Source organism: Microtus pennsylvanicus, chromosome 8 (genome assembly GCF_037038515.1).
Source record: "Microtus pennsylvanicus isolate mMicPen1 chromosome 8, mMicPen1.hap1, whole genome shotgun sequence".
NCBI classification, from domain to species: Eukaryota; Metazoa; Chordata; class Mammalia; order Rodentia; family Cricetidae; genus Microtus; species Microtus pennsylvanicus.
In genome coordinates, this window is record NC_134586.1 from 100,097,302 (window position 1) to 100,169,390 (window position 72,089).

The window sequence follows — 72,089 nt, forward strand, 5'->3', positions numbered from 1 at the left end:
CCAACACAGATATTCTTTCTGAGCCTTGCGTGATGGTTCCAGTAGAAGCAGAGAGTCCCCTCTGCACTGTGTTATCTCCCTGATGCTCCCAGGACCAATGCCCTCAAGATCCTTATGCCCTCCATGACCCTGTGTATGGGCAAAGTGCTTATTTCAGAGATTTCACCAAACAGCAACCAGGTGGCATCAACAAGAACCAGCCATCGCCTTGCCCAAACACATGTTATTCCCATGGTCCAAATACACTCTTACTTTTCCATGGAAGTTTCTTCACCTCTTCTGTGTCCTTCTCAGGTAAGCCACAGCTTTCAAATGCAGCATCTTGAGTTATCTCCGAGTTATCTGGGCACTTCTGCCTTGGGTCTCACGATGCAAAGGCCAAAAAGAACACATTTTTGGTCACAAAAAGAGAAAATAACATCATCATCATGACTGAGAAAGCTGATTTATGAATGGCGTTATCAACACTGCTTTCAGATTTCAACATCGCTGTTTTGACAAATACCCAGAACCACAAAGATAAACAGATCCAACAGCTACAGTGCAGACATTGAAGAATGTGGTATCTGTGGAGCTCTGTTGTGTCACTGGAGACTGGGCTGGTTTCTTCACCTGTCACAGGTAGGGCGCTAGATAATAAAGATGATATAATCCTGGAGCCTGCTGACCGCGAGTGAGCTGGGCAGCTCCGTTCACTGCAGGAAGCTGGATATCTGTTAGAGCGAGAAATCAGCCAAGTTTAACATAGTGAGACCTAGTGATTCCTTCCGATTCTTGCCATCAAATCATGTCATACCACTTAGAAAACTCATCTCTGATGTTAAATCTACAATTTCTCTTTGTATGTGTGTACTGTGGGAGTACGAATTTGTGAGATTGTTTGTATGTGAGGGTGAGCAGGCACATGTGTGTCTGTGTATATGCAGGGCAGAGGCCCATGTCCTCTGTCTTCAACCTCTCCAACTTATTGTTGAAAAAGTCTCTCCCTGAAAGTAGAGCTAGCTCACCAGACTGACTGGTCAATAAGCCCCAGGGATTTCCTGCCTCTGCCTCCCAAGGCCTGGGTCTGTAAGTGTGTGCCACAGTCCTGGGTAGCTCTGGTCAGTGTGACACAATCCAGAGTCCCCTGGGAACTTGAAGAATTGTCTCTTTCTGATTGTTCTGTGGGTGTGTCTGTTGGCATTTTCCTGGTTATTCATTGACGTCGGAGGGCCCAGACCACTGTGGATGGTGCCACTCTTGGTCTGGGCCAAGTAAGCTGTCAAGAGCAAGCCTACCGGTATGTGGCTTCCCCCAGGGCCTCTGCCTCATCTCCTGCCTTGAGATTCCTTCTTTGAGCCCCTGCCTTAACGTCCCTTCATGATGGACAAACACCAGTAAGCTGAAATAAACTCTTTCCTTCCCAAGTTGCTTTGGGTCATGCGGTTCTGTCACCGCAATAGAGAAGCTAACTAAAACAGCCACCAAGCTTGGGATTTTATATGGGGCTCGTTATGAAAACACAGTCTCCACGTTCCAGTGGCAAGAACATTGTTCACTGCGTCACCTGTCTTCCCAGCCCTTCACTTCTCCTTTGATACATGTACTCCCAATTTTCTTTCCTGAAAAGTGAACTGTTGATGAGGACCTCTTGAGGACAAAGCCTGCCCTAGCACCATGAGACACAGATGCACAAGGAGGGACAGCAAAGCTTGGTATGTGTGGGTTTTTTTTCTTTTCTTTTGGTGTCCTGGCAACTGGATATTCCAGAAGAAGCCTGGAAATCCTTCCAAACAGAGACCAGCCTGCCTAAGCGGAAACTAGAAAAATGCATCAGATACCAAGTAGGCGGCAGAGCTGTCTTCATAAATCGCCGACTGCAGGCCTTTTAATGTGTCAGTGTACCCCAGCCATTAACCGTGTTTAATTGCTATCTCCGGTAAGTTCCGTAGATCATTACCATACCAGTCATTTTTCAAAGATCCTCGTTAGCACAGGACTAGGGAACACGCACACACACACACACACACACACACACACACGGACATGACAGGAGATGTCTAGAGAGACGCTGTAGAGAGGGGGCTGGTAGCAGCGAGCCAGCCTTCAGAGGGGACCTGTCTCTACCAGCACTGTAATAAGATGCACAGCACACACCAGGCTTTCATACTGGGCCACATCAGGCAAGATAAACCAGATGCCTGCTCACACCAGATGTTTTCCAGGGTAAATTTACCTGATGTCCACAGTGCCCAGTGGGGAAGAGGAAGGCCTGGCGGTAGCCTCTTTTGAACAATGTTGGGAGGATTCTGGGACCATCACCTCCTCGGAGTACTCCCAATAGTAGAGTATCAACAGGAAGGGATGCCAGTCTTTTGCCCCTGCCCAGCACAGCTTAACCTTTTGATTCAAGGTCATCGGGGACATAGTCCTCGAGGATGTTTCAATAGTTAATGGAGATAGAGGGGAAAGGGAGTCCCGAGTGAGCTCACAGAACTTTCCTGCTATGGCTATCTTTATGTTGCCACGTCTGCCGGGCCACCTTGTGTCACTTGGGCTGCATCTCTCTTTCTTTTCTCTTTGAAACACATCTGGAATGATCAAAGGCCTCTTCTGTGTTTGCAGTGTGTCTGGTATGCAGTCAGTCATGTTGGGTACATCTATGTCATGGTGGTAAGTCCCCACAGGTGATCCAGGATCACCTTCTAGATACGTTTCTGGAGGCAGGGAAATGCCTGCCAGAGTACAGGCATCTCACTGTGATGGCAGCCACCCTTGAGCCTGGGCTCAGGGCCTCTGAGTTCTGATGACTTTGAAACTGTCACTTGACTCCTACCTAAGATTGTGTAGACAACATGGGTTCGTGTTTATTGAGGCCTCCATACCAGGCACGTGGTTTCTTCCTGAGGACTCTCACCACAACCTTGTGCCAGTGCCTGTGTGTATTTATTGCTACCTGCCTTGAGATGGAATATTAAACCCTGTGAGATTTTATCCTGCCCCATCCCAGTTCATGGCTGCTTAGCTCTAATGCCTGTGACACACAGTGTCTACAGCCTCCAAGACAGAAACACCCAGCAGCAATGCCCAGGATCTCTAAAAGTGTAGTGTGTTGGGCCCTGAGTACGTGTCTCATTCCAATAGTTCACAGGAGTTTAGGCTTCAATCCTCATTTGGTATTCTAAGCTTCATCTCTCTTCCATGTGGATTTCCATGGAGCTATGCGGCCCTGTGTCAGTAAGGATGCCACAGCATTCTCTATAAAGTCTATTATCATAATATGCTATGTTGAGAGCACTGTGAGGTTGAGAGAGAGTGTGGAGTTTGTGCATGGCCAAGCTTGGATCAAGCAAAATCATTTTTCCCACCACCATACTTAGACTGGACACCAGTAACTGATGGAGGAAGGTCATTGGTTAAAAAAAAAAGAAACTGCTTGGCTGGCCCTCATAGGTTAAAACATAGGTGGGAGGAGTAAACAGAACAGAATGCTGGGAGGAAGAGGAAGTGAGCTCAGAGGCCATGCTCCCCTTTCCCGGGCAGACGCCATGAAGCAAGCTGCCAGGTCAGACATGCTGAATCTTTCCTGGTAAGACTTATGCTACTCAGATTATTAGAGATGGGTTGATCGGGATGTGAGAATTAACCTATAAGGGCTAGAGTTAATGGGCCAAGCAGTGTTTAAAAGAATACAGTTTGTGTGTTGTTATTTCAGGTAAAGCTAGCTAGTGGCAGGAGCTGGGTGGCGGAATGCAACCCGCAGCTCCCTTCAACAAGTAACTTCCAAAGTAAGAGATTCAACAACGTGACCAGAGGTCTTGGAGTTTGAGTTTTAGGATCCTAATTTTGTCATTTGGGTGTTGCAGGGCAGACCATGGGTCAGAAATTTCATCTCCTACACCATGTTTAAGGGGACAGAAAAACACCGCAACTCGGGATCACAGGTTGTATAGTTCAGCAGTAGAATGGAAATGCTTGGCACTCGGAGTTGGGCCACACAGCATTGCCCATCTGCCTCTTCCAGCTGCAAAGAGGACATGACATGGTAGACTTCTGCCCAGAAAACAAGCAACCTCCTGGGAGCTGTGCCACTACCAATGTCAAAATCACAAAGGCGGGGACAGGATAGAATCACTCCTCACAAAGGACCGCAGGGCCTGTGACCAGACCTTTGACCGGTCCTCATTGCATGGGGTAGAATCTGTCCAAGTTCCAGGGTGTGTACTTAAGGCATGGGTAGATGGCTCAGTGGGCAAAAGTGCTTGTCATTCAAACACGGAAACCTAAGAACTACCCTGGAACTAAGCAAAGGAAAGAACTTACTCCACATAGTCATTCTCTGGACTAAACAGATAGACGGACAAATAAACATACACACACACACACACACACTTTTTTATTCTTATTTCTGTGATTTAATGAGAAAGAAAAGTGACCTCATGGAAGCCATTGATGAAGGGCAGATGGAGATAGTTGGCAATAGCAGCCACCAGACTTCTTATCCAGGAACTCACTGGGTCTAACACAAAGGGCTGTGAATGACCATGTATGGCAAAGTTCTTAGTCCAAGGGATTTTAAATGTGAGTCCCTTATCCACAAAGATACTACGAAGTATAGGAAATGCTCACAAGAAGGGTTCACAGCTCAGATGAGTGAAGGAACCTGGATTCCTCTAATAGCTGGTTTCCTTTACTTGATAAATTCTTTATTTGAATTAGAGTGAACTGCTACATCAGCCTCCTGCATGGTTAAAATGAGCCCTTCCTTCAGTGTATAGGCTCTATGATCGTGGCACGGTGTCTGCTCCTTGTTCTGGGAAAAGCAAAGTAAAATAAAACAAACAGAAACAAAACACCCCAAGGTGTGCATCAGGCTTAGTCTTCTTCTCTCCTGAGACCCTGTGTTGCTGGGTGCATGCACCCCAACTGCTACAGCAGCCTTTAGCCAGCCAATCCTGGTTCAGACTTATTTACAACACGAATATCTCCATCCAGGCCAAGATGCCTAAAAGTTCAGACATGAAGGAAGGACAGGAAAGGATGGTTGCTTCCCTTTGACTGTGATGGTTCCTTTAAGTTGTCAGTTTGATGGCATTGGTTACTTTTCCATTGCTGTAATAAAAGACTATGGCAGAGGTAACCTATAGAAGGAAGAGTTGGGTGCTTATGGTACCAGAGCGATACGAGTCCATCACATCTGGGCAGAGAACATGGCGGCAGTCTGTAAGGTAAGACATGGTGCTGGTGGAGCAGTAGCTGAGAGCTCACACCTGATCCACAAACAGGAAGGAGAGAGAAGGAGAGAGGGAGAGAGAGAGAGAGAGAGGGAGAGAGAGAGAGAGAGAGAGAGAGAGAGAGACAGAGAGAGAGAGAAAGGGAGGGGGGGTAGAGAGAGAGAGAGAGAGAGAGAGAGAGAGAGAGAGAGAGAGGGAGAACAAGCATAGGGATGGCCAGTGTCTATTTTTATCTTTTGAAGGCTTAAGCCACCCTCCCCATGACACATTTCCTCCAACAAGGCCACCAACCAGGATCAAGTATTAAAACATCTGAGCTTATGGAGACCAGTCTCACTCAAACCGTTTCACTGACACAATCTGGACTTGTTTGGGAAAGGAGACTCAGTGAGTAGCTGCCTAAATCAGGCCGGCATGCAGGCATGTCTATAAGGTACTGTTGTGATTGTGTTAAAGTGAGGAGACCCACACATTGAAGCTGAATACAAACAGACATGCGCTCTCCACTCGTAGCTGTGGATATGGCTAGCTGCCCCCAGTTCCTCCCTTGACTGCCCCTAGGTAATAGACTGCAACTTGGAACTGTGAGCCAAGCCTTCTTCCCTGCGTTGCTTTTTCCCCAGCTGTTTTATCACAGCAGCAGAAATGAATCCAGCACTGTGGTAATACCTAAGAAGCATTCGTGAAAACATTCTACAGTTAGCTCAACACGTATAGCTATGAATGTCGGTATTGCTATAAAAACAGCATCAATTAAAAAAATAACCAAAACAACAAGAGCCTTTTGAGAAACATCACAATAAACTATATATCAAGGCAGTGGTCATATTCCTGTGAGGGTTATCCAAGTAGTCATCAGTTCTGGCTTCCAGACACAAGCTTAGGCATCTGAATACCAGCGTTCAAGGAATGTCCTCAGGTGACAAAAGTTGGAACATCTGGTAGTGATGTTTCCCTTACGTGAGATTCCTCTCTGCTAATCCCTGAATAACCTTTTTTGTTAGTGTTTGTTTCTTGAAACAGTGTCTTATATAACCCAGGCTACCCTGGAACTCACCCTGCTGGCAAGCATGACCTTGGATTTCCTTCTGCTGCCGCTCTTCCCTCTGTCCTCTGAGTGCTAGGATTTTACAGGTGTGTGCCAAGCACACCCACTGCAGTGGGAACAGTCGCCATCAAGACGGCCCTAGGAGATTCACAGCATTCTGCAAGTGCGCAAACTCAACTATGTTCTCAGTACTTCCCGCTGAAGCCTTGGCTGTACTCAGGGTATACTCCCAGTCTGGGTTTCTGCTTGCTGTCTCTTCAAACTGGCCCAAATGAGCCAGGCACAGAGAAACTCCTGATGACTTCTGTCCCTCACCAACCATAAAAGACATTTGCTTTATTTGTGATGAAAGAAGACATTCTTTCTCCCCCTTAAAACAAACAAACAAAAAAATCTTAGCTAGATGGAAGAAATATGTAAGTCTTAGTATTTTTCTGTTCCTCCAAGGAACTTCCTAGAACAGGTCCTGTACGATGGTCCTTTCCGGCCGAGGCATTACCTCTAAAAACACCATGTTGAGTGAAAAGCGTCATTCCAGGCCACGGTGACCCATCCTGACAGATGGAGACAGAGAAGAGGCAGTGCTGGTAGCAGAATTGGTTCTCTGGCATGCCAAAGAAACAAAGAGTTATTTTCCAAGGTAGCAATGTGGGCTCTAGTGTCTTTTCAAATCTTGGTGTCCAGTGATATCACAAAACACCTCTAGGTCTCCTTAATGCCAAAGGCACTGTGCACAGGTCAGAGATGAACTCCCAGCCTCAGATTCTACACAGAACTTTTCAGGGATGCTGGTGAAGACCACCTCTTGTCTTCGTTAGCGTTTCTATTGCTGTGATAGACCACCAGGAGCAAATGCAGCCTGGGAAGGAAAGGACTTATTTCAGCTTACAGTTCCACAGCATGGTCCTTCACTGGGTGAAGTTAGGGCAGGAACTTGGAGGCAAGAACTGATGAGGCCACCATGGAGGAACCCTGCTTACGAGCTTGCTCCTATGGCTTGTTCAGCCATAGGACCATTTATCTACCTAGTACCCAGGACCATTTATCTACCTAGAGGTGACCCCACCATCACCCCCCCCCCAAGTTGCTGTTGGCCATGATCATTATCACAGCAACAGGGAAGAAAACTAAGATGGTGGCCATAATACACCATAACTATGGGTAGCCGCACAAGATGGGGTCCTTCTATGCTCCATCATGGACAGAGAGTGGGCCCCAGAGACCTGGTTCCTCCCTCAGAGGCGGCAGCTACTGGCTGACTGGGAGGAAAGCATACTGTTTCTTCAGAGGTGTTGAAAGGGGCCCAGAGGGGAAAGAAAGTGGGTGGCTAAGGGAGGTGAATATAATCGCAACACATTGTATTTGTACGAAACTGTAAACAAATATTTTCAATTAGGAAAAAAAAAAGAAAAGAAAAAAGGCACAGGCCCCAAATAATAAAACACTTTGCCTGAGAAACAAGGCATGCGTTATCACGGCTGTTACAAGTCGTCCCCCCCACACCGTTACAAGAGCCCCTGCTTTTCATAATTCCTGCTGTGTGCTGCTGCAAAAAAAATAAATAAACAAATAATATAAACATTTCTCCAACGTTTACTATCCCAAGAAAATATCCTGTTTAATAAGCCTGAAAACTGGCATGTGGAAACAAATCTAACTCTCAATTTTTGGTTACCATTAATTAATGACTTCAACTCTCTCTCTCTCTCTCTCTCTCTCTCTCTCTCTCTCTCTCTCTCTCTTTGCTGCAATTAGTTACTTTTGTGATTATTTAATTAAGCAAACCATTCACACAAGCAAGGTGCTCTTTCAGTTCCCACCTATGACCTTTCCCAAGCTTGTTTACCTGGAAAGACACAATGTAACTAAAGCCCGTTTCCCAGCCTGGGGAGGAGATTCGGGAAGCAGCAGGCGCTTAGTGCCCTCTAAACTTTCCAGGCCACTGAGGTTTAATTACCCAGCCCAGCTTACTGTGGGGGATGGGGAGAGAGTCGGGGGTAGGGTGACCGAGGCTGCAGAACTGACAAGCCCCCTTCCTCCACCCACTCCTCCACAGGAGCCAGCTGACAACCCAGTGTACCAGAGACAAAGAGGGGGCAAAGCTGACTGCAGGGACTTCTGTATTCAGCTGGCAACTTGAAATGCTACATTCCCCTTTTCCAGTAAATTCTGTGTTGGAAAGATTACCGTCTCTCTGCAGGGCTCTAGGCTGGCCTGGAAGGCGGAACTGTAAGGCTTAATTTCCAAAAGGGGTGTGAGCTAGAAACCCCTTCAAGACCCAAGGACTGGGTTTTGTTTTGTGACCAGCTACTGCCACAAAAGAAGGAACCACCCCCATTCCAAGTATTCAATTAACCCTGTGTGTGACGCCTAAGATGGGAGATTGGTTCAGTCCCCATTCAGGGGATTCAGAGGGGGGCTTTCTTTAAGGATTCTTTTTAACAAAGGAGGCCAACTAAGTAGCTTTTTTTGTTGTTGTTGCTGCTGGGCACTGGCCTATTGTTACCTCCAGAGGGACCTTTTCCACTTAATTGGGCTTCAGAATCCCACCACTATTGTGTTTGTATGTAGGGAATACCAGCTGAGGAAGTCTGCAGGTTTGTCTCTAAGCACTTCTGCAAGCAGCCCCAAGCCTCCTTAGCTGCCAGATGTAAGTCATACTGATAGAAAGAATTTCATAAAATTAGAACCACAAGAATGCTTCCTACGCTGAGTTTCTGTCAGGCATCAGAAGCTGCTATCCACATGTGTGTTGCTCTCCACTGGACGGCTGGATACCTTGGGTTCAGGACAGGCCTTTAGAAAGAAGGCAGCCGCCATCAGCTCAGCTCAGCCGAAATGTTCCACCTCTCCCCAAAGGCTTTGGGGTTCAAACAGAAAAGAAACCGAAGTGAAATGTACATGACGTAGGAACCCAATTCCTGGGCGGGGGAACAAGTGGGGGGCACAAATATGAATACTGGGCCTGATGTCAGACAATAGGTCATGCGGAGGCTGGGGGAAAATCAGCCATACCACCTCTCTTGGAGACTCCCTTCTGTAAAGTTTTTACTCCTTAGGTTTTTTGTTTGTTTGTTTGTTTCTTCTCTGAAACAACAGTTCTCTTACCACCTGAGAGGTTAGATTTTTGAGAGGTCGGTGCTTCCTGTTGGCGGAACCCAGCAGATGTCAGAAATACTGGTGGCTCTTGCACAGCATCCCTTCCGCAGATAGCACTATGGAAAGCTAGAAGATTCCACAATGAACTTAGTAGCCTCTGGCCTGTCGTGAGAGTCTAGGATGAAGTATCCATTCCAGGCACAACTGTGATCCTGGCTGCGGTCAGCAGCCAATGAGGAGGCTCCCCTGGCACATCTGTGATGGTGACTATTGTCAGCAGCCAATGAGGAGGCTCCCCTACACATCTATGATCATGACTATTGTCAGCAGCCAATGAAGTGTTCTACAGATTCACAACACCTGGTCCACCTCACCAGTGAGCATTAGCCACCTAGCGCGGGTGATTGCCTGGAAATGCCACATGAGTGCCAAGGAGACCTAGTCCTCTCTGCTGAGGTGCACGATAGAGCTTGCCACTGTGAGTCCCAACTGAACAGGCACAGCACATGGAAGCTGAGGGTGGCCGCTGGCCTCTGACCCACAAGTAGGGCAATGTGCTCCAAGGGTGTTTTTTGACAAACTGCACGGACGAAAGGACACCCAGCTCTGGGGACGGAAAGGGCACTCATGCTCCCTCACAACCCTGTCGTTCGTTCTGGTAATGAAGACAGCAGAGGGGCTGGGGAGTAACTCACTTGCCTTACAATCACAGAGGCCTGAATTCCATACCCACAATGTAAAAAGCAAGGCGTGGCAGCATGGGATTAGAATCCCAGCAGCGTTGGGGCTGCAGAAACAGGCAGATCTATGAGCTCACTGCAAGCCTAACTGACTTTGGCTGAGCTCCTGATCAGTGAGAGACCCTGTTTTGAAAATCAAGGAGGACAACAGCAGAGAAACAGCAGCTGAACTAGTCCTCTGGTCACCACATGGATAGAAGAGTGCCTGTATGCTTACTTGAGAACACAGACACCACCACCACCACCACCATCACATAGATAGAAGGGTGCCTGTATGCTTACTTGAGAACACACACAAACACCCCCACCACCACCACCACCACCACCATCACATAGATAGAAGGGTACCTGTATGCATACTTGAGAACACACACAAACACCCCCACCCCCACCACCACCACCACCATCACATAGATAGAAGAGTGCCTGTATGCTTACTTGAGAACACCACCACCACCATCACATAGATAGAAGAGTGCCTGTATGCTTACTTGAGAACACACACAAACACCCCCACCCCCACCACCACCATCACATAGATAGAAGAGTGCCTGTATGCTTACTTGAGAACACAGACACCACCACCACCACCATCACATAGATAGAAGGGTACCTGTATGCATACTTGAGAACACACACAAACACCCCCACCCCCACCCCCCCACCACCATCACATAGATAGAAGAGTGCCTGTATGCTTACTTGAGAACACAGACACCACCACCACCACCATCACATAGATAGAAGGGTACCTGTATGCATACTTGAGAACACACACACAAACACCCCACCACCACCACCACCACCACCATCACATAGATAGAAGGGTACCTGTATGCATACTTGAGAACACAGACACCACCACCACCACCACCACCACCATCACATAGATAGAAGGGTACCTGTATGCATACTTGAGAACACACACAAACACCCCACCACCACCACCACCACCACCATCACATAGATAGAAGAGTACCTGTATGCATACTTGAGAACACAGACACCACCACCACCACCACCACCACCATCACATAGATAGAAGGGTACCTGTATGCTTACTTGAGAACACAGACACCACTACCACCACCACCATCACATAGATAGAAGGGTACCTGTATGCATACTTGAGAACACACACAAACACCCCACCACCACCACCACCACCACCATCACATAGATAGAAGGGTACCTGTATGCATACTTGAGAACACAGACACCACCACCATCACCATCACATAGATAGAAGGGTACCTGTATGCATACTTGAGAACACACACAAACACCCCACCACCACCACCACCACCATCACATAGATAGAAGGGTACCTGTATGCATACTTGAGAACACACACAAACACCCCCACCCCCCCCACCACCACCACCATCACATAGATAGAAGGGTACCTGTATGCAAACTTGAGAACACACACACAAACACCCCACCACCACCACCACCACCACCATCACATAGATAGAAGGGTACCTGTATGCATACTTGAGAACACACACACAAACACCCCACCACCACCACCACCACCACCATCACCATCACATAGATAGAAGGGTACCTGTATGCATACTTGAGAACACACACAAACACCCCACCACCACCACCACCACCACCACTACCACCACCACCACCATCACATAGATAGAAGGGTACCTGTATGCAAACTTGAGAACACACACACAAACACCCCACCCCCATCACCACCACATAGATAGAAGGGTACCTGTCTGCATACTTGAGAACACACACACATATACCAAATAACACTTACCCAAGTTACCCTTGTATAAAATAACTTTTGCCGTTTGTATAAATGAATTGAGGGGGGTAAAGAAAAGCCTTCTCTTCATAGAGAGCTGAACCTACTAGCCAGAGTTTCATCAAGATTGTGTGTTAGGGGAAGCATTACCTTATCCAGGACAAGGGTACGAACCCTTTGACCCTTCCCACAGTCCCTTTGGAGGCAAGAATGACACATAATGAACTTGAAAGGGCTTAATGTATGTTAGTAAACCCCTTATATATTTGAAGATCTAAATCTAATCTAACATTTTAACCATTTTATCAAGTGTCACGTTCGTAGTGTACGTCAGAATTGAGAAGTGAATCTCCCATCTGTTAGTAAAATGGCCCAAAGCTGCAAAAATAAAGACACCAAGGGATTACAACGAAAAGAAATACATCTTTCCTCAGCTGAAGTAGGAGCCAGGAAGCCATGTGGATCTCCATGAACGCTCTCTGAAGCCTTCAGGTTGGGGCTGACACACACCGCCTTCCAGCTTTCTCAACTGCAGCCCTGGCTCACACCAGGCAAAGAGATGGTGGTTCCCTCTGAGAAACACTGCGGCTGCCACGAGGGGATGGATATACCTGTCTCAGAATAAATAAAAACTGACAACGGACAGGGAAAATGCAGGATGAAGGATTTGGGGTTGCCAGAGGTCGCATTAAAGGGCAGGGGAGGAATGTCACAAAGAAAAGAAGGTGATATGTCCTAAGGGATTCATAGGTGCTCTATGGAGGCATGACAAGGTTTAGATGCTTCTAAAAACTGGGTTATAGCTATGTTCAAAGTGCTGGGCTCCATCCACAGCACCACAAAAACACCCCCATCCCCAGTTACACACAAATGCGAGTGTTCTGGGAACGTTCATTCCCATTCTTTAATTCTATCATATGGGCATGACATACCCACTGCTAGTCTCTGGTTTGGGTCATTAATACTTAGCCTATCAACTATTAAAATTATGTAATAACTGTTTCAATCCTTCACAGCTTCCCCTATTTCTAAAACCCTCTACTCTGCCTTTAATGAGCCCAGTGCCGGACAAAGACCAATCAGAATGTATGCTCTGTCTCTTTAAGAACAAAAGGGTTTCTCCCTACTTCCTGCTTCCTAACCCATGACTAACCTTTAGAAGCCTCCCCAGCAGCTAAGGAGTCCCATGGGCACAGCTGCAGGGTTTCATTCAAAATCTTAGCCCATGGGTGCAACCCCAGGCTCATTCACTTCTTGTCTATTCTCTGGTCACATGTGGCTTTTGTCCGTTCTTTCATTCATCACCTCTGTCAGCTGCTGGGCTCAGAGTGAGGGGTGGAGGAGAGAAGGGAGGAATTCCCAAGGGAGGTGAGTGACTACCGATCCCATCGCTTGCCTGGCCCCATTCCCAAGCCCAGTGCACAAGTGTGATGTCTGACCCCTAGAAAGAGAGCAGAGTGCCTACACAGCCACCTGGGAATGTCTAGGGGATGGTGGGATGAGGAGGGGGAACAGGTATCTCACAGCAGCTGGACCGAGGCAGTGTCCTCTGGACATAGACCGCATGCCTGAATTGGATGTGATGTGTTCTCACAGCCTGCAGAGGAACACAGCAGCTTCCTGGGGCATTCAGAGAACCGGCAGGTCCCAGGGGGTAAAGGAAGAGGTGGATAGAGCTAGAACTGATCCAGAACCCCACCTTCAAAGCAGACATGGTGGGAACGTTCGAGATCATAGGCTCAGCATTGGCATTCCACTTCTCGACCCGGGCACCAAGCAGCTTCAGACCTCAGCAAAGGCCTTCCCCAAAGTCCTACCTTTTCTGAACCAGTCTTTTCCCCCAAACTCCTCTACTGGACCCTCCCCTGAGAAGAGGTTTGCTTAGGCCTTGAATTGTAAAAAATGAATTCCACTGCCTCCTTAACACCAGTGGAGTGTTATTAATAAGACACCTTGGCCTCCTCTCCCTCTCCCCTGGGGCAGTTAGTGACTTGTTCACAGGTCGTTAACCCACAGTGGGGATGGGAGGAGGTTCTGAGGAATAGGTCTGGTGAGACCAAGCAGATAGGAAGCAGAGGAGGCAGAAGGGTGGGAAGATGGTTGACTGGGCAGAAGCTCAGTAAACTAGAAGGCCACCATTCAATACACAGAACCCACACAGAGAGCCTGATGTGGTGACAGATATCTGTAATCTCAGCACTGCTCTGGCAAGATGGGAGATGAAGATGGGAGGATTGCCAGGAAGCTCCAGGACTAGCCAGGAGTGCAACTCCAGCAGCAGCAGCAGCAGCAGCAGCAGCAGCAGCAGCGGGAGCAGCAGACACCTCACCACTGACAGTCAGGCGCTGTAAGCTCTTCTCAAGCCTGCCACATTCGCCAGTATCACACGGAACTATGAGATGGGAGCCCTGATCCTCTTAGATCCGCCCCAGGAGATGGACGCCCAGGCCTCGCCTGTACATGACAGAGCAGTAGTATATAAGGAAGTATTTATGCTATACTAGACAAGGACAATTTCTACAGGGGCTGGATCTTTTGACTCTGACCCTGTCTATTCTGCTTTCTGAAGGACATGAATATGGGGGCAAGCAGCCACTGTGATGTCACGTGTGTGGAAATCATATGACCCTTTGGGTAATTCAGCCGCACTCTAGAACACCGTGCAAACTCTAGCCACACTTTGCTTTGGTCTGGTCCTTTCTGGTGCACACACAGATCTGTGGGCTTTGCAGTAGAGGACATTCAACCCTAACCCTTTCTCCCACTGGGGGCAAGACACATTAAACTGGCTGCTGAGATCTCTGCCATCTCTGCCCTCTAGACTCCCTGTAGCCATGTCAGTTCCCTTAATTCCACTGTTCCTGAGGCTGAGATCTTGAAGGCTTAGAAGCTACCATTCCCTGGCATGTACACACGCAGGCACACCTACATGTACACACACCTATAATACATCCCATGTGTCTTGTAGTCCATGTTGAATGAAACAAAACTTGCTCCCTGGCCTGTGCCTGGACTTTATACTCCCCTGCTGGCCTTTCCTGGGACTGGTTTTCCTTCTATTGCTCCAGTGTGCTCTGAGAGACCCACCCACCTCCAGAGTCTCTCCTATAGCTTAAAGCTCTCCCTTTCCCTTACGGTCTAAGCAGTCTTCCAACATTAGCCGGCCATACTTTCATTTTTCTTTGTTTCTCTGTGAGGATTTTCTTTCAGCTGTTTGGACAAGAGGCCCCCAACAGTTTCACTAGATACCATGCTGAGAGAAGAGCCCTGCATAAAGTAGGCGACAGTAGGCATTTGTTTTCTTCATTTGATTTTTTGTAGTGAATTAAATGTGTTCTTGAACATTTTCGAACATGTATAAAATGCATGCTAATTGCTTCTCTCCCACCCCCTGCCACTCCCTCCTCCCCTCAAGTCTCTCTCCCACATTCTGGTCTTTGTTCTACTTTATGACCCACTGCACTTAGTAAATAAAAAAGGTAGCAGCAGAGTCTCAGCCTGCTGTGCCCCCCCCCCCCACACACAGGTAGTCCTCCCTACTGGTGTCCTAAGGCAGTCTCATAGCCCCCATCCCGGCACCTGAGGACTGCCTTACCTCATCAATACCATGTCATTCAGGTCAAACATCTCTCTCTCTCTCTCTCTCTCTCTCTCTCTCTCTCTCTCTCTCTCTCTCTTCCATCAATTCATAAAGTCACCAGAAAGAAACCTAAATGGTCTCTCTCATGATGTACAGAGACTTCAGCACAGTCCGGGGATCCTGCCTGCCCCTTGGCGGTAATGAGAGCCTGTTACCTTCTCAGGAGCTGGCTTTCCCAATCTGCAGAGAGGGAAGGAAAGGGGTTCTGGAAACTGTCATAAGAATCCAGGTACCGTGTGGATTTTACATGAAATGATCCCAGAGGTTCATGTGTTGAAGGCTTGGCCCCTAGAGGGTGGCAACTCTATTGAGAAATTTTGGAGAATCCAGGAAGGAGGAACCTGCTTAAAGGAAGTGGACCCCCAGGGGTAGGCCTTTGGAGGCTGTGCCTGGTTGGTCCCGTCCTCACTCTCTGCTTCTTGTATACCAGGTGGTAAGAAGCTGTCAGACTACCTAATTATATGGCCTAATGTTCTACCCAGTTCCAGAAAAGACAAGCAAACCCTGACAAACCCCTCTCATGCTGTGAGCTAAAATGGTTCCCTCCCCCTTGAAGTCAGTATCTCAGGAATTTTGGATACAGTGATGCAAAAGTAGCTAATATATAATATAATAAAAATGCGTTTAAATGGTGTCAAAAACCATTAAGATACTTTAAAGAAAGACTCTGATACAATATAATGGTTGGTGCTGTCACCTTGTCAGAATCTAGAATCATCTGAATATGTCTGTGGGGGACCTGGATTACACTAACTGAGGTGGAAAGATATACTCACTGCAGGCAGCACCATTCCCTAGCAAGCTGAACACTAAGGCGCATGCAGACACCACTCTCAATTCATCTCCCTAGGTATGCTGTCATCAACTTCCTCAAGCTGCTGCCTCTGGGACTTCCCACACTGTGATGGAATTTGCCTTAGACCTGCAAGTCCGAACAAACCCTCCCTTTCTTAAGTCGCTTATGTCGAGGTCGTTTATCACAACAACAGGAAAAGAAACTAAGATGTACAGGGTGGGGGTGGGAGGAGGATTAAAATAGAAACTATGACTCTGGCGTATAAATGACATTCAAAGCCAGTGTACGAAGTTTTAAAGTGTATTTTGGAAGAGAGTGAGTGTTTGTGTGTCCCTCTGTGCTTGACCAGCGTGTCTGTGTTCAGCCTAATAAAGTGAACTAAGCTGTTGCTGCTAAGTTATGTTATTTTCATGACAGGACCCTCCTCATTTCTCTAATGAGAGCGAGTCATGTGTAAGTTCTCTCTTATACATATGGATGGTGTAGGCTCGTTGAGCCATGGTGGTCACCGAGTTATAAGCAATGCTCCTCTCTCTCTCTCTCTCTCTCTCTCTCTCTCTCTCTCTCTCTCTCTCTCTCTCTCTCTCTCTCTCTGTGTGTGTGTGTGTGTGTGTGTGTGTGTCTTTATGTGTGTGTGTGTTTATGTGTGTGTGTGTCAGAGAGAGAGAGAGTCTTCTGCACACTGACCTCCTTGACTCACGGTGTATTTAGCTATGGTTTGGAAGCCAAGTGAGGCCACACAGGAGACACTGGATTCAGAAGAAGGCAAACAAATCCTCTCCACCCTTGGGTTGCTAATCAGAACTGTCAGAGGCAACGTCTTTGCCACCCAATGGAACTGCTTTAGAAAATCCCTCAGGGAAGGAAAATGGATCTGAGGAATCTGCAGTGTACGCTGGAACAATCATTTCCAGAGGTCCCACCAGACCGATAACACAGCAGCCATATCGACAAGCTGCAGGCTAATCGTTCTGGTCACTTGACTGCCTTCTCCAACCTCTGATACAGAGAGAAAGGCAGCTGTATGCTAACGTTCTTTGGCACCAGGCTGCCTGGGTTTTTTTTCCTAGACGAGCTCTGATGCACTTGTCAGAGTCTTTGTGCTGACTCCAGCTCCTAGCTCACATCCATAGCTTGCTACTTGGGCTGAGGTGGTGAGGCAGATCAGAAAGGATAACAGGGACCAGAGTTCTCAGACTTGCCACACAGTCAACGAAGCAGTGTGGGGGCACTGGTGACTTAGTTTCCATATCACGAACCCAGGATTTGATTATGAAACAAAGATTATCTAGTTATGCGAGTGTTAATGCTAACCCATTATCTGAGAGCCATCGGTGCTGGGGCAGGTGCTGTCCAGACCTAAACACGGTCTTCTTTCTCTTTACCACAATTCAATCTCAGCTAGATCATAGCCACACCCCATGCAATGCAGATCAACAGTCCTGTTACATGTTATCCTACATGTATGTACGAGCTGCCTGACCTTCCTGCCCTGATCTTAAGCATGCATCACATAACCTCTGAGCTGCTTGCAGCCTTCTGAAGCAGCATCTGGATTCTCCTCGCCAATGTCTGCATTTCCTGCTGTCACTCCCCAGTGGAACATTCCTAGGGGAAGCCTTCTGAGTTTTCCAGAGTTGTGGATGTTCTTTGTCTCTCCCTGCAGTTGAATGAGGTCCTTCCTCCTGTGTGCCCCACGCCACTTGTGTGGGGTCTTCCGGGGTGTCAAACCGTAGACCGACCCCAGGCTCAAGGGCCATCAACCTTGGGCTACTGCAGATCAATACACATAATGTGTAACCAACGACATTGGGTGCTTCCATGAAGCAGAGACTCAAGCTGGAGGGGATTTTGGGGATTTTGTGGCTAAACTTAAACAATGACTGTAGGTAATGCGGGTGTGGGGCCTGCCTGAACAAACACTGAAGCTGAGAGCAGACCAGGAGTGCAGAAGGATGGAAACCATATTGTGAATGGATGAAGCAGATATGTCACCTCCTGGACAAGACCAAAGGGGAGGTCAGGAGGTTATACCCACCTCAGTAGTGGGGTTTTATCACCTGGCCCTTAAGGTAGGCAAGGATTCAGTGGGTGATTAAATAGCAAACTCTCATAGGAGATTAAAGCTCTTGGACGCTAAAACTATTTGTCTGTGAACTATTTCCTGTCAACCAGCATTGCCTTTCCAGATCCTCACCATGGGCCAGAACCTTGGAGGACTGGCCCCAATTAGGAATGCATTTATTTTATCCATTCACCACATAATCAGACTTTCCAAAACTTAGCCTTATCCTGTCCCCTTTCCATCCCTCAGATCCAGCCCTAGAGTCTCCCCTAGTCCAGACCTAAGGCTACCAGGGCAATGGTACCTGTGGATGTGCCTGCCTAAGCCTGATGCTGCCCCGACCTGAGCTAATGTGGTTCTTGTTGCAGGAAAACTGCTTTGTGTCTCCTACGATGCCCTGGGCTGATTCTCCAATGTGGTGGGGCTATCATCAAAACTGTTTCAGATGGTGGACCATTTTCATGTGTGTCAAATGCCAGACCCTATACCAGGGATGCTAATACAAAGGCAAGCCAGGGCATAATTCTATCCCCACAAGAGCTCAAGCTTGCTGTAGCAAGCTTAACCATCTTTTCCTGTGAAGAATTCAGACACTACCTGGTTATGAGATATTTCCCCCTAATACCAACCAGATTCCTGGAAAGTCTAGATGGGTTCTGAATTAGAAATGGGCCACCCCACCCCCAACCCTGTGTACTCCGTGGCTACCATCTCAGTCCCTTTTGAAGCATCCCAAGAAATCCCCCTGGGGGACACGTTAATAAGATGCTTGGCTGCGGGGACTCAGCAGAGAGTCTGGACTACAATTCCTCCTTGGCTCCGTCCCCTCTGAGATAATCCTCCTGCTTTTCGAGGGGACTTTATGACCAAAGTGCAGGCTCAGCCCAGTTCTTTCTTTTTAACAAGGAATGAGGGAAACCCGAGAAATCGTCCGGAATCAATCTGCCGTATCGCAGCGCCAGTCTCAGCAGAACGACAGTTCCCATAAACATGGCAGAGCCAGGAGCCAGCCAGCCAGCCTCTGAGCCCCCAGCCCCGACTCACCTGAGCAGTCCTGCCCAGGTCCAGCTTCCTCTGACGCCCAGCCTGGAGAGCTCTGTCTCTTCGCAGAGGCTGTGTGCGTGCAGTGCGCTTTCCCCTGTAGCCCGGCAGACATCAAAAACACTCCCCAGACTGCAGCATGAATCTAAATTCGGGGTCCTAGGCAGGGACTTCCAGAGGTGTCTGACACTGCTTGGCACAGCCGGTAAGTGTCGCAGCTCCATCCAAACTGCTGACCTGGCATGGGCGCTGTGTGGTACAACTCATCTCGCTGGCGCGAGGAAGCTTTAACTGTCTCTTCTCCGAGCTCATAACCTTCAAGTCACAGACTGAGAGAACATCCCATGATGCCACAATGCTCATGCCCCCAAGCTGAGCACAATCAGCCCCTGCAAAGTGTGCCAGCTAGGAGCAAGACACCACTTCCAGCAGAGTGCATCTGAGTTGAAGGCTGTGCATCCCCACCCCTCCCAGTTAAGTCAATCACAATACATCTTAAGTGGGAAGATATTTGGATTTATTCTAGTGTTCTTCCATAAACACCTACTACCCATTGAAGCCATGCCCTCCCTACCATGAAAACAGTTTCACAACCCTCCCCTTACGCTGGTAAGGCATATTGTTCTGATTTAACTTATCTGCTTAAGACTCCCGTGGAAAGGATATGGTTGCCAGAGGAGACACGGCTATTTAAACTCTGCAGTGGTTTCAGAGGTTAATCGTACACACCAGGATTGGGCCATGTGGCTGGAGGGTAAAGGGTGTGTGAAAAGAGCAGAGTTGAAGCTCCAGAGATCTGGGTTCCTGGGGTAACACTGCTGTCACTGCATAGATATTGGAGTTATTTGGTTCCTGGGCTTCGGAAGCTCCCAGCTGGAAGATGTCTTTGTTAGCTGGTGCGACCATCCTAGCTAGTTGAAAACATTGTCATGCCTGTATTCAGGGCTCTTCTGACCAAACATATCTACCCTTTACTTGCAAAGGCCAGAACACATAGGCAAGAACCCCTCGTGGTTCTTGGGCTTCAGAATCCCCATCCTTTCACTTAGCACCGAAACTTTTTCAATAACAATGATCTCAGTGTCCCCATTACTGGGGCTTGGAGCGGGCTGATGTAGTTCCTGTGAGGAATAAATAGTTTATTGTGTGGAAAATCACCCAGAACCCATACTTGGCCCACCCTGTGATCAATAAATGCCGTTACGTCAGCTACAGTCTGAGACTACCATGATAGTGGTACAGTAGAATATCTACATTGGGGTGTGGACACTGGGGTATGTTCATGGGGTGTGTACAGTGGGGTGTGTACATTGGGGTGTGTGCAGTGGGGTGTGCACAGTGGGGTGTGTACACTGGGGTGTGAACAATGGGGTTTGGTACAGTAGAGTATCTACATTGGGGTGTGTACAATGGGGTGTATACAATGAGGGGTGTACAGTGGAGTGCGTATAGTGGGGTGTGTACAGTGGGATGTGTACAGTGGGGTGTGTACAGTGGGTGTGTACAGTGAGGTGTGAACAGTGGGATGTGAGCAGTGGGTGTGTACAGTGGGTGTGAACAGTGGGATGTGAGCAGTGGGTGTGTACAGTGGGATGTGAACAGTGGGATGTGTACAGTGGGTGTGTACAGTGGGATGTGTACAGTGGGGTGTGTACAGTGGGTGTGTACAGTGGGTGTTTACAGTGGGATGTGTACAGTGGGTTTGTACAGTGGGATGTGAACAGTGGGATGTGTACAGTGGGTGTGTACAGTGGGTGTGTACAGTGGGTGTGTACAGTGGGATGTGTACAGTGGGATGTGTACAGTGGGATGTGTACAGTGGGTGTGTACAGTGGGTGTTTACAGTGGGATGTGTACAGTGGGTTTGTACAGTGGGATGTGAACAGTGGGATGTGTACAGTGGGTGTGTACAGTGGGTGTGTACAGTGGGTGTGTACAGTGGGTGTGTACAGTGGGTGTGTACAGTGGGATGTGTACAGTGGGTTTGTACAGTGGGATGTGAACAGTGGGTGTGTACAGTGGGTATGTACATTGGGGTGTGAACAGTGGGATGTGAACAGTGGGTGTGTACAGTGGGTATGTACATTGGGGTGTGAACAGTGGGATGTGTACAGTGGGTGTGTACAGTGGGATGTGAACAGTGGGTGTGTACAGTGGGTATGTACATTGGGGTGTGAACAGTGGGATGTGAACAGTGGGATGTGAACAGTGGGTGTGTACAGTGGGATGTGTACAGTGGGTGTGTACAGTGGGTGTGTACAGTGGGATGTGAACAGTGGGTGTGTACAGTGGGATGTGTACAGTGGGTGTGTACAGTGAGGTGTGTACAGTGGGATGTGAACAGTGGGATGTGTACAGTGGGTGTGTACAGTGGGATGTGAACAGTGGGTGTGTACAGTGGGTGTGTACAGTGGGTGTGTACAGTGGGATGTGAACAGTGGGTGTGTACATTGGGGTGTGTACAGTGGGTGTGTACAGTGGGATGTGAACAGTGGGTGTGTACAGTGGGATGTGTACAGTGGGTGTGTACAGTGAGGTGTGTACAGTGGGATGTGAACAGTGGGATGTGTACAGTGGGTGTGTACAGTGGGATGTGTACAGTGGGTGTGTACAGTGAGGTGTGTACAGTGGGATGTGAACAGTGGGATGTGTACAGTGGGTGTGTACAGTGGGATGTGTACAGTGGGTGTGTACAGTGGGATGTGTACAGTGGGATGTGTACATTGGGGTGTGTACAGTGGGTGTGTACAGTGGGATGTGTACAGTGGGTGTGTACAGTGGGTGTGTACAGTGGGTGTGTACAGTGGGTGTGTACAGTGGGATGTGTACAGTGGGTGTGTACAGTGGGATGTGAACAGTGGGATGTGTACAGTGGGTGTGTACATTGGGGTGTGTACAGTGGGTGTGTACATTGGGGTGTGTACAGTGGGTGTGTACAGTGGGATGTGAACAGTGGGTGTGTACAGTGGGATGTGTACAGTGGGGTGTGTACAGTGGGTGTGTACAGTGGGATGTGTACAGTGGGTGTGTACAGTGGGTGTGTACAGTGGGATGTGTACAGTGGGTGTGTACAGTGGGGTGTGTACAGTGGGTGTGTACAGTGGGATGTGAACAGTGGGATGTGAACAGTGGGATGTGTACAGTGGGTGTGTACAGTGGGATGTGTACAGTGGGTGTGTACATTGGGGTGTGTACAGTGGGTGTGTACAGTGGGATGTGAACAGTGGGTGTGTACAGTGGGATGTGTACAGTGGGTGTGTACAGTGAGGTGTGTACAGTGGGATGTGAACAGTGGGATGTGTACAGTGGGTGTGTACAGTGGGATGTGAACAGTGGGTGTGTACAGTGGGTATGTATATTGGGGTGTGAACAGTGGGATGTGAACAGTGGGGTGTGAACAGTGGGATGTGTACAGTGGGGTGTGTACAGTGGTGTGTCTATAGTGGTGTGTCTATAGTGGGGTGTCTACAGTGGGGTGTCTACAGTGGAGTATCTATCTGGTTACTGGATCTTTCTTATCTGGTTACTGGAGGTGGGAAGATCCACATGAATGCAAGAAGCACCATTCCATGGGCTTGCTCCATGGTATAAAAGTTTAAAAAAGCAAGCGGAGCAAGCACTCATGCATGAGTGCTTGACTTCATTTACTGTCTGCTTGGACTCTTTCTCAGACGTCTGAAGCTCCTGCCTTCTGTAGCTTTTCCTGTCATGTTTCTTAAGATATTTTTTATCAGGTCATTTTATCACACCAACAGAAACGAAGCTAAAACAAAGCAATAGAACCTCACCAGTCAAAATCTCAAAGGCAGTTACTGAGGACTTGCTGTACGCCCAGCTTTACACATCGCTCCAATGTTTGTGTGTTTAGGGTCTGGGTAAAATGATTCTTTTCTTTTAATGGGCAATTCAAAAAACACTCAGTTTTACAAGATGGTGCCAGCACACACATACAAAAAATCCCTAGATTACAGATCTTGCCAATGTTCATCATGTCTTGGAATGTGGGAAATTTAATTTGACGTGTTTGTTTTCTGTGGCATTGACTGTCCGAGTTGGGGAATATTGCATAGACAGGAATGCAGAAAGAGTATTTTTCTAGGAAGAACAGGCAGTAGTCGTAATGTATTTTCTCTGCAAGTCTAACCACAGTGTCCGCCCTTTTAGTGGTGTGCAGATCTTACAAGAACTTTTAAAGAGTGGGTCTCCCATACAATTCTTGTTAGATAGCTATAAATATACCCTACCCTTAATGGTAACAGGGATGGTAATGAAATCAGAATTTAGTTTGTGTTTCTTGTTACTTACAGAGGCCAGTCATAGAGAAAAGATGGAAACTGAGTCTTAAAACTTCACTTTATCCAGTCCACCAGCAGTCTGAGAAGACAGTAGACTAGAGTTCCAGGCATCTATTGCCATCCCATCTCTTGCAGGAAGGTTATGGAGGAAGAAGGGAGAGGTTCTGCTCTGTCAAGGCTTCAGTCCAGCACAGGATGCTTAGCCACATCCCTGGCTTCTACTCACCAGATCCCAGTACCGTCCCTCAGTTGAGACAATGAGATATTTCTAGATATCACAGATATCTCCAGAGGGTGGGGTCGGGTGAGAACAGCTGCACCAGGATGGCTAACGGGTCAGGGCTGATGTTCAGGAAGCAATGCTTATTGAGAAAATTGAAAACCATAACAAAAAATGTATTTCATATGGCATGGGTTTCAATCATTTGGGACTTCTCTCAATCTAGTGGTCTATAAAAGCGGGATTCATGGGTATCTTTGTGTTCAGCTAGCTACTAATGGGTAGCCAGGTCCCTTATTTCAGCATAGGTCCTGGCCCAGCCCTATTTTCTGCTCACACAGAGGTTGACTGAAAAACTGAAAGTCTTCTAAAGCTACCAGTAGACATGAACAGCCAGCCGTGTCCAGTCATCTACCAGTATGTCTGTGTAACACCTCTAAAGTGCCATGGTCCCTGCTCATGTTAGTTTCGTAAATTCAGTCAGAATGTGACATGCTAACAATAGATACTGGGTAAAGTTGCTATGATTGCGTGCAACAGGCAGTCTGAGAAATAAGGGACACTATGTGAATAAAAATATCACAGGGGACGAGATGACTCTGGGGCCTTGGATAGGAGCTCTTGTTTGTAAAAGAAAAGCTTATTACGTTTATTCATTTATGTGTGTGCATGTGTGACTGGATGTTTGTGAGCGGGTTTACATGCTACATGCGGGTATGGTTGCCATAGGCCAACCTGCTGCAATTGCTGCTCTCCTATTGTGTGAGTTCTGGGAATCCAACTCAAGTCGACAGGCTTGGTGCTAAGTGTCTTTACCCAAGGAGGCTCCCATTGTTTCTATTTTAGATTGGAAGTGTGTTTATACTGATTTTTAACAAGGCTATAAGTGGTTTTGGGTCTCTGTGTTTTGTGTGTTGTGTGGGGTGTGTGTGTGTGTGTGTGATATCATAGCATGTACATGGAAACCAGAGGGAAGTTTTGTGGAGTTGGCCTCTCCTTCTACCTTTAAGAATATTCTGGGGATCAAATCCACATGGTCAAGCCTGTGCAGCAAGTATTTTACCATCTGAGTCTCTCACTGGCTCAAGGTTATAATTTTTGTGTTTGGCCTTCTTTCCTTCCTTCCTTCCTTTCCTTTCCTTTTCCTTTCTTTCTTTTTCTTCCTTTGAACGATGCCTTCCAGGATCCCTCTAATGGATTCCTATTCCTGTCATACTTCATTTGTTTTAATGGCTGAGTGATGATTTTCCACTTCGTATGTAAGTTATATTATTGGCTCATTCAGATCGTGTGTGGCTTGGCGGGTTCTGTGTGCCAGTGGTCCACACTGGTGCACTGTCTCTTGTAGAACAGAAGGACCAGGTGATGGAAGGGTCAGCAACAACCTGCCAGCATTCCAGGCTCTCCTAGGCCAAAGCATCAAGCATCTTGGGTGAAGAATTATTTTCTAGTAAACTGTACTGGCATACAGTCTGCTTCCATTTAAATATATGTGCATGGCTAGAAAAGATAAGACACAGCCTCCGCCATGATCTAATCCTGTGGCCTTTGACACAGGAAACCCTCAGGTTCCTCACTTATAGACAATAATAACCACTCTGCCGGGAACTGAATGTCTGCATCCCCTACTCCACCTTCCCAGTTCACGTGATCAAACATTAGCTCCAGTTTGAATGTATGCGGCCTTGGAGTTATTAGCACTTGGGTCAGGCGGTTGCTGGACAAGATTAGTACCTTGACAGAGACACCATTGACAGTTCAGTTGTCTGGTGCAAGGCCACGAAGACAGGCTTACACTGTACCTAGCATTTTGTGCTTCCCTACCCCAGAAATGTGAGAAATACACTTGATGACATGGCTGCTCATCAGGGGACAAACTCCCAAGTCTGCCCTCACTGAGAGATGGAAGGTGATTGTGCTTCTTTTTGCAAGTGCATTTGCCCATCACTAAATCTCTTCAGAAGGCAAACCAGTTCCCTAAACCAAGGAAATGAAACAGCTCCGAAAATGAGTGCTGTAAACTATAATCAGGCCTAGGCAGACACAGCCAGCAGGAGGGCAGGCTATCACACAGTGTCTCTCGACTCTGTCTTCTACTTCCTTCTCCACTATCACAGGGCACAAAGGAAACTCAAGAAAGCATTGATCGTGCACGGCAACACCTAAAGATGCAAACAACTTATGAGCCACTGAGGTTGTCTTTGAGGATCCCAGGTCAGCCATCAGAGTGCTTCCCAGAAACCGGTTATTCCTAGCATTCCAAGGATTCACCTGAGAACTGGCTACAGAAAAGCCCCTGACTACCTGGGCCCTGTTGCTTCAGTGACGATGTGGGAGTAAATGAAGGTGTTCTTGAGAGAGGTGGAGGAAGAACGCAGAGGAGGGTGTTCAGCTGAGGAGGTCAGGCTCAGAAGCTGAGGTCTGCCCTTGACGTGACCTGCTTTACCCCAGCCGCTTTTACTCCTCCTCCAGCTATCAGGGGCTCCGCAATTGCCCTCACCGCCTGAGCATAGATGTGTCTGTTAGTTCCGGGTAGCCTCTTATGGAGCACAGGGAAGGCTTTTTTCCTCCAGGGCTCCCAGACAGCTGCATTAGAGATGAGCAAGCATATGAGTATTTCATGATGAAATTAATGTGGCAGAGCAACGACTTCCCAGAATGGGGAGGGGAAAGCTCCCAGCCAGCTGATTTGATTTCTTCCCTGGGTGAGCTGATTTCTTTTCTAGCACTGAGAAGCTGTTTCGACGTAGATTTAAAGAAAAAGCAAAACGCTGGACACGGACCAAATGTGCGGAACTAGGCATCTGATGGGCTACTCTACAAGGCTTCACAAGAACCAGGGAGATGCCATCTGCTGTGAATGTGATATCAATAGGCAAACTGTAATAAAAAGTCAAAGGTACTAAGCACAAAGCCCCGTGTCACACAGCTCAGTCTGAAGACTGGAAGGAACACCTCAGCCATCTGTCTGAGACCCCGAAGAGTAAGTGCATATGTTGACAGACAGCTTAGGCATTCTGTATTCTTTGTATAACCTACTTATAAATGAATTTTCTTCTAGTTTGACTCTTAATTAGATCATCATTATTGGCCTAATGTGCTTTCTCATTTCCTGTTCTGAATTAATAGAAATAGAGGCAAACCATGGAGACGTTATTGCACCACGTGCCTTGCACTTTTCTATCACCCAAATAATTTCATTTTTTTGATTGCATAAACTCACATCAAAATGAGCTGGGTGGTACCTGGGGAGATGGCTCAGTATCTGCTGTCCTTCCAGAGGACCCAAGTTTGATTCTTAGGACCCACATCGGGTGGCTCACAACTACCTGCAGCTCCAGCTCCAGCTCCAGAAGAGCTGGCATGCTCTTCCAGTCTATGACGACAGCTGTGTATAGGAACATAAACCCCACATAGACATATAATTCAAAACAAATCTTCAAAGTAACTTGAATGGTTTTGGAGTATATGTTAGATCACGTGTTCCACTTCATTAGAATTCCTCTCAAAATGGCTCTCTAACTTCCTCCCAGTGAAGTATCTGAAAGGAAGCCATGGTTTGTTTTGTTTCACCATGGGAGGGGCCACACAGTCTACCCTGGTGGAGAAGGTGTGGTGGTAGAGGCGCTCTCCCCTGCAGCAGCAGAAGCACAAGGCCACTGTCACATTGCACCTTCAGTCAGGAAGCAGAGAGCAGAGGATGCTGGTGCCCCACTCATCCCCTTTTTGAGTTAAGCAGGGACCCCAGCCCCTGGGATGGAGTATCCATTTAGGTGACTCCTCCCTCCTAATAAAACCTCTCTGAAAAACCCTCACAGGTGTGTTCAATGTGTGTCTCCTAGGTGCTTCTAAATTCAGTCAGGCTGACAATGAAGAAGAGTCCGTCCTTTGTTAAGCTTGGGACCAAAACGCATCACTTTAATTTGGGTTCATCTCATGATGCAACTTGCAAACCATCCACCTCTGAAAGTCCCCAGCCTCTACAGTTCCAACGTTGTTCAAAAGTGCAGAGTTCCCACCTAGATTGGGTTTCTTCTCTGTGAGCTCTTGTAAACTAAAAGATTGAACATCAAGAATAAACAATTCCAAACTCGTGATATCCAATGGCACAGGTTAATCGTTGCATTTCCAAATGAGAGAAACAGAGAAGTGGAAGATAAGACCAAAACAAGACCCAAACCCAGCAGGGTGAGGGGGAAACCCTGCAGCTCCATGTGCAGCATCTGGGACATGAGCCAGTACCCTTGGGCTCCAATAGGCTTGGAGAGCCCCAATATTCCATTTCTGCTGCCTGCGGCACATGTGACCTCTCCATTGCCATGGTTCTATCATGTGCTTACAGCTTTCTTCAGTAGCCATCCCACGGTCCAGGCATCCCCCACATCCTAGGGTTCATTGTAACTTAGGCTTCATCTTCACAGCTCCATTCAAAGGCCTTGCTGGGGCATCTGACCCAGCCACACGTTGGTTGCCTGGTCTCAAGTGCTCAGTGGAATCCCCCATGACCCCACAATGTTTGCAACTGAAAATTCAGCTGTGTTGCTGCTGCTGCTGGGTTTGCTATCAGCTTGAGATACGGTCTGCCTCTTCTACCACAGCTGTAAACAACCTCCTGGGTACCTCAGTGACTGAGCCTGAGAAAGCACTTCCCCGTGTGGTTGTTTCTCATCGAGAGTCATTCCTGGAGTCTGTGCTGCAGCTTCCTGGCTGTCAAACCGCAATGGGAGTGAGGGGGGCAGGGTGTGGAGTCCCTTCCTCAGTTTACCCTGCAAGTGACAAAGGAAAGGATTGTTAAAGCCTCCCAGGATGTTCGGCAGATGTCTTCCTGGTTTTGTATCACATCAGGGCTTCCCTGGATTGGTTTTTTTAAATCTCAACCTAACAGCCACTATTGCGTTGCATGTCCAGGCCTCTGGTGCTCCGAATCTGTTATTTCTCAAGCTGGCATTACCCACAGTACAGTTGTTGATATCACATAGCACTGAACTGAAGTCCACGGTGCATGGCCCAGGAATAGGAGAGGTGATGAACGGTTGAGATGGCAGAAGAGATGCAGAGGGGGTACCCCCATGCTGTGCTGATTCTAGATGCTGCACATATAAGGAGTCAGGGCTGGTGATCTCTACACCTTTATCCAGGTCAGTCTGTACCTATCCGTTGGGCTGCACCTGACCTGTGTGAAATGGCCCCACAGCCCCAGCAGGAGCCGGGTCTCTTCTTTGGGGTCCATGAAGAGCTGCTTGCTGAGCTCCAAGGAGATGACCAGACAGTCAGCCTGGAGGACCACAGCAGTCAAGGGACTCTGGTCAATAATTTCTAACTCCCAAGAGGCCACAGACTGTAGTTGAGTGATGGTGACCTTCTGACCTCAGGACTTTTCTGACATTACTATCCCTCGATCTTAGGGAGAAGCTGAGGCCAGTTTCCAGCCTATGCTGCCCCCCAGGACATACCCCAGGGCCACTCAGCACCCTTTCCTACGCCCCCAAGGCCACACTGATCCTTAACTCTTTCGGCAGCCTCAGCAAGCTGCAGCCCTAGCCCATTACCTTCTCCTGAGCTGGCGGCAGACCACGGAGCCTGGCCGTTCCCACCCAGTCTGGGGAAGTGAGAGCTTCGCCTGTTCCACCCACAAGGAACCAGAGGAAATCAGCTCATAGAGTGTTGTCAGAACTATATGATGAGAGTGAGGCTTTCCTGGGCTCCCTATTGGTCCTAATGGAGCCCAGGAAGAAGCTCTGTGTGGAGAGAGCCACTCTGGTGTCCTGTGGAAGGGAATAACCATAGGGAAAAGTCCATTGCCATAGACTCTGACTCCATGACAAATCTCCAACACTTCATGAAGAAGCCTTTCTTGTGTTAAGTCAAATTTGCCATAAAAACCAAACCAGGTACCCAAAGCATCCTATTGCATATCGATGCAAATTTTGGCTTTGACACAAGAATCTATCTTCTCTGCCAGGTAAATACACTGAAATAATTGGTGCAAACATAGCATTATGGGCTTTTCCAGAAAGAAGTTACATGAGCTCCACCATAGACCAGGAAGTCTGCAAACACGTGGTGCCTCATGCCCACAGAAGCTTCTGCTGTGTGCTGAGCTAGGCAAATCTCTCAGACATCTTTCATCTGTGCTTTTGCAAGGACCCCGGGTTTGTGGACAAAGGGTTATTTTCATGTCTGTCTTCATCTTTATTATTGTAAGAAATTAATATCACCCGCCTTATCTAGGAATGCTTCGAGGGTCTTGACCTGACCCGAACCATGAACCCAAATTCAACTGAACCACATTGATTTGCAAAACTGCCTGCTGAAATTGAACCCCCGTAGTAATTGGAGCTGAAATGTACACTGAGATTGTCTTCGAAAACTAGACTTGGCCTGATGTTATTTTGAAAGGTAATTAAGGTTTGTAAGAATGCCTCTGACTGGTCGGTCATCAGAGGTCTGTGTGTAACATGAGCCAGAGCACATGCAGTGTGACCAAAATAATTAAAGAAGAGAAAAACCACCCTAGACCCTAATATGACTGAGCTATCAGTTTTCAAACTGTTGCCTGCAAGAGAAGCCAACAGAGCCCGATGCAGCCTGGGCTATCTGCGTTTGATCTCTAGGACAGGGGAGTGATGTTGCTTGGAGCCAGCTCCTAGAGAGGCAGCCTAGGGCTTGGGAGGGCCACGGGATCACACTGAGCAGAGATTTAGAATTTGAACTTGTCAATTATCCAGGTCAGGGAAAGGTTTTGGAGGTAGGACAAAGAAAAGAAATAGATAGTCCCATCACTGCTACCCAAGGACTTAGATGTGTGCGCACCTGTCCCACTGAGCAGACTGAGGGCTTTGCAGGAACCATGACCCTGAACTTTAAACGCTGCCAGGCAAAGCTCAACAATAGATGAACACAGGAAGGAATGAGACCGAGACCCTGGGGTTATGAGGGAGAGAGAGAAGAGTGGAGTTGGGCCGTGGGGTTTCTAACCCAATCATGGAGACTGCACACAGCAACAGCTCACCCATTCTACATCAGTGCTGCTGTGGAGGGAGCAGAGAGGGATACCTGTGCTGGGCGGGGCAGGGTTGACCCCCTGCTGATGGCAGACTCTCAGGTGGTAAATGATACTCAGAACTAGTCTCTCACCATCCCCATCCAGCTGGGAGGTGTAAAAACAATGGGTGCGGGGCCGACTTTGTCAGGGGGATCAGGGTGGAAAATAAGCATGTGTCTAGCATCAATCTTTACAAGTGCTTTTTAAACATTGGATAAAAGAATACAAAAACAATGCAACAGAAATAGCAAACCAAGCATCTTATATATGAGCTCACACAAGTAAGTATGTACGTGTGTATGGGTATGGGTGTGTATGGAGGAAATTTAGCTAACCACTTGAAGGTGTTTACAGCCCATGTTCCTGTCCTGAGAAGGAGTAGTCATATCTACTATGCAAAAGAGTTCCCTGCTCTAGCATTCAAGAATATCACAAGTCCCAGTTTGTCGTAGGCAGCACAGCCTAGACCCTATCTCAAAAAAGAACAAATCAACCAAATAAACGTTGACTTCACACAAAGAATCGGTCTCTACAAGATCAGTGTGATGGATTGTCCTAATATTCATGTTGACAAGATTCAGGGCCAACTGGGAGACACACCTCTTGGGAAGCTTACAGGGGTGCTTTCAGAGCAGTTTAACTGAGGGAAGACCTTCCCTGAGTGTGAGCATCACTATGTGGCCTGGTGTTCGAGACTGAATACAAAGGAGAAAAAGCTGACATCAGCATTCATCTCTCTCTGCTTTGCGACTGTGGATTTGCCACGTGACCAGATATCTCCTGCTGCCACAATGAACTGGGTCCTTGAGCTGTGAACTAAAATAAGCTCATCCTTCCTTATGTCAGGTGCTTGCCACAGTGGCCCTGAAAACTGAGACCCTTGCTGAGATAAACCTGACTATGTGGCTTATAGGTCTTTGAAACTTGTTTTGGGGAGGGATGAAGAAGAGTTTGAATAGATAAAGGTTGGAGAAAGCTGCAAGCAGAGCCCTGGACAATTCTCACAGGGTACAGAAGGGAAGAGAGACAACAGAAGCACAGCAAAGGTCACACTGACAGGGTTCTGTGCCAAGGGAGCAAGGACTAAGTTGGGACAAGGGCTAGAGCCCAATTTTGTTACATTCTGTCAAAACAAACAGAAAAATCACTAAAACAAGAACAATTGGCTGTTTGTTGGGGAAGAGTTGCTTGTTCGTCCAGGCTGCCCAGAATCTAAAATAACCACACAGAAACTGTATTAATTAAAATACTGCTTGGCTCATTTGCTCTAACTTCTTATTGGCTAACTTTTACATATGAGTTTAACCCATCTCCATTAATCTGTGTATTGCCATGTGGCTGTGGAAGTTCCAGCGTCTATCTCGGGTGGCTCCATGGTTTCTCTCTCTCTGCCTTCCTTCTCCCAGCATTCAGTCCAGTCTTCTCCTCCTACCTAACTTCTGCCCTATCAACAGGCCAAGCCAGTTTCTTTATTCATTAACCAATAAAAGCAACACATAGACAGAAGGACCTCCCACACCAGCTGTTCTCTGTCTGTGTCCTGAAAACATAAGTGAGGGGGATTAAATGCTGTAGACAAAGTTTCAATATACTATGGTATGCAGGCTATAGCGTGGTGCTTTCCAGTGTGCTTAGTCACACGTACAGGGACAGGAAGCACAGCTGCACGCTGGTTGACAAGACAGAAACCTTAGAATGTGTAAAGTTGGAGACACGAGGGATGAAAAGAGAGATGTTATGATTACAAGGGGAAAAAGATTAGATTAATATCACTGAAGGGAAATATCTCATTCTGTATTGGGACAATAAGAAAGGTGACCTGGGAGAAAGAACTCACCCAATGAAGGTTCAAATATATGAAAATGCAAATTCATTTGGTACAGGAGAGCCTGGAATAAAAATGACTCTTTTTTTATGCAGTTTATTTTTTATTTTGATTTAAAGGCAAAGCTCTGGAAAGCAACAGAGATTCAATCAGTAGCTGTGCTAGCCAGGGTATAAGAAGTCCAGGGGCAGTTTCTGTGATGGTTGCTCTAACTGCAGATACTCTGGTGTCCACGGGATCAAGGCTTGATTCCTTGTTACTGGGCATTCCAGTTGGTAACTTGGAGGCAGCAACATCTTTGGGAGGAAACCATCATTTTTTTCTTTCTTTCTTTCTTTCTTTCTTTCTTTCTTTCTTCCTTCCTTCCTTCCTTCCTTCCTTCCTTCCTTCCTTCCCTCTTTCCTTTTCTTCTTTCTTTCTTTCCTTCATTTTTATTTATTCATATACTTTATTGGCCACCACAGCCATGAGAGTACTGAGCTGCTGACCCAGGGAAAGCTCTAAACATCAAGAAAGAACACTTTGATGCCTCACAGAGTATATCCCCTCTCCTAGGGATACCTTCCATGCCTCTACCACCTCCTTATCCCCTCGTGTCTATGCTGATTTAAACCACAGAACGTGGCTGATGCTTGCATTAAAGCCACTCATCACACATGGCTCACACCTCCGACGCTTCCCTTCTGCAGGGACAAGGTTGCCCTCCTCTCCTTCCTTATCTCACCCATGATCCAGTATGCAGGTCTTCTTGACTCCAGGCTTTCTGAGTTTTCTTTCCTTGTTTCTCCATTCCTGATCCTTGTCACAAATACTCAAAAAAAAAAAAGATAAAAATAAGAGTAAAAGCCCTGGAGTAAAGGGAGGGGTCAAACAAGAATGGGCTGGGAGACAATTCTTACTGGTAAAGAGTGAAGAGAAGGTGAAGGGGTATCTTGTAACAAGTGGAGATCATAGAGCAAATGGGACTGGAGGATAGTTGTGTAGAAGTTAACTTGATTCAGGAAGTAACTAAAAGATAAAACAATTATATTTTTATTTATTATAAAAGGAAAACTCATGAAACAGAAACGAGAAGTCCAAGTTCGGCTTTGCAGAGAGAGCATACCTGGGCTGCTTTTCCGGATCTCAGAAAGCCACACCCTAAGATAACTAACAATTATCTTAAAGATAATTGGTTGGCAAAGATTCCCCATCACCTCCCCCTTTTGTCTAAATAAGAGCAATCCAAACCCAATACAAAACTATATACAATAGGAACAGATGTTAAGTATAAAATTACAACCAACATAAACAAGATTAAAAGGAACACATGATAAATGTTTTAAAGGATATTTTATCTCAAAGAGTCTAAGTCTTGCATCAGAAATAGGCTTGGCTAAATCATAAGAGGATGGTAACTACTACTATCTAATCTTCAACCCCACTGAAGACCTGAGAAGGGACAGAATATTACTTGAGTAGGTAGGAAGTACAATCAAGCAGCTTCCAAAACAAGCAGTGTATGACAGAAACAATTGGCTACCTGAGCAATCACCCAAAGTCTCATTTGCAGTGTTCAGTAACCAACTTTGGCTAAGGCCTAGCGTAACTGACAAACCATTTTTAGAGGCAGGAAATTTTTTAGAACTGTCTTACCCTGCTTGGCAAGGTTTGGCAGTCCTTTTCCTTGTGTCCTGCTTATCAAGTCTGCATACCATGTACTTTGTCAGTGGTTGAGGCATGGGCAGTTCCTTGCCCAAAGGCCAATTGTGTCAAGAAGAAAACAAACTCTGAGTGGAGTGTATTTGGTGCTTAAGATTTTCTCAGGAATAGATTGGTGCTGTCAGGAGCAATCATGTCTCATGTCAACAGAACCCTAAGTTATTTAAATGTCATGTTTTATAGATCCTTGAAGTGGCTGAAGATTAGCTATCTAGGCAGAATACAATCTCTGTATATTTAAAGAACCTAATTAATCTGACTATACATAAAACAAACATGAACAACTATTTACCTATAATATTTAATACCTGTATAACTTAAGTACTAAAACTTTATGTTAGAATATTAAATAATCTGTAAACAAATGTGCAGCAAATGAGGACAATGACCTCAAAATGTAAACAATGTATAAGTATCTTGATTAGAGGTAAGAATAATATATAATGTAATATGAAAATATATCCTGAATGTTGTATCAATACACAAAATGTTTAAACATAGGTAGAAACATGTATGTATACAATCTGACAGAATAACTTTGATTGCATAGGTATACAAATATTGTAAACAGAAATAACAAATACAATCTGAACGTGTATCAATATGCAAAAATTATACCAATGTACATTATCTATAAATAATAGCTGATAAGTATTTACTCTATTACCCACTGTTATTATTAGTGTGAATAAGTTTATGGTAAATTATCTATTATCTCATTTGATTTTTTGATTTTATTTATTTATTTATTTTTTGGTTTTCACCCCGACCTTCCACCTTATACACGTAACAATCAACAACCTGTAAATGGTGTTTCCAACCCTGAGGACAATCTTTGTGGGGAGAGAGGACATCGTCTTTTAGAATTGCTTTCAGCGGTCATGGGGTTGATATTCTTTCTATAGGATCCTATAAAAGTAAAGTGATGTTGGCCGGGCCGTGGTGGCACATGCCTTTAATCCCAGCACTCGGGAGGCAGAGGCAGGTGGATCTCTGGGAGTTCGAGGCCAGCCTGGTCTACAAGAGCTAGTTCCAGGACAGGCACCAAAGCTACAGAGAAACCCTGTCTCAAAAAAACAAAAAAAAACAAAACAAAAAAAAAAAAGTAAAGTGATGGTTAAGTTTTAAGATTACTGTCTAGTGTAGTCGCAAATGATTTTCGAGCTGTTGATAAGGCTGTGCACCAGCTCCTCCACAAGGGCAACTACTCGGAGATAGATAGATAGATAGATAGATAGATAGATAGATAGATAGATAGATAGATAGTGCTGAACAGGACTGGATTTTTTCCGAGGAGTCCCTGAGACACATAACACTGTCCAGATGATATTTAGGTTGTAGTGAAGACCCCATGGTGTTAGACATGCCAGGGCACTGAAGCATCTGCAAGAAAGCTGCAGTGAAGAAAGCTGCAAGCTCAGAGTGGAACTGACCGCGAAGACAGGACACATGTGCTGCAAGGGGAGCAAGACTCATACACAGAGTTTCACACTCCCCTTCCCCCGCATTCTCATTAAAATAAATGTTTTGTTTTCAATTCTATGTCTATGTATGTGTATTGTATATTGTGGAAACACGCACATGAGTACAGACGCCTGTGGAGTATGGAAGAGGCTATCAGAACCCTTGCAGCCAGTGTTGCACCTGACGCAGGCGCTATGGGCTCAACTCGGGTTCTTCGTCAGAACAGCAAATGCTTCTAACCTCTGACCCTTCACTTTATCCCCCAGAGTTATCACTTTGTGTGAGATTTCATGTCCCAAACCCTTCCTCTACCATTCCATAAATGAATCTTTTATCTTTCTTTAATCTGGAAGAGAAATCCATGGGAAATACTCTGTTTGTTCTGGAGAAGGCAACATAATGGGAGTCAAGAGGACTGCCACGGGAGCCCAGGCAATGTCTGGTCTGAGGATTTCTCCGCAGGTTGTAGAACTAGGAAAATACTTAACACTAGGTAGGCTGGGGACAAAACATGTTCCACCGGGTCAGCAGTGTGGTTGTGAGCAAATCGCTGGTTATTGTTGACCCTAAGATTTATAAACAAGGAACCGCTAAGGACATACACTAAATAGAACAGAAATCAGGTACCACATCCAGAGCTCAACACACTGCAGCGCTAGGGTCAATGTCCGTCATGGCAAGGAGGTCATAATGGCAGGAATGAGAAGCCAAGAGATCATATCTCAACCACGCACAGGAAACAGAGACAGCCAACTGGAAGTGGAATGGTGGGATCAACTCTCAAATTCCACTGCTACCCACAGTGACATGCTTCCTTCAGTGAGGTTCTACCTCCCCTAACCCCCCAAACAGTGCCACCAACAGGGAACCAGGTATTCTTTGGGGGTGGGAACTTTCTCATTTAAACCACCACACTGCATAATATAAATTGATTCTGCAGTGTAGCTGTCTTACAGAGAGCAACCGTAGAGACTAGCATTTATGTTCTATTTCGCCCTGCCATACATTTTTTGTATCCTTTGTTTTAATATTGTTTACACAAAGCATAGTTTATACCTATAACTCTTTCTTGCTTTGGGGGGGGCTCTGTTTTTGTTATCGTTATACTATATGATTTTTAATTACAATATTTAACAAAGTAGAATAATTCTTTCTGTATTTGTGAAAATTCAAGGTGCTGTATATAAAACACAGAAAATTTATACACTGTACCTCAAGCAAACTACACTTATAAACAGGGGCAATCATAGATTTATAATCCCAGAGGTCTGCTTATTATGTCTTTCCAAAAATTGACATTAACTTTTTGTAGGTATTTGGTTAAGCCCTATGAAGCAAGGAATCTGAACAAATTCTGTGCCAAACTTTACATTGACTGTTAACTTATGTGTAAGCCTATTTGATAGTGCTGCTGGACTCTATCATACAGCCCGTACCCTAGAGCTGCATGCAGGGATGCACACATACTTATAACCAAGATGATATAACATAAGAAAACATTATAGAGCAACGCACAGGCACCAGTTTAGAAGGGATTCGGAAGGAGTGTTTGTTAGAAGCTTGGGAAGACAGCTCCGTGAGAGAAGTGCCCATCAGGCAAGCATGAACATGTGCTCTGATCCCCGATGCCCACATGAAAAGCCAGGCATGGGGATGCACCTGGAGTTCACTGCTCAGTCTAGCCAATTGGTGAGAGCCCCTGTGAGAAGAAAAGGGGAAAGAGATAAAGGGAGACACTCGCCATCAACCCCCAGCCTCCACACACGTGTGCCTGTATGCACACATGCAAACACATAACTCTAAATCCATACATGCATTACACACATGCGCACCAAAGTAAAAATTAAAACTTGCACTATATAAATAAATAGAAAGGAGTGTCAGACATAAATTAATGAAAGAAATTATACTCAGCTGTTTGACAAACTGTAAACCTTTGCTGTTGCTGGCTTTTGTCTTAAATAAAGCTCATTTCTACTTGCATTTTAAATTGTCTCCTCCTTTGGGTTTTTCCTTAGTCTCACACCAATATGATAATTAACTCTCGTGTGTCTGCACTTTTGCTAGGACTGGCTGGAGAAAGCAATCTTGAATAACCAGTTTTCAGAGAGAACCAGGAAAAAAGAAAATCCAGATACTTAGACGAAGAGGCTAAAACCTCCATATTGTGGTTTCTCATACACATACAAAGCAAAAATGTCACATCATAAATACAGAATAACAACCAGAAATACAGACAGAATGACACATAAGTGATGAAGGAAGATTAACAATTACTAGGCTGGAGAGATGACTCAAGGAGTAAAAGCACCGACTGCCCTAGCAGAGGACCCAAGTTTTGTTCCCAGCTCGTGTAAAACTCCAGATGTAGGGGACACAACAAACTCTTCTGGCTTTGTGGTTACTGCATGCACTTGGTGTAAGTACATTTATACAAACTAAAATAAATTTTAGAAAATCATCAATTATCATGAATACAGACTAATAAATAAGAAACTAAAAAAAACAGAGAATACAACTATATTGCACTGGAGTGCACTCGAATATTTAGGGCAAGCTGTTTTTGTTTTAATTCATAGTGAGGCTCAAAATTGGAATGGACAGGAATGAAAACCCTGGGGTACTCAGCCTCACTGCGTGTTTTGCTTTAGAAACGCTAAGATAATCAAATTGTCCTTGAGCTCTCTTGGGCCAGTTATTTCTGTAGCCAGCTTTTGGGTGTTGGACTTACCCAAGACTCTATTGGGCACTCCCAAGGCTCACATGGCTTTCTGCTTTCCTATCTACCTGGAGGACCTTCTCTGAGTACGTTGTGTATCTTTAGTGTAGATTTTTTAAACTTTTTTTATTTGTTTTTTGTTGTTGTTTTAAATTGTTTTTATTGCGGTATACATTTTTCTCCACTCCCTTCCCTTTTCCCCTAAGATACAGAATATGCAACATCATGAGAGTCCCTGATTTGGAAAACTTTAAGTTCCTTTTCCAAAAACATTCCTCAATTAAGATTTGAAAAAAGGTTCAGAGAATCCACAAAAGGAAAAAGTTTGACGTCCTATGTAGAAGATTATGGAACAGTACGCAGAGAAAGGCTGATGAGCTATCATAGGCTGTACACAAAGAGAAGGGAGAACCGATAGAAAATCCTTCAGACCTATAGAAGGAAGATAAAAGCAAGGAGGTGGCCCTCTGAGTGTGCTTTGGATCTGAAAACGTGCCAAGTTAAGATGCACTCTCTTGGGATGTTACCAAGAGCTAGTTCACCTTAGTGGGGCCTCGGGTAGCTTTCCTGCTTCTGTCAAAGGAAAAGAACGGCTTAGGCAACCTAGAGGACCAAGACACATGATGATCTCCTCCTGGGCAAGTGATGGGTTATTTCATTTGAGTAGGGAAGTGGGTGCGGAAATATCCACAGGGCTCCAGATCCTTAGTGTCTGCAGCACTCCTTAAACGTAACACAAAGGTGTGGAAGGGGAGAAACAAAATATCCAAGAGAGGCTGGGCAGGTCAGTGGCAGCCAAGCTGTCACCTACAGAACCCCTTCCACAAAGCTGTCCCTTGACCTCCACGGGCCACGTTGGCGTGCGTGCCACCAACGGTGTCAACAGCAGTGGAGGAACTGGAGAGGCACAGACTGGCACTTTCTCCAGTGGAAAGTTCATCCTTTAGCAACTGCTACTGATCTCCAATCAGATCCTTGACCCACCTGCAGATGTGTTCCAGGAGTGACCAGAGAGCAGAGTTAGCAAGTTTATTGAGTAGAGAAAAAGGATCAGAGCAACAAGCTTCAGCATGGACATTCCAAGAAAGAGAAGTGTGGCCAAGAGCATACAACTTCAAGATACTATAAATGGGTCAGCCCAGGCACACATATGATTCTGTGTGATTTTTTTTATTTTTGTTTTTTTTTAGGCTGTATTTATCCAAGGTTTAAAGATGAAGCAAATTTAAGAGCAAAAATATAAAATCAGTTTTAAAAGTAAGTGAAAAATACTAAATCAAGCTGGCTCTCTGAGTCAAGGTATTTGCCGTCAACTGTAAACAACCTGGAACCCCCATATGGCAAAAGGAGAACTGACTTGTGCAATTATGCCCCGAGAACTACATGTCTATACCATGGCATGAGAGAAGCACCCACATGCGCACACATTTGCCCACAAAGTAAACGAATAAATTAATAATTTAGTGGGAAAATGTATGGAACAATTTCCATTTATTCTTAGCCTAAAGAATGTCTTTTGGGGTGTAAATGAAATTGTGAGGTGACTTTGAGATTCAGTTTATATTTAAAGGTTAGAGAGCATGAAACAGTTGAAGTCAGGGCTGCAGAATCCTGGCTCTAGGTCAGCACTCTAGGTTTGGTGTTACCATCTTTCATAATTGCTGTCTCAGCCAGGACTATCTGCCTTCTTCCTTTTCCCAGCATCCCGGAGTCCTCCTCGGGATGTGGCGGATGTCTCTGAGAGGCTTATCAGTAAGTTCTGTGCCAATTACACTGCTTTCGATCTCCCCTATCCGTGGAGTGTTGGGGAGCACTCTCATCTGGTTCTTATTACTCTTGCCTTTTCAATTCCCAGGCTTGCCACAAGCCTCTGCTAAGTGAAGTGAATCCTGGGGAGAGGGGGGCCTCAGAGCAGTCCTTGCTGGACTTGGAAACCTTCCCTGCCATGAGACCCCCTTGCCATGAAAGAAGGAGGATAAACGATCTGGACCAAGAGAAGGCTAGGCAGCAGTTTTTGTTGGGGGCATGGGGTAGGGAACAGGGAACGGGCCGGAGTGGGTGGGGGAACCAGGACAAGGGAGAAAGGGTGTGGTGGAGCAAAAGTAGCAGACGGCAAGGGGGTGGAAGCCTTCACTTCTGCGCAGTGGGTCAGCCTCTGCCTGACCTTGGAAGAATGCAACCTCCGGACGAAGGGAGCTTGCCTGATGTGTAGACTTGACCCTCAGGCCATCATCTGAATGACATAATTCTATATATCAAGAGACAAAAGGGAGGCCAGGAGGAGCTGTGTGCCGCCTGAGCAAATTTTCATGAGTGGTGATAAACTTGAGCTTCCTGAAGCCTAAATCTGAAAGACTGGTGGGACTTTAGGCAAACATCAGCAGTGGTGCTCATTAAACAGGTGCTTATGCCCGTAGTGTTCACCACAGAAGCAGCTGAGGCAGCATCCCCACCCTCACCCAGGTCACACGGTTTCTCTTAGAGGACGCAGACTTGGGTCACACAGTCCTTCTGTCACACCCTGGCTACCAGACACAGCTGCTTACAGTCCAGCCAGTCCAGCTTGCTGCAGGCAGCCTGGAAAATCCCTGTAATTTTAACCAGCTTTCTACTCCCAACCACGCTCTCCCTGACCCTGCCACCGCAGGGCAATCTGGCTGGGTCTGTCCTGGCTAAAGTTTATCTTGCTGCCATCCCATCAGGAAATGGAAATGGCCCAGCATTGCGTGGGGGTTCAGGCATAGGTACTTGGGGAGAGCACCATTGGCACCAGAGAGTTTGTAGGCTACCATGGTTATTTACATTTAACTCGGAGACAAAAGCCTTGGGCACCCACAACACACAGCAGCCAGGAATGTCCCCACACAGCTGACAGATGGGTCTGCCTTGGATTTAGAATGGGTGAGGTTGCAGGCTGCCTGACCCTCCCTTTTTGTTCAGGAGATGCCAAAAAAGCCTTGAAGATAAATGGCGTAGGCCAAGTTTGTGCTCCCCTCATAGACAATCACATGAACATACCCTGGCTGATGTAGGTACGAGAGAAGTCCTTTATTTACCCAGCATGCTTTCTGGTCCATAAACACACGTCATCCTTCAGACAGCCCTAGAAAGCCCGAGCAAGCTATTATTAGCACACCACCACTGCTTCTGCTTCAGTCCTTCTGTGGGCTCTCACCTCCTCTCACACACTTATCTCTTGACTCTTGGATGCTGGGAGCATGTAACAGGACAGAGCACACTCCTTAGAATTCAGGAACCTGTATGTGACCATGGTCTGTCACCCGTTTGTCCAACCTCAACAGGGGCCTTGCTTTTTTGTTTCCTGTGTAAGTCGAGGCAGTGCTGTTGAAGGCTGCAGCAGCTGTTTCCGGGATTAAACATTGGCACAACCATGGAAATCACAAGACCCTGTCTAAAGTATCCAGCACTCAATAGAGGTGGCTTCCCATTTTCTCCAGGAATGCTGACACTGGCTTGACGGTCAGCCTACACAACTTATTTTGTATCAATCGATCTCCAGAGCTCAGCACAGAACATGGTCAACGTGCATTGTTCAAAAGCAGGACAGGGGGAGGAGGCTAGGCTGACTTGGTAAAGAGCTTACTTTACAAACAGGAAGATGCAAGTCCAAGCCCCAGCAAGCATGGAAAGGTTGGGCATTGGTAGTGTGTGTCGCAGTCTCAGGGGTGGGAGAGTAGAGAGAGGAGAAGCCGTGAGCTTCCTTGGCCAGCTAGCCTTGGTTAAAAACAGTGAGCCACAGGAGAGAGCTGGGGGCAAAGGCCGGTCTGCTGAGGGGCTCAGCCCTGCAGGAGTTCCCCCTCTTTATCCTAAATGGACAGGAGAAGCCACTGAAGGCTTTAAGCTGGAGTGAGCCTTCTGAGAAGAAGAGACTTTGTCTCAAAAGATGTGTCAGAATGCTGGTGAGGAATGACACTTGAGGATGACCCCTGCCTCTACCTGAACACACACACACACACACACACACACACACACAACTACGTGCACGTGTGCGTGAGTGTGCATGCCCACACATGCGCACGGTGGGAGAGGGCGATAAAACAACTTTCCTTCTAGAGTACACATCAGACTTCTGCTATTTTATATGACCTTCTTCCCCTCACCCTGGGCCAACAAATCTCTGTGGTCAGTATTCCCATGATGTTAGTTAATTGGACTTCTCCAAACAAGCCCTGAGTGTTGCCGCTCCTGGCCTTCCCTCGTCAGACTCAACTCTTCAGAAAGACTAAAACAGCTCCTGGCCACAGGGTGTGTGAGAGAGCCCATCTGTGAAAAAACGGTCCCGCCATTGATCTGCCCAAGCCCAGGAAGATGGCTGGAAATGGTCTGTGCTAGGTGTGTAACTCGCAATTGATCCAAAAACTGTTTCTGCTTAGTTTTATCTGGGAAAGTGGATGCTGAATTGATCCTTTCAAGTTCAAATCCAATTATGTCTACCTCCGGCTTCAAGCCTTCCGTGGCGTGGCCTCTCCTTTCCATTTAGGATCAAGGGTGGAATTCCTGCAGGGCTGAGCCCCTCAGCAGGCCAGCCTTTACCCCCACCCCCACCCCGCCACAGAATGTCTCCCATTTATTGGCCTCCAGCGGCACAACTAGGTTCACGGTTCCAGGCTCCTGTAGTCTGCTTCAGGCTTATTCTGTCTGTTCTGACTGCAGGCCCTTTGTTACTTCTGTAGGACCCAGCCGAAACCTCATTCCTCTGATTGACCATAAGTAAGAGTGTGTCTCTTTCCTTTAATCCTCTCATAATACGTGTGTGTATGTGCTTGTGTGTATGTGTATGTACACGTAGAAGTCAGATGCCAAACTGGGGTCTTATTCTTCAGGCGCTTTCCATCTATCTGTCTCTGGTCTGAAGCTCTCTAAGCCTAGGCCTGCTGACCAGGGAGCTCCAGGGATCCGCCTGGCTCTACCTCTCCAGCTGCAGGGTCAGAAGCTGCCTTCTACATCAGTCAGAGCTGCGTCCTTCCAGTTGTACAGATCTGTACAACGAGCGTCAGGCTCCTACTAGGCACCAGGCACAGACGCCAAGCACCAGGTTGGCTTTATTTTCTTTCATTTGTTTATATGTATTTATGTTCTGTATACACACACACACACACACACACACACACACATTCATGTTGGGGGCAGAGCGAGACATTGTGTGTCTTCCTTTGTTGGTTTCTACCTGAATGCCCTGAGAGAGTCCCTCTGACTGAATCTGGAAATTTGCCATGCAGTCTCAGCTGGCTGGCTGTGAGCTATTGGAATCTTACTGTGTTCACTTCCCATATGCAGCCTTGCCTGACTTTTTATGGGAGTACTGCGGATTTGAACTCAGGTCCTCATGCTTGCAGAGCAAGTGAGACATATCCTGAGACACCCCCCCCACACACACACACATGATGGAGGTGGCTCTTGTATCTTATCTGTTGCTTTCATTGGTTAACTAATAAAGAAAACTGCTTGGCCTGATAGGACAGAAAATTAGGTAGGCGGAGTAAACAGAACAGAATGCTGGGAGAAAGAAGCCAAGTCGGTCAGTCACCATAATCCTCCCACCCTACATAGATGCAGGTTAAGATCTTCCCTGGTAAGCTACCTCGTGGGCTACACAGATTATTAGAAATGGGTTAGATCAATATGTAAGAGCTAGCCAATAAGAGGCTGGAACTAATGGGCCAGGCAGTGTTCAAAAGAATAAAGTTTCCATGTAATTATTTGGGGGCATAAACTAGCTGGAGGCCAGGAGCCAGGTGGCAGGAAAGCAGCCTGCAGCTCTTTTAACACACGTGTACACATACACTCACATCACTTACAGAGATTATTCTGACTCTGCTGGCCTGCTGGAATCTGCTCCTTCAGTGGTTGGGACCTAGTAGGAGCTTGGCATTTATGGTTGGCACCTAGTAGGAGGTTGGCACTTGTTGAACAGCTATAGACAAGTGGAAAGACCCAGATCTGCCTGGCATAGAGGGCAGGGCAGTGCTAGTCCCTCCACTTCCTCCAGACAACAGGGTGGAGATCATTGGATTGGTAAGGTTTCTTGAGCTCAGACACTGTTTACAATAGGCTAACCCAAGTTACTTCATACTGTATGAATGTATGGTTTTTTAGGCTACCCACTGCCCTAGGAGACTCTATTTTCCAAGAAGCTCTGACTCCATTTTGAGAGAGAAGGGTGCCTGTAGACCCTGGGTGGACCTTGAAACTGCCGTCTGTCAAACAGATAAATCACATTCCTGGGAATAGAAAGAGTGACATTCAATACATATAGCGAGGTAAATTGTAGCTATGGAGGTGCATGGATATACTAAAATCCTACCCAGGAAGTTAGGCCTGGGAGCTATGGACACATCAAACCAGGGGAAGGTTATAAAGTCCTCATCTATACCCCATGGATTGATGGGTACTTATTGTGATGGTTGGGTACCACAACACCAGGTATTGTCTGATACTTGTATAAGGATTCACCAAACTCAGTTACAGCCCCTGCTGTACAATGAGCCAACTCAACTGCCTAGCTGTCCATCCATTCACCCATCTGGACCTGGATTTGATGCATCAGTATCCCATTCAATCTTTCACCTCAGAGCCAGATTCTGCAGCTTCCCTCTCAAACCTGACCCCATAGTTCCTCCAACAGCCCCACCAGAAGTGAGCCCCTCCTGCACTGGTCTGGTTCTTACCAATGTAGACTCTCTTAGCCTGCTTCTAACCCTCTTGAGTTCTTTCTGTTGCAGCCTTTTTGACTTGTGTTTATTCCGTAACCTATACATATATATACAGATGTGTAGATATATTGTGTGCTATGTAATAGGAGAGTTAATATTAGTTATTAAGACTGTAATAAAGAACCTATGTTTGTCTCAGCCAGGTGACTGAGGTAGTTTTATTTCTATGACAAACTGTTGCCAATGAACCCTATAAACCTTGTGAACTTACTGTTATTCAGTAAGTTCTGACACATGGTGGAAAGACACAAGCTTAATGGTTGGTGTTTTGGGCATGATGCACACGACAGACATCTCTTAAAAAGTGATGCTATCAGAGATGAAGATACCAGATAGGATCCAGTCCTAGTTCCCTTCTCTTTACAAGGTGGCCAAGGCATGCTTTCTGTCTCAGAAATGCTCTTCTAGCCTTTGTATAGGTTCCTTCCCTGAAAAAGTCCTACATAAAAGTGTAATAGTATTAAATTATTGGGAAGAACCTTTAAGAAATGGGTAAAAACCACTGGGTGGTCTTTAATCCCAGCACTTGGCAGGCGGATCTCTGTGAGTTCAAGGCCAGCCTGGTCTACAAGAGCTAGTTCCAGGACAGGCTCCATAGCTACAGAGAAGCAAACAAATGTGTGAAAACTGATAGACTGCGAGTACCCAGAAGAATCTGCCCACAGGTGAGAGAGAACAAGCCATATTACATCGAATGTAGCAGCAGCACCGTGCCCTAGAAAACAGACATCAATGAATAGAGCTGGCATTTTGAGATTATCTTCTAGTTCCCCCATCTAAGGAATGAACTACCCTCTCTCCAGGGCCAGCCACACGCGTGGCCTCTCATCTTCCCACCCCCAGCCCCGCTTGCTTCAGATGGCTGCCCCTTTCAGGTTCTGTCTCAGAACTCTCCCCTGGTCCCAGATGGTGAACCGGCTTGAGCATTGGTTGTTTCCTGTCTAGATATCTGATCCATCAGGCAATCTAAGAGTCTCTCTCACTTGCTCAGAAATCCACACCTCAAAGATCAAGTCCCTTTGCTTAAATTACAAAGGGCTTCCCATGTCCCCTGTGTTGTCCCTGCAGAACCTTCATTTTTCATTACTCTCCATGTACTCAGGGTCGGGTTCAGCACACTGGATTCACACCAGCCCTCCGTCTAGCTTAGCCTAATCCCTAGAGCAATATCCCGACCTTGGGTAAGTCTGAGTCTTGTAGACCCAGGGATGCCAGAGAACCAGCCCTCCTCCAGCCGCTTTTCAGCATCCGTGGATATCTATAGGACCCAGAGGCGCACAGTCATTACACACATAATAATTTTCAGTCTGCGTGTAGCCTGAAAAGCTCTCTTCTACTTTCCATATGCCCCTTTCTCTGGACTCCCCCGCCCCGTATTCTTTGCTACAAAAGTCCCTTGACAGTGTCCCACATTACAAATACACGCTTGCCCCAGGCTCTGACTGAGTTTGCTGTCTGTTTAATGCCTACTCCATATGGGATAGATTAACACAAAAAGCTTTAGCCTTGTACAACACTCAGATACTTTCATGTAGTGGTTGGGAGTTTTGGGGGGTGGGACATGAGCACATAAGTGGGTGCATGTACCAAGAACAGAAATCCATTGAGCTCCCCCAGACCAGACGTCTACATTCTGCAGGGCTCTCAGCAGCCAATAAATTTGGCTAGCGCTGGTAAAGCAGACCCTTCTCTCTAAACGAAGCATAATTGCGAGATGCTATTCCGAGCGCCAAAAACGTCAACCGTGAGTTGCAAACATGGACACATTTAAACAGAACCATATGTTGGATTGAGAGGAGAAATTAAAAAAGAAACCGACCATTCTACCTTTTGCCCCACAGATAAATTACAGGGCAGCAGCAATGTCAGGAGAGAATTACCAAAACCGGCGATGATCAGGCAGCAACATGCTTGGTGCACTTTCATTGGTGGAAAATGCTATCCATGCTCTACAGACACCATCAACAGGGACAGACAAAGCCCTGTGAACATGTAGGCATTGAAGACATGGGATGGTAGTCTTGAAGTGTATTCCACATGTAATTGGTTTACTTTGTTCTGCACCAGTGTCCTTGGGCTCAGAGATAGGAAAGTTTGGTTGCATCCATGGTTTGCCGTTATATAACCCTGAGTGGTGACTTTCTACTCAGAATAAATCCGGTCTTCACAAGGGCCTGTGATCTCGTCAACCACCCATCTCACCCTCTCCTCTGTAAACTCCTTTGACACCCAGAAATACCTTCTGAGCTCAACAGGCACTTAAATTACACTTTATAATATAAGAAAGTAAAGTTTTACACACCTCAGCCAGCTCCAAGAGTCAACGGTGAGAATCTGCAGAGTGAGGATTGGGTTATGATTTCCATCTTCAGGATTATGATTTCCCCACTGGTCCATGGACCGTATTTTAACTGGAGTCTAGAGGAATTGGGTTCACTCTTTTACCTTCCAATTCTGCTGTGTGTATAGGTGGAGTATGAATTATTTTTAGATGGTCACAGGTACATCTTCAGGGGAAATACTGTTATGTGGTCTCACAGCATAAATTCAGGATTTATTGGACATTATCTTTTAAAAGATGAAATGAAGGCGGGCAGTGGTGGTGCATGCCTTGAATCTCAGGACTCGGGAGGCAGATCAAGAGGCAGGCAGATAGCTGAGTTTGATGCCAGCCTGGTATACAGAAAAAGTTCTAGGAAAATTACGGCTACACAGAACTGTGTCTCAAAAAATAAATGAATAAAAGGAAAGAAATGTTTTTATCATACTAAATAAAATAACTGTGTGCAGGGATTTGTGGCATATGCACACACATGTTGGTTTGTGTGTGTGTCCATGTGTGTGCGTGTGTGTGTGTACATCTGTGCACATACATAATGCCAACCAGAGGTCAATACTGGGTGTCTTCTTTCATATTTTTCCACCTTAGGTTTTGAGCCAGGGTCTCTCAATGAATTTGAAGCTCATGGATTCAGCTAGACTGACTGACTGACTGTGGGGTTCCGGGGTTCCTCCTTTCTCTACCTGACCAGCTGTCTTACCTTCAATGTGATCATTGTGATTAAAACACTGTAACCAAAGAAACTGGGGAGGGAAAAGGTTCATTTCAGCTTCCAGTCCCAGAGGAATCGAGTCTATCACGGTGAGGAAGGCATAGCAGCAGTTAGGAGGAGCATGGCCATAGGAGCAGCAACCTCCTCAGTTACATTTTCATCCACATAGAGAAAACAGTGTGTGTGCGCGCGCGTGCGCATGTGCATGTGTTTGTATGTGGGGGGATTATAAATTCTCAAAGTCCCACCCCAAGTCAGCAATACTTCTTCCATTGAGGCTCCACCTCCTAATAGTTCCATAACATCCCCTAATGGTACTATCACTGGGGACCACGTGTTCAAACACATGGGTCTGTGGGAGAATTTCTCATCCAAACCATCATAAGAGCTCCGAGACTGAAGGCATGTACTGCTCTGCCCAGGTGTCTACATGGGTTCTGGGGCTAAGAATGCAAGTTCTCATGTTGGCATGCTTTTTCCTTACCTTCCAAATGAAGTAATATTACTTTCAATGTGTGATGGTTAACTTAGTTCTCTTAGCCTAAGGGTTTTGCTATTAGCCAATATGATGAGGGACTTACTTCCAAATTGCCACATTTAAGTTCGGGACTGTAGGTCTTTTACACATCGGGAGTCAGGAATCATAAAAAGCATCATGACAGGGTGGCTGGCCTGGGTTCATTGAACCCCTCAAGTACTTGAACTCCTCAGATCCAGCACAGGTTGGTTTCTGCTTCTGGGTAACTCTGCGTGGCCTGCATAGTGAGTGGCCTACTCTGACATCTGACATCTGGGACCTCCTCAGAGTTCCTCTTCCCCCACCCCAAAATCTGCTAATCCAGTTTAGTTTTTGTTGCCATGATAAAACACTGGTCAAAGGCAACATGGGAAGGAATAGGATTATTTGGTTCACTGGCTGCACTCTCATCAAAGAAAACCAGGGTAGGACTCTTGGGAATATACCCAAGAGAGGCCTATCATCCAACAAAAGTATATGCTCAACTGTGTTCATAGCAGCACTGTTTGTAACAGCCAGAACCTGGAAACAAACTAGATGCCCTTCAATGGAAGAATGGATGAAGAAAGTATGGAATATATACATATTAGAGTACTACTCAGCAATAAAAAACAATGGCTTCTTGAATTTTGCATGCAAATGGACGGAAATAGAAAACACTATCCTGAGTGAGGTAAGCCAGACCCCAAATGAGGAACATGGGATGTACTCACTCATAATTGGTTTCTAGCCATAAACAAAGGTCATTGAGCCTATAATTCGTGATCCTAGAGAAGCTAAATAAGAAAGTGAACCAAAGAAAAACATATAGTCATCCTCCTGGATATTAACCTTCATCAGGCGATGAAAGGAGACAGAGACAGAATCCCACATTGGAGCACCAGACTACAACCCCAAGGTCCAAATCAGGAGCACAAGGAGAGAGAGCACGAGCAAGGAACTCAGGACCGCGAGGGGTGCACCCACACACTGAGACAATGGGAATGTTCTATCGGGAACTCACCAAGGCCAGCTGGCCTGGGTCTGAAAAAACATGGGATAAAACTGGACTCGCTGAACATAGCGGACAATGAGGACTACTGAGAACTCAAGAACAATGGCACTGGGTTTTGATCCTACTGCACGTACTGGCTTTGTGGGAGCCTAAGCTGTTTGGATGCTCACCTTACTAGACCTGGAAAGAGGTGGGAGGTCCTTGGACTTCCCACAGGTCAGGGAACCCTGACTGCTCTTTGGGCTGATGAGGGAGGGGGAATTGTTTGGGGGAGGAGGAGGGAAATGGGAGGCAGTGACGGGGGGGGGGGAGGCAGAAATCTTTAATTAATTAATTAATTAAAAAAAAAGAAAACCAGGGTAGGAACTCAAGTAGGAACCTGGAGTTAGGTACTAAAGCAGGGTCTATGGAATAGCATTGTTTAGTGGCTTAGCTGTTCACTTGCTTGCTCAGGTACCTTTATTGTACAATAGCCCTGGCTAGTTTTATATCAAGTTGATATGATCTAGAGTCATTTGGGAAAAGGGAACTTCAATTAGGAAACTGTCCTCACCAGATTGGTTTGTGGGCAAGTGTTTGGGGGCACTTTCTTGATTGATGTTGAAGGGCCCAGATCACTGTGGCCAGCTCTTCCCTTGGCTGGTGGCCTTGGGTATTGTTAAAAAGCAGACTGAGCAAGCTGTGGGGAGCAAGCCAGTAAGCAGCATTCCTTCATAGCCTCAGCATCAGCTCTTGCTTCTGGGTTCCCACCTTGAGTTCCTGCCTTGATTTCCTTAGATGATGAACTACAAGCTGCAAGATGAGATCATCTGTTCCTTCCCCACATTGCTTTTGGTCAGTGTTTTTATCTCAGCAGTAGAAACCTAACAAGATATATTCGTCCGCCCAGGGGTGGCACCAGCCACCGGAGGCCAGACCCTGCTCCATCTATTAGCAATCAAGAAACTGTTCCACGGGCATGCCCACAAGCCAGTCTCTTGTACGTAATTCTTCAACTGAGAATCCCCCCTCCCTGTGTGTTAACTTGACAACCAAAGTTAGCCACCATATCTGCTCAGCTCTGTGTGGGTCCTACCATGTCTCCTACACCCCCTCAAGGAACAGCGCTGAGATCTCAGTTTACCTCCTGTGTTTTTAAAGTCCTTAATTAAATGAGTTTCTCCATTGTCAGGAGCATGCTGAGTTAGATAAACGGCCATCATAGTCACTTGGCATCCCGGACTCAGATGACACTGATCCTAGATGGGTCCTCCCCATGATCTCATGGACATGGGGCAAACATGCCCCACCCAAAATCCTTTACTGTAGACCACAGGGGCTTCCAGGCCACCGAGTATCAGCCCCCTCTTCACTCCAAATTTGAATTAAGGTTCAAGAAAATAATCTCTACCTTTTTAACAAATATGGGAAATAGAATCATTTACTCATTAAAAAACTTGCTTGCCAAGTCTCAGTTCGGTCTTCAGAGCATCCCATAATTTCCTTCCATTATTGCCTTCGGACATTCCTTAGCCACAGAGGACCGCTTACAGTTCTTAAGTTCAGAAAGCGCATTACCCTCACACAGCTATTCATTGTATGCTTATTCTAAAGAGACATCCCCTCCCCTCCACTCCCCCTTCTATTTCCTATCCAGCTTCCTAAATTCCCTTGTTGTGTTTTGTGCACCTTTCCTTAATTAAGCCTCTTGGTGAATCATTTCTCTAAGTTTACTTCTTGAGCATCAATTGAGATCCCTGTCATTTTTTACACATTTGACTAGGTTTAGCGATACAACGGAGACTATGGCAAACCTTGCCTGCAAAGAGCCAAACATACAGATACCGACAGAAGACAAAGCACCATAAGTTTGACTGATGCTAAGCATGGAAACAGGTATCCATTGGGGCACGGAGATGTCTAACCAAGACACAGAGCGGCAGGGAGGATGCCCGCGGTCAGGAAGGCTGAGTATAGTTTTCACAAGGCATGAAAAGTTATCTGGGTTATAAAGTATGAGTTAAAGTAAAACTTCTAGTTGGAGGATGGTGAGAACAGCCCTCATCAGTGGTAGATTTCAAACTCATTAATTTCCCACAACTGTCGTGGTGCTTGTACAGTTCTCTGTGTGACGTAGAGGTTATGCAAACTCAGGTTCTTCCTGGGCATGAGTTCAACTCTTTCTGTGAGGGAGATGCTTGGGAAAGCGCGTTCCCCTCTGTTATCAGTAGAGCATTGCATTGGAAAGAAACTGATTTATTTCCAAGTGGACAGGACAAATCCAGGGTGTGCTCTCCAAGCTAAGGCCACCGTACTTCACATTCTTTGAAGAGCTCCGCCCTTTGCCCAAAAAGAAAAAGCAAGGCAGCCAGAAAGCCTTCACTGCAAGGCTTGCTCCTTGCACAGACTTCTCCGCTTTCTTGAGCCTGGGAGGCTAGAAGAGAACGTATTCTGTGGTAAGCCACAGAGACCAGAAGCCCAGAGGAAGCCAGTTCATCCAGAATCTACCACTCTGCTTCATCCCTCTACCTGCCATGGTACTTTCAAGGTGACATTACAGGTGCATAGTTACATAATAGGAAATAGCAGCCGTAAAGGTTGGTATGTTGGGGCTTCCAGGAAAGACAGGTGCCGTGTGGGTAGACTTCAGCTTCCAGGAACTCTGTCCAGGGTGAGGGGTGGTCACTGAGAGCTCTGAGCTTAGCAGGTTCTTTCACGCATTCCACATGTTGAGAAACACGGACTATCGTGAAAACTGTGAGGAGACAGAAGCCCAGAGCAGGCGACTGTCTGCTCACAAGCCGATTTTACATGCACCCGGAGCCAGAAGTGATATGTTCCGTCTATTGATTACGTTTATGTGGGAGCCACGGGAGAGCCTTCTTCTCAGCGTGGGCGCGAGTGAGGGATTCGGCAAACATCTGAAGGCTGATGACGGCTCTCCGGCTGCCGGCAAGGCTAATTGGCTGGTATTTTTCAATCCTGGCAGGGATTTTTTTTTGAAACAAAGTAGAAATATCACAATAATTCAACCAATAGCATTTTTACAAGGCTCTGGAAGGCTCTCTTGGGGACTTCTATTTCTGCTCTTCCAAAATCCCTTAAAGGTTATCTTTTTATCAATAGAATGCTCATACTTCATTTTTCAAAGGTCTCTAGTGCCTGTAGAAGGGTTGAAATAACATAAGCCTGGAAAAAATATGCTTTAGGGACAATGGTGACATTTCTTGGCAAACAACTGGCAATTTCCAACGTTCAGTTTGCCTTTGATTGGTAATTAGTTCACAGCGTTCAACTCGGTTCACCTTTGAGGAAGTTGGGAAGATAATTCCGTTCTATTGCCTTTTAATTATTTTAATCATTAAAACTTTGCACAGATACGTGCTGCTCTCGTTTTGTGGGAGTTGAAGCTTGTCAACTCAGAGAGGGAAGCCAATTTGAAGCTAACGAAAGCAGAGCAGTAAACTCCAGAGTTAATTGAACAAACCCTCATTGGGCACCTCCCATGTGCCAGGCACCGTGCTTAAAGCTGGGAGACATAAAAAGGAATTAGGCACGCTGAGTACCCTGCAGAGGCATGCAAGCTCGCATAAGTAACTATAAACCATTTGCTAAAGACCTGGTTGTGCTATCTAGCCAAAAGACATCGTGATGATGTGGAGACAGAAGTATTCCATAGTGCCTGGAAAAACTGGTAAGGCTCATCACCAAATATCCCCTCTCTGTGGAAAATGACCCAAAGCACAGTGCACACCAGACTAAAAAATCCAGGAATGTTTCTATAATTGGGGTGCTGAGACCAGGGGTGGGGCTGCATTCAGGAGCTGAGCTGACTTCAAGCAGCCTCTTGACAGTGCAATATTTCCAAACATGAATAAATCTCACCCTTTCTGAATCAACAGTAGAATCCACTCTGCAGCTCCACACTCATTTCAGCCAAACACAGATGTGTGTGAGTGCAGCTGTGTGTGTTCATGTGTGTGTACAAATGCATGTTCCATCACTAATGGGTCTGTACAGTCTTCTATGTTGTCTTCATTTCTTAAGCAATGTCGTGCAGCTGCCATTGATAAAAGCAATTAACGTAGCACATAGCACTGCTACTTTTTTTTACAAATTACATATGTGCCTACCTACATGTCTGTATGTTTGTGCACCACATGCATGCACTCCCCACAGAGGCAAGAAGAAAACATCGGATTGCCCAGAAACTGGAGTTATAGACATCTGTGAGTCCCCTGATCTGAGTGCTGAGAACTGAAGCCAGGTCCTGTGCAAGAACAGCAAGTGCTGATTTCCAGAGCGACTGGACCAGCCTGCCCTCCCACCAGCAATGGAGGAGTGTTCCCTTTACCCCACAACCTCTCCAGCATAAGCTGTCATCAGTGTTTTTGATCTTGGCCATTCTGAAAGGTGTAAGATGGAATCTCAGAGTTGTTTTGATTCACATTTCTCTGGTGGCTAAGGATGTTGAGCATTTCCTTAAGTGTCTTTCAGTCATTTGAGATTCCTCTGTTCAGATTTTCTCTTCAGGTCTCTACCCCATTTTTTAAATTGGACTATTTGTTCTTTTGATGTCAAAGTTTCTTGAGTTTTTTGCATATTTTGGAGATTGGTCCTCTGTCTGATGTGGGGTTGGTGAAGATCTTTCCCATTCTGTAGGCTGCATTATGTCTTATTGACCGTGTCCTTTGTTTACAGAAACTTCTCAGTTTCAAGAGGTCCCATTTATTAATTGTGGCTCTCAGGAAGTCACTATGGCAATTTCTCAGAAAATTAGAAAACAACCTTCCTCAAGACCCAGCAATGTCATTTTTGGGTATATATCCAAAAGACACTCAATTGTGCCACAAGGACATGTGCTTAACTATGTTCATAGCAGCTTTGTTTATAATAGCCAGAATCTGGAAACAACCTAAATGCCCCTCAACCAACGAATGGATAAGGAAAATATGGTACATATACACAAAAAAGTACTACACAGCTGGAAAAAATAATGCCATCTTGAAATTTGCAAGCAAATGGATGAATCTATAAAACGTCATATTGAGTGAGGTATCCTAGACCCAGAAAGACAAATATCATATGTACTCAATCATAAGTAGCTTTTAGACAAAAAGCAATGGAAAATCAGCCTACAGGCCACAACCCCAGAGAAACTAGACAACAAAGAAGACCCTAAGAGAGACATACATGGATCTATGTAGGAAGGTGAAAAAGACAAGATCTCCTGAGTAAATTGGGAGAGTGGGGGTCACGAGAGAGGGTAAAAAGGGAAAGGGGAGGAAAGGGGGTGGACAAAAATGTATAGCTCAATAAAAACAATAAAAATAAGAAAAAGAAAAAAATAAAATTTGAATCAACATTTTAACAAAAGAACAGCAAGGGCTCTCAAGTGCAGAACCATCTCTGCAGCCCCTAGTATATAGATATCACAAATCATCTAGGAATGATCAGACTTGTATAGGATTGTGGGCAAAAGTCATGTGTGGAAAACATCCCAGTGTCTACCGTGGGACAACAGTCCTAGTGATAAAGAAAGGGTAAGTGTCATCCATGCTTTTCCTTCTTACTGCCAACTTGCAGACTTCATGCTTAGGCATTATGGAAGAACTGTGAGTGTGTAGACAGGGCTCGTTCGTTCAGTGATTGGAACCTTGGACTAATCAGCCACAGTGGGAGGTGTTTTTTTTTTAATGATATCTCTATTTAAAGGCAAACTGTTGTTTAGGAAGTTAAAAAATAAGACATGGTGATTTTAATATAATGTTATGACAAGAAAAGTGTGTGTGTGAGGGGGGGGGGAGAGAGAGAGAGAGAGAGCACTACATTTGCCTATAGCTGCAATTTTCCAAATGTGGATAAATTATTTTACCTCCTTGAGCCTTGATGTCCATGCAGTGAAAGCAAGACTGATGACCAAGGATACAGCTCATCTCTGCCAGGTGAAACTTCCACCTAGGTCTCTTAGCCGATCAGACCAATTAAGGTTACGGGTTCTGAGGGGCACTCAGCAGTCTGCCAAGAATGCTGCTTTCTTTAACACACCATCACCAGTAGCTGTAACATCATCACCACCAGCACCAGTACCAGCAGCACGAGCACCACCACTATCACCAGTAGCAGCAGCAATAGCAACAGAAGCAGCAGCAGCAGCAGCAGCAGCAGCAGCAGCAGCACCACCACCACCACCACCACCAATGCTTCATCTTTGCCTTTCAGATTCTTTCTAATACATGAGGTCTCAACTTTGACCTGCCAGGTGGTCTCTCTCTGGAAAGCAGAGACCCCGCCAACATTGATAGTGTAGAATTCCGGGGCTTCCCTGGGACCCACAGATACCTGCTGAAGGAAAAACTGAGGATAATAAATTGAACAGCTATATCACAGGCCTCCTGTTCAGTGGTCCAGCTTCACACTAGGGACAGAGGTTGACTGTGATCTGTTTGAACTTGACTCAGGAAACACTGGCCGACGTCTGCGTGAAGCAGGCTCCTTTAACTCTCCTGGGGGTTGCATGTAACAGTCAGCCAGTAACTTATCTAATTTAAGGTGGTTCTGGCATTGAAAAGAGAACACCAGGTTTGAGGAAAGCAGGTTCTAACTAGACACATATGCTGAGAATTCCGGTCTTAAAACAATAAGGCATAAAGCAATTGGTGAAAGAGATCCATGTTGATCTCTGCTGTCTGTATGCATACCAATACACATGCACACAGGGTGACTATTATAATGTTATGAGAAGAAAATCACGTGTGTGTGTGTGATAGAGAGATCAATGTACACATGCATGAACAAGCATGCACACAAATGAATAATTTCAGTATAGCTCAGATATGTTTATTACAGGATGTACTAATAGTTGAATAACAAAAATTAATATGTATTTACAAACATATCTACTTATCTAATTCAAAGTGGTTCTGGCATATATTATATGTCTGATAGAATTATTGGGAAGGTCGCATGAGAAAATAAGCAAAAAGCTCTGTAAAATAGGAAGAGAGATTTAGACATGAATAATTACTAATATGTCCAGCATGCAAGCGATATAACCCTTAGACACAGTCCAGACACAGCCAGTAAGATATAGTCAACATTCAAAATAGGGGTCCCCACCACCCCTGTCTACCTTCTGAGTCCTCTTTGGTGACAGGGGTCTTTGACTAACAACACAACTTAGCTAAGCACAATTTCTTTCCTGTCAGCTATACAAACAACAAGCCTTGGGCAGTGATTACAAGAGAGTAAATTTCACTGTGGAGAGAGACTTCCCCAGAGTTCCTTCCCAGGTAAACTGGCAGAGAACTTCAAGAAAACTCCATTGCACCTTCTGAGTCTCTGCTCTTCCGTGCCTGAAATGTTTGCACAAGCAAGCTCATGTCTGGAATCCCCCATGGGTTCATTTTCTAGGTCCTGTTACAGGTCTTTCTTTTTTATTCAGGAGCAGAAGAAATAGGATTCCATTCTGCCTCTCCTTCCCCTCCCTCAGTGCTCACTTAAACAAACCCCCACAGACTTGAGATTGGCTTGACATTTAGATTTCAGCATCCATGCTGGTTCTAAATGCAGACGAGAGCGCCCTTCTCTTTCAGTAAATGAATTTTCAATTGACCAATAAGAAAATCGCAGTATTGGACTTGTAGAAACTGTCTTAACTTTGTATTGGTTGTATAATTAATATTAATTGAATATGCATTGATTTTGTTCTTTGGACTAATGGAGTAATTTTAAAAGAAAAGCCCATTTCAGTAATTAAGCAGATTAAAATAGATAACATATATTTCTTACTTAATCAGTCCAATAATTGAGTTCCACTAGTTTAAATTCACATCTACTCCTTATTTAATCAAAGCTAAATGCTGTGTATATTCTGAAGCTAAATAATATGTGGACAGTGGATTTAGTTCGGAGAACAGCATTTCAAAACCACCTCTAATATATTTATGCCATTCTTAAAATTCATCAGATCATTTCCTCCTTAGTTTGATTTTATTTAATTAAATAAAATCACCCCACCTTCCAACACCTCCCACAACTCGCCACCCCTACACTCTCTCAAATAGCCTCTTTTTAATTATTATTGTTGCATACATATATGTTTATAAATGTATGGATGCAGCCTGCTGAATCAGTTTAGTATTGCTTATATAATTTTAGGACTGACCACTTGATACTGGATAACAAGTTAGGGAGATTATCCCTATAAAAGATCAATTTTCCTTCTTTCAACAATCTTGTTTCCTATAGTTCTTCATCTAGCAGTGGGCCTCAGTGAGATGTTCTCCACCCATGCCAATTGGCATATCAACTAGAGTTGTCATTGTATGAGTCTTGTTTGAGTAGCCATACTATTGAGATTTCATAGGCTCAGCTTTTCCATCATACATAGAAGAAACTATCTCACAGCCGACTTTCCTGGTGTTCCAACTCTTACAGTCTTTCTGCCATCTCTTCTGAAATGTCTCCTGAGCCTTTGGTGCAGAAGTTGTATTGGAGATGCATCCTTAGAGTTAGTTGTTGTTTGTATTTTGACCCAATTGTGGCTCCCGTGATGGTCTCTGCTGCAAAAATAACTGCTTTGATGAAAAGGGAGAGCCGCTCACTCAGGGGTTTGGCCATACTGGGTTTCATGGTCTGAGTTGATGAGGATGGTTGACCAGATGGACTTCCTTCAGCCCATGTACTAAACTTCCCAGGTTTCCAGAGGACCTAGCTGGTCCTTTCCGGTCTTGCCATTGAGAAGGCTGCTACAGAGACAACTCTGAAAGCTGGACAATGAAACACTCCTCAGAACAGTGGCTGAATGTGTTTGAGATGGCATGTCTCAGGAGGATTCTAGGTGTCACATGAAGAGATAGCCTGCACTATGATGACATTAAGAAACGTCTCCATCTACAGAAGGAAGTAAACTACAGCATACGGCAATGGCACTTGAGCTACTTTGGCCATATTAGGAGAATGAATGACAGCGGATACCCGAAGATGGCTCTGCTTGGAGAAGTGCATGGGATAAGGTGAAGAGGAAGGCCCAAAAAAACGCTGGATAGACAGCAGAAAGGAAGACTGTGGAAACCCTGGGTATGATAACAACACAGGCATCTAGGATGGCCCATGATAGGAACAACTGGAGAAACACCACAAACTGCTGTCCATGCATGCTTAAGACTTGCCAGGGCATAAAAGATGAGCAGAATGAGAGCTGCTCTCACCTGGGCTTCCAGGCCAACTGAGTGGTCTAGTGTTTTCTCCAAAATGTACGACATGGCCTGCAACGTTAACAAGTGATGTGAAGGAGGTTATGGAACCCTTCCTTCCCTGTGTCTCAGTTTCCTCATTTGCAAAACAGAATCACAAGGGTCCTGACCCACTGACTTCTGTGAAGATTTTACAAGTGAGCAGTCCTCAGAGTCAATGTCAAGTAAGAATTCTGCTAGTATTTTATGCTCTCTTTTCTCATCTTTTTATTAGCAGATACTCCTGGATATGCTTCAGAATGCCAGAGAAGTCAGGAGTCACAGAAGCCACGGGTCTCCCTTTCTCTGGAGAAACTCACCTTGCTTGAAGACAGAGGTCCAAAGAGAAGTTGTCACATGGGTGTGACTTCTCTCCCAGAATTGTCTCTTTGGGAGCAAGCTCCTGCATCCTGCCTCAGCTTGACTCTCATCCGACACGGCAGCTGCCACGCACAGATCATCTCTAACCATGCAGTCTGACATTGCTCAGCTTTGCGTGGGTGAAATAACCCTAGAGCCCCATCCCTCCCCTTATGAATGAAAAAGCAAGCAGATTTCCAGGCGCTGCATATAGTGCAACCCATGTGTTCATCCTGTTGTCAGATACGCACAATGTCTAGAGGTTCCGCGCGCTTCCTGATATTTAACCAGTAGAAATGGAACATGATTTAACATTCCTTTTACTGTGAGAATTTTATTTGAAAACTTAGAAAATTATGCAGTTCTCACTGGGGAAGCAAACCTTTTCAGTATCTAAAATTCATAAGAGAAGACAGTGTTTACTGTTGCTCTGGGCTGCAATAACCTTGGCTCACTGGAAGGAAAGCAGAGGAGCCTGGTTCAGGGCTAATCAATGTTTTCTGTACTTACCTCATGTCCAAAAAGGTTGTTAAGGGATATGTCCTTTAAACTTGAATGTAAAACATTATGAAATGTTCAAAGGCAGTACTTTAAAAAGTTAATGGGTAACAATACCAGAAAGTATTTCACATATGTACATACACATCACACACGGTGGGTGGTTGAGGCAAGACGGTTTCCTAGTGTACCATGAGAGTGTTTCTGGATGGGATTGTTCCATCACCAGCTTGAAGAAGACCACAGGCTAGAAGACAACAAAAGAGTTTCCTTCCTACCAACTATAGCCAGATAGTATTTGCAAAATGGAAAACTCTGTATTCTTAGCCAAGTGGACAGGAAGAGTGGATGAGCTCTGACCCAATCCCACAGCTGAGATGTCTCCACATGGACCAGTACATTCCACCGAGACTCAGCTCTCAGCACAGCCCAAGGCCCTTCACGCTCTGGGCAACCCAGTGTGGTCTATGTCAGGGAACTCAGATCGCTTGGTTAGAGGCAGGGCGTGTTCCATCCTGTTTCTCTCAGGCATTTTGATTAGAATAGTAATGGGAATCTCCAGTAAGAAATGGCCCTCTGCTTCTTTGAAGTGGGCTATAACCCTGACTCAGGACACTAGGCTGTTTCAGACATTCACATTTTAATTGTCTCCCTCCAAACATCTTAGCTTGTGGTCAGTCATACAGAGAACACAAGGTTAGTAGGGGTGTTAGGTTACCCCACACAGGCAGGTGAGTGTTGGTGTGTGTGTGTGTGGTGAGTGTATCTGTGAGTATTGTGTGTATATGTATGTGTGTGTATATACGTGCATTGTGTGTGTGTGTACTGTATGTATGTAAGTATATGTGTGTCTGGTTTTTTCATGTGTGTGTGTGTGGTGTTACAGAGATTAAGTCCAGTCCAGAACAGTAGCAGTGCAAATTATAGACTGAGTTCTGCCTTGTTCCAGACAAATGGTTAAAAGAGAAGAAATTTTCTCCTTCAGCCTTGTGTCCCTTTGGGGCTTGCATAGGTAGACCAAGACTAGCTCACACTGAGAGATCAAATGTAAATCTTCTCACAAAATGGACACACCTAGATAATGTCCAGCCAGAGACCTTGGGCTTGCCAGGTTCAATCATGTAGACACATAAAATGAACCATAACAACCCATAAAATGATCCCCAAACCAAACCCAGAATTCCAGGAGACTCATTAGCACAGGAAATTTCAAGTGTGGTGACTGACGGGTATGCAGACCCTTGACTGAAGGGGCCAGGGGAGTGATGCATTTGATCATGGAGGGGAAAGACACAAGAGCTCTGTGCCTTACTGATGATGGATGAAAATCTGAATCTCAGGTCTCCACGCCCACTTCACACAGATAGCATGTTAATTCACCATGTTAAGCCATTTGAAAATATGAGTCCAGTAGGAAAAAAATTTGCTTTTACTATCATTTCATACACATTTTCCAAGTTTACTTATGGAAATTGATTGTAAAGCAGCAGCAATTTTCATATTCACAGCATCAGGTTTTACCTTTAAATAACCAAATCTGCCACTTAGATGTTCGTGATACTACAACTGGAGGGGAGGGGCTTGCCATTGATGGCATATGCCTTGAGAATATGACAGCATTGCATCCCAATTAGCTTTGTCCATTTTCATTCCTCAGTAGGCAACTACAATGTGCAATTTTTACTTTTTTTAATGGACCACTGAGCTTACCGGAGGCTGCTTGCATGTGCGTGAATGTGATGTTACTAACAGCAACATGGACAACTTAACAGTAATTACATCCCTAAACAAAATGCCTTCCCCTACCCAAGCACCATTAACTGCCTCAAACAGGATAGGACTTCATGAACCCCACAGGCACCCAGGAGAGAATGTGGACAGGCAGGTGTAACCTTGTTTATGCAATCTTTTCTTGTGCAGATAACCACAGCTACCGAGAGGTCCCAAGTGGAACTGCTGTGCCCATGTTTTCCTTCACTCCTTATCTTCTGGCTCCCACATTCTCTCTGCCTCCCCCACCCACAACAATGCTCCTTAAGTATGTGATATGTCTGATGGCAATACATGTGCCCTGCCTGCCAAAGACTGCTGTACCCAATACTTGACTTCTTCAGGAAACAGCCAATTTAGGGTCTTCTAGCTCTCTCATTTCCCACAACACCCTCGGAGGCTTATCAGAACACCTGTTCCAATACTGCCATTAGTCACTCCTAAACTTAGACTCAGCGTCTCATCGTGCCTGCAATGGAATTCTACTTGTGAGTAAATACCTTTCCTTTTAATCCTAAGAAACAATGACTCAACAAAAATGAGAGAAATGTATGAAGGGCAGAAGAAGTCCACAGGACAGTGGTAAGGGGAAGAAATCACCAAGCAGCAAATTGGGAACCATACTAAGCTCACAGTGGATGAGGGACCAGGGCTGCCTGGAAAGCTCCATACCCTGGGTCTAAGCAGGCTTTGTGACTTAATACACAGCAGAGCTTGGAGGAATGGACAGTTGAGAGTAACTGAGAAACATGTCCTAACAGACCGGCACTCTCTTTGCTGTGATTCTTGCTCTTTAGATATCATTTGCCATGCTGTGGGCCACTGAGAGAAGTCCACGGGGAGGAGGAGATGAGCCCCAGGCCAGCTCCCTTGATGGCTATTACTGGTCCTTTGTCTGGGTCGAAGATGCATTTTTGAACAGACTATCCAGCTTCTACTACATTTGGGTTGCCCGTACTGGCCCAAGCTGGGCTCACAGGAAACCTAAATAGTTTCCTGTACAATGAGCCACAGGTTTCTGGAGTGTTTCGTTGTACCACAACCGATCAGGGACAAGGAGTAATGAGGGGAAGGCTCTTCTTTCAAGTCCAACAAGAAGCCATTGTGGGATCTTGTGCTGCCAGACAGATGCCTCCACTTTCAGCTAAACTATGCAGCCAGCTTCAGATCCTTAGCCCAACCAAGAAATTACCACACATTTTCCTTTCTGATCGAAACCTGCAGCCCAGCTACCCTCCTGCCCCAAACCCTTTCCTCTTCTTCATGGTAGATGTGAAGTACAGGAAAACACAAGGAAATGAGGAACAGATTTCTTAGCCAGGAAACCCAGAGTTTTACATAATAACAAACATCTAGTTTCCTGCTTCGAGTGCCCTAGGGAACCAGCGGAGATAGCACACATGCTCATTTGAATCCAACGTTCTGAAACTCATTCTGTTGCATACGTGTGACAGATTGGCATCTGGACACCTTCCTCTGAGAAGCCCCTCTCCTTACTTCCTGCAGGGTTCTATGTGTGTTTAGCTGTACATACCTGTGGGTGCTAGCCCTTCTTGGGAGGCCTTTCTTCTAGGCTGGATGCCATCTTAGCTGGCACCAGACTACCCTAAGGGACTCTGGACTGCTAAAGAAGCAGGTCAAGTGCAGAGTAAGTCACAGGGCAGGGATGAGATGTACAGAAGAGATGAGCCCCTGGGATACTCAGGGAAAGCCAAAGAAGAGGGCAGCCTGAGCAATGATACTACAGGGTGCACATAGAAATATCTAACTTCTTCAATCCTTTGCGCCGAGTCTTAGAGTAACCCATTTCATGGGTTTTCATTTGAGTTCTCCCAACCTTAGCTACTGTTTCTCTGGCCACCAACTTGGAAAGCTCTGTTTGGAGACAATTAGCACTAGAACGATACCCCGCTGTTCCTTTTACAGGATGCATCACGGTTGACTATTAAACACATCATGTTCCAGGATTGTATCTAACACGGGTGATTCAGGGATCCAATTTCAAAAAAGGAAAAAAAAAACCCTTGTGTTAAGTCTGTAAAATTAGAACCAATGATCACGTTCTTTTCCACTATAGAAGTCAGAATAGGTCCCAACATGGGGATGGAATCTGCTCTTCCGGTCTTGACAGAGGTTCAACCACCTAGTGGGGTGCTCTCATGCTCCTGGACCAGACTGTGAGCATCAGATCTCCAAAGTGGAAAAGAACAGAGTCCTGCTAGCTGGGATTCTCACCAATCTGCAGATGTTTCTCCCCTTCCTGACTGACTCTGAATCTAAGGTAAGAAACTAACTGAACCAGCACTAATCCCATCCCCTTCCCACTCAAGATGTGTGCCTTTATCTCTGTTGCCTCCAGTTAACTCCTGCCAGGACTGGCCCCTGGGCTACCCAAGGTTCATCCAATCTCTTTCTTTGACTTTGGTAGTTTACTCTGACTGGATAGATCCTAGCACCTGGGCTTCCACCTGTCTAGCTAAGATGGCTTTCACGTTCCAGCTCGCAGAACCTGCCAGCAGGCATCTCACTTGCCTCTCAAACTTCCCAGAACTTCTCAGTGAGAGCACCACTGATGACATCTCTACCAGGAAGCCTTGAGTGCCTCTGTTTCTCAGGGGTGTTCTAATGGCTGACAGAACCAGTATCCACGTTAGTCTTCATATTGGACTTCCTGGGTTTTTTTTTCTGTAACAGCAGCTGCACTGTGACAGGGGTTGGAAGGGAAATGTTCCCTCACATGCTCATACGATTGGTTGAAAGCTTAGTTCCTCACTGCTGGTGCTGTTCAAGGAGGGAGGTTGTGGAAACTTTAGGGCGTGGGGCCTAGCTGGAAGAAGTGGATTACTGGGAGAGCAATCCTCAGATTTAGTCTGGCCCCTCTTCCTGTCTGTTGCTGTGGAATATTTCTTTACACTGTGTGAAGATGTGCCACTGTGATTGGTTTAAAAAAGAGTCAGATGGCAAGTAGCTAGACAGAAGAGAATAGGTGGGATTTCTGGGGAGAGAGAGGGCTCTGGGAAGATCGGTGAGGAGATACCATTGAGACAAGAAAGAAGTTGGCTGTACAGTACAGAGGAAAGGTAACTGTGCCATGTGGCAAACTAGAGATTAATAAATGCAGGTTAATTTAAGTTATAAGAGTTAGTTGGGGAAAAGCATAAATGAAGGCTGAAATTTCGTAATTAATAAGTCTTTATGTCATTATTTGTAGATCCAAGAAAGTCTGATGAGAAAGCTTGCCACAATCTGTTATCACTTCCTGATTTGCCCAGCTTGGTAAGGCCCCATAACCATGTCCAAATCCTTTGAATCATGAACCAGAAAGACCTTTTCTTCTTTATGTTGCTCTGGCCAAGTGTTTTACCACAGCAATGAGAAAAGTAGCCAAGATATTAGACAATTCTATTATAAAGCCATCAAGAATTTTTCTTCGCCAACTCTCTGCTCTTCAGAGAGCTTGCTCTGAAGACTCACTGTGTAATCCTACAGGGAGGGGATGTTGTGTTTACATAGAAAATGTAGTCAGAGCTCAGGAAGTGCCCAGCACACATACATTCAGTTTATATAGAGTTATGGTAATTGCATACAGAACAATGGCACACTTCTAGAGAATTCTGTAGGTTAGATCAATTCAAGAATCTAAAAGATATTTCACTTAACTTTGCATGCAGTGGCTCCTTTTTACCGTTGAATAGTATGTAAGAAGAGATAGGACCTGGTTTTCTAGATACCTGGTGAAGTCAGCCAAAGCACACATCTTCGGTTCATTTAAATTGGGAGTATTAATACGAGTGATGTTGAGGGCATTACGGAAGATGGGCAGATAAAGTTCTAAGACCATATGAAACAAAGCAAATGCCACAACAAAATCTACATATATACAAGAGTCCAGAGAGTACTTGTGGAAATGTGTGGATTAGTATGATTTGCAGTAAGCACGGGCATTGTTTATATGCAAGTAGATGTCAATGGCCACTGCTTAAATCTATAAAAGACCTTTTAAAATTCTGCTAAAATGCTGTTTCTTTAAAAGAAGAATTTCACATTAATTTGTGCAAATAACACTGTAAAATCTACCTAAGATAGAATTTCTATTGCTACAATCAAATGCTGACCAAAAGCAACTTGGGCAGGAAACGGTTTCTTTTAGCTCACTTGTCTGCAACACCGTTCGTGTTGGTGAATATATATCAATTATAAGCCCAAACCATGCTGGTCAACTTGAAGCTCCTTGATCAGATATTATTCTTACATAAAGTAATTTACTAAATTCATAGCATTCATACACTACTCTTATGTAGTTCTCTTCAAGACTTTCTGAAAAACATGTTCCAGATTTTTCCCTTCATCTCACTTCTCTTCTCTCCTTCCCTCTTCCTATCCTCCACAGGAAGCTTCTTGAGCAGATGAGTGACCAGCCACAATAGCCCTGCTTGACACCAGAAAGAAGAAAGACTGTAAGATGGAGACTCTTGAGTGTGTCAGCAGGGGTGAGTGTGGTGGACCCTGGGTGGTGTTCTCCAAGTCCTTAAGCAGAACCATCTCAAATGACCAGAAACAAGCCCCCTCTGCTGTCTTCATCTGTATTTCATAGTGTAAACTCTCGGGTAGTAGCCAAAACAAGTGATGTAGTGTAGTTACCTACTTCCAAAGGACTCTGAAAACTTGGTTGAAATGTTCCCTCTGCATTGCCACTCTTAACCCTAGAGGGGTTTCACTCATGGATATTAAAAGTTTCTACCGGCCTTATTGAGTGTTCTGCTCTTCCCCGTATGACCAGGCTTTTTTTGACAGTGGGCTAATGGCTCTTCCAATGGTTTTACTTTCAGTTACCCTGAAAGGTCAGATAATATGAGAAAGTTGAAAGGATAGGCTGTTCCTTATTTCTAGCTCTTCTTGCAGAGCACAGCACTGTGCACATTGTCCTAGCTGACATCCCACCTCATTATTTCCATGTATTTAATAACTTCAGCAAACCACGTGAATTGGCTCATGCCTTCCACCCCGTCATTTGAGAAGATGAAGCAGGGGGATTGTCTTGAATTTGAGTCTGCTTTATAGCATGTCATGAGAACAGCCTGCGTGAGATCCTTTCTCAAACAAACAGGATAAACCAAGTTAACAAAAGGAACAATAGAAATTAATAACATTTGTAAATAGTCTAGAAACATGTACCATCTCTTCTGCTTAGCTGGTGCTTCAGCAGTTCTGACAGGAAGACTGAGGATTGCATGACCAACCTTTAGCTTCCACCCAGGAGCTTTATTCACTAAATTCACAGGTCTTTCAGGGACTTAAATCTGAATTTCAACACACACAAAATCACTAGTGAATCAAACTCTTCTGATATCCCAGGGTCCAAGCTTTGGGCTCCCAATGGCTGTTTGTCTGCCTGATGCTTATATGAATTCCAAGTTCAGTGAGAGACTCTGTTTCCTATATATATATATATATATATATATATATATATATATATATATATATAGTGGAGGAGCATCGACAAAGACATTCAATGTCAGTCTTTGGCCGACACACAGAAACACACACCAACACATATAAGAACACACTCTACAACTGTGCTAATATGATTTGCCTAACTGGAAGTACTGATGTGTCTGTTTCTGGGTGGGTGATTGCTTTACTGTTGCTGGTTTTGGGTTTTCTATACTGCAGAGAATCAAATTCATTGCTACAACTTTGTAAGGGTCTCATACTAAGCTGCATCCAAAGCAGGGAAACAGTCTTATTTATTTTAATCTTTTGTTTACTTTGTGGGGGGTGGCACATCTGCACCTCGGTAAGTAGGTGGAGGAAAGAAAACAACTTTCAGGAGCTGGTTCTTTCCTTCCATCATGTGGGTTCTGAGTATTAACTCTTATTCTCATTTGGTGGCACAGGTTTGGATACCCACTGAGCCATCTCACAGGCTCGGCTTTTATATTTTTAAGAGTTTTCATGGCTTAGACTTCTAGCCGTGAGTACTTTGGAAGCAGTCGGGAATTCTTGGGGTTCTCAGGTTGGTAGATGAAGAGAATACTGAACAAGAAGTTTAAAGGGAACCATGAAGGATCTTGGGAGCTTTCATGTTCTTCCTCCTCCCCTTCTGTCTTGCTGTGTAACCCAGACTGACTGGGACCTTGTGATCCCATTGCCTTGGGCCCGTGAGTGCTGGAATTTCAAATGGGTATCACCATGCTTTGCAACTGATAGGTTTGTAAATTGTATTTCCTATTCTAGCCAATAGCAAAAGCAATTTGAAGACTATTAAGGAGACAAACACACATACACAGAGACACACACACACAAATGCTCACAGGCACACACACACATACACCACACCGTGCACAAACACCAGCATCTGATGAAAACAAAGGCGTGGAATTTTGTGAAGATCTCTTAGAGCAAATGACTTCCAAACAAGAAGCCTGATGCCAGGAAACACTGACAGACGTGTAAAAGGGGGATTTTATGGTAGTTCTCAGCTGCTCAAGTTCCGTGTCTGAAAATAAACTCGTAGATAATAATGCTCCATCATCATAGTTGGATTCTGAGTATGGAGGAATCAGAGCTGTGTGAAACTGGGTATAAGAGAAGTCATTTGTGTCTATATAATGAGACAGAGTTATGGAGAAGGTGGGTCTTAAATGAATGCTTACTCTTCAACTTGAATTGAAAAGAGAGGAAGAAGACCTAGTTTTTAATCTCCCAAAATATCATGAATATAAATCTATACTTGATCAATAGCTGAGACCTTCATTATATAGTGTTGTGCTGGTTTCTGTAAGGTCTGAACTAATATTTGCCCTGTACAGTATAGTACAGGTTCGTTTGGAAAGAGTTCCCCATAGCTGCTTTTCAATTTAAAAAAAAGCAGAAGACTGAAAACAAGTGTGATTACTGCTTTGACTCATGTTGTTTGATATTTACTGATGTGTGATTCCCCTCTGTATGCTGTGAATACCATTGGTTAATGAGGGGCTGCTTTGGACCTATAGCAGAGCAGAACTTAGCTAGGCAGGGAAAACTAAACTGAATTCTGGGAGAAGAAAGGTGGAGTCAAGGAGAAACCATGGAGCTGCAAGAGACAGACATGCTGAAAGTTTGCTGGTAGGTCACAACCTCATGGTGATGCACAGATTAATGGGGATGGGTGAAAATGAGATGTAAGAGTTAGCCAATAAGAAGCTAGAGCTAATGGGCCAAGCAGTGATTTAAATAATATAGTTTCTATATGATTATTTTGGGGCTAAGATGCAAGGGACCAACAAGTGGGCTCCTGCAACAATTTACAACCTTAATAAGCATGTATACTAACAAGACTCCTTCCCATTGATGGTTAAGTAGATGCCATGAGCTGTATCAAAGACACGTTAAGAAATACAAGCTATTCGGTACTCACAAAAACGCCTGGTTTACCAACATTGACAAAATGAGCGAAAGTCCACAGGATAGAATACCTGTAACCAGACCCATAAAGACAAACATGGTATGTATTCACCTATAAGTAGATAGTAGCTGTAGAGTAAAGGATGCCCTTGTTACAATCCATAGTCAAAGAGAAACTAAGTAAGTAGGAGGGCTCAAACATTAATCTCCCTGGGAAGGGGAATAGACATCTTGGGTCAATGGGTGGGGGCAGGTTGGGGAGCGGTGGAGGGCTGTAGGGATGGAAACAGGAGACATGCGTTTGGGGAGAATGGAGGAAGAGAGTACTGGGAAGGATTCTGGAATAGGGGCTGCAATTAGTGGTAAAGTAAAAATCTAGTTCAGTGGAAACTTCCAGACATCTACCAGGGTGACCCTAGCTGAGACTTCTAGCAATGGGGTATACAGAATCTGAACTACCCATCTCCTGTAACCAGGCAAGAGTTGCAACAGATGGACTGGGAGGCTAGTCTTGCTACAAAACCTTCGACCTACGATTTGCTCTCCCTACAAGATGTTTTGGGATAAAGGTGGCACAGAAATTCTGGGAGAAGCCAACCGATGACTGGTCCAGACTGAGACCCATGCCATGAGAGTGAGCTCACCTCTAACACTGCCTGGAGGGTCAGGATAAAGAAGCTGGATGGCCCAGAGACCTAGAATAGAACCAAACAGAACTGGGGGGAAAAGTCAATGGAATGATTCCTAATGATACTCCACTATATTTGTAGATTGGTGCCTATCTCAACAGTCATCAGAGAGGCTTCATCCAGTAACTGATGGAAACAGATGCAGAGATCCACAGCCAAACATTAGGCAAAGCTCAGAGAATCCTGTGAAAGAGGGGGAGGAAGGGTTGCAGAAACCAGAGGGGTGAAGGGACACCACAAGAAAATCTACAGAATCAACTAACCTGGGCTCACAGGGCCTCACAGAGACTGAAGACAACCAGGAAGCCTGCATGGGACTGACCTAGACCCTCTGCGTATTTGTGACAGTGTGTAGCTTGATCTTGTAAGACTCCTAACAGTGGGAGAGCGTGTGTGTGTGTGTGTGTGTGTGTGTGAGAGAGAGAGAGAGAGAGAGAGAGAGAGAGAGAGAGAGAGAGAGAGAGACTATGCATCAAAACCAGGACTTCACCAATACTAAACAAATGGCCTACCACTAACCTATATTGTTAGACTCTTTTTACCTGTTGTTTTATGTGTGTGTGTGTGTGTGTGAGTGAGTGAGTGTGTGTGTGTGTGTGTGTGTGTGTGTGTGTGTGTGTGTGTGTGTGTTGGGGGGTCTATGTGACACAAAGCAAATATGGAGGTCATAGGACAACTTGTAAGAGTTATTTCTCTCCTGATAGCCTATAGAACTCGGGGATCAGAATTATGACATCAAGCTGGGCAGTAAGTATTCTTACCTACTGAGCCGTGTTAGCCAGCAGTGTGTGTGTGTGTGTGTGTGTATTCAATAGCATATTTTCAAAAGCAGATGACTTTACCTGAGAAAAATAAGGATATTTTTTCCATGCTTTCTGCCTTTTGTCTTATCTGAGAAATATTTGTGTTCTTCACAACTGCGGAGTCTTTCTCTGTACAGTGTTTTCTACAAGACATTTGAGTTTCTATCTTCAGTATATGTGAACACAAGCTTTTAAGTCAGGCTGACTTTGTGTGCTGCCTTCCTCGCCTCCCCAAGATAGCTGGACCCTCTACGCTCTGAACATTGACACGTTTTAAGTAGAGCTTACCAACTACCTCAAATAACTTTGCTGGAGATTTGATTAGGAGCACATTTAGACTATAGCTCTATGTATCAACCGTAGGAAACAGATGACACTCCATGCTCCACTGTGTGAACATGACCGTCTCTACTTTTCCGTGTTCTCTTGGCAATATTACCACCATTTTTGAGTTTTTACTTTTCTTTTGTTTTTCTGAGGTCTAGTTACATGTGTCCCCTCCATACTAACCTCAACCCCTCAATATTTTGACCTCTGCCTGCTCAGTTCTGGGATTTCCTGCTAGGCAGCACCAAGCCAGCTTATAATTATTGCTATAGTTTTGTATATTCCTCATAAAACATGTTCCTAGTTATTACTGAGTCTGCTGTGATTTTACATCATGACTGTTCCTTCACCATTTGAGTTTTTATATGAAATGTTATCTTACGGTCTTGTTAAATCCATTTAATTTCCTCAGTGGGACTTATGTTCCTTCTAATGCTGCGCATAGACAGCTAGACCATCTATGAAGAGAAACACTAGCTATTTCTTCCTTTCCCTTTTCTGTGTTAGTGTCCTAACTATGACCTCTGCTATAGCCTTCCCAATCTCAAGAGGAGAGACCTAGCACTTCATTTAGATGAATTTTTATCTGTTGATTATTTGTTTATTTTTCTTCTGTGTCACTGGATAAACATGGTGACCTAAAGCATCTTAGAAGAGGAAAAGGTTTATTTCAGCTATGGTCCATCATGAAGAGAAGTCAGGGCAGGAACTGGGGTTGTGGGAGAATTGTTCATACAGGCATTTCACTGTGCCAATAAAGACACCTTAAATCAAAGGATGGAATCAGCAATTGGCTGGCCAGAATTAGCCATAGAGTTCTTGGAGGACTGAGGACGTTGGCTAGAGAGGACAGGAAGAGAGAAGAGAGGATTTCCAAGGGATTTGAAGGTACTGGTTGCTCCGGAAAACCAAGGAGAGAGGGTCAGTCAATGAACTTTCCACTGTCCTTGAATTTATCAGGTCTTTATCTCAATTTCTACTCCCAAGTTTTTATTATCCTGGAACGATTGTGATATCCACTACTATCTGAAGCATCAGCCATGGAGGGGCCTGTTTTTGGC

General features: G+C 45.4%; 1 pseudogene; it reads left to right on the forward strand.

Annotated features, from left to right (window-relative positions):
• The first annotated feature begins 28,997 nt into the window (after positions 1-28,997).
• Positions 28,998-29,709, forward strand: LOC142855633 (transcription factor 19-like protein pseudogene; annotated as a pseudogene).
• Positions 29,710-72,089: the final 42,380 nt, after the last annotated feature.